General features: G+C 34.2%; 1 long non-coding RNA gene across 1 annotated transcript; it reads right to left on the reverse strand.

The window, feature by feature from the left end:
* Window positions 1-26902: 26902 nt before the first annotated feature.
* On the reverse strand, window positions 26903-52343 carry LOC116528463. The gene is made up of 2 exons (XR_004259039.1): window positions 52306-52343; window positions 26903-27001 (listed from the first exon to the last, which is right to left on the reverse strand). It is a non-coding gene; the product is annotated as an uncharacterized LOC116528463 (long non-coding RNA).
* Between the last annotated feature and the right edge of the window lie 19746 nt (window positions 52344-72089).

Consider the following 72089-nt stretch of genomic DNA (forward strand, 5'->3'; position numbering starts at 1 on the left):
AAAGACACACTTTGATGAGAATATTAACACAATCACACACACATAAGTTCACCTCACATACACAACCTTCTAAGAACAAAGAAGAATTTCTAGGAAAAGCCCATGGAAAGGAAGCACAGAATGAGTGATAAAACTCTAAATTTGCAAAGTCACAATTTTGCATATATATATAAAATATATATATTATTATATGATTTTTAAAGAGGTGATACAAAACATACATCTGACATTTGTAGTTTTCCCACACAATTAAATTGGCACAGATGTGTGTGGAAGAATTGGCATTATATTTTCATGATCAAAAAGGTTCAACTTCAAGGTGGGCCATCACTCAACATAGAAAAAGTGATGCGACTTCTCCTCATAAATTAATTTTTTTTTTTTTGTTTTACACTACCATATATCACAATGCAAAAATTTCTTTGCCATTAAGTATTTTACCTTCCAAAATATTTTATTATCATATATTTAATGAATGCATAGCACATGGGTCCTTTTATTCAGCATTTTCATTGCTTTTTCCATCCAGTTTAAACATTGTGAACAACTTCTTAATTTGTCCCAGTGATGCAAAAATCATTCTAAGTTAAGTCCCTAGCCTTAAATTTGTTCTTTGTCAAATGATCGAGAAGGAATTAAGTGCTTTAGCTGAAGCTATCTTGCTGGTAGTGGAGCTTTATGTGTTGCAGTGGGAGCTTTACAATGCCTGAGCCTTCATTTTTCTCCTGAATTGATAATTTCCTTTGGAGGGTAAGTCAACATCCAAGGTGAATGCCAATGGATGAACTGAATACAAATGAGGCTATTGAGATAAAAATTACCCACTCAAATCTGGGCAAGCATAAGACCTAGTAATCAGAATTTGACTTGATAGTCCTGCCATAAAGCAATATGCTAGTATATTGTTTACAGGTTGTGAATCACAATGCAATATAAAGACTTCTAAAATATTAAATATTCAATTTTGTCCTTTGAGAGTTAAACATTGCATTATTCTGTAATTTAAGTGTGATCCATATAATAATATCTTTTAGAGTTTTAAGCCTTTCTGAAAACTCAAATATTTATTAAAATTTTAAAAATTTAATTCAGCATGTGTTATAAAAAATAGAGCTCATTTTAACTTATAATCTAACATATATAATCTCTCATATCTAGATTTCATTTGATATTTATTATGCTTATTTTATGTAATACGCTTGACTATCAGCTCAACATAATTTATTTTTACTATGTTTACTTAGCCAAAATGCTTGTGCTTCTTATAATATTGAACCAATCATTCCCTAAAATGTCTGAGTTAATCAGTGAATAGACTGTAATTCAATTTTAATTCGATACCTGGACATGTAATCTATCATTTGATATCCATTTATACTTCATTACCTAATCATTATATCCTATAAATGTGGCATTCTTCCCCTTCTTATATACCTGAAATACAATAATAAAAGATATATTCTTGCAGATGAATGCCAGTTACATGATACAAGTGCCTGTGCATGAGGAAGGCCCACTAAGTAAATTAATATTAAAAAGATAATTTATCTAATCCTTTGTAACTATTTCAATTTACTTTCTTAAAATGAAAAATATGGTACTATAAACATGTATACACACATACACATAAACTCACACAACTATGGTACAACTCCATCCTAATATTAAAGAGATTATAGCTGTCATTATAGCTATAACCTTGATAAACTGGTTATTATTGTGCAGGCACTCTCCAGTTCTGTGGAAAATTTCTACATATATTGAGCAAGGAAATAGATAAGAATTATATTTTCAAAAATAAGTTTTTGTCCTATGAAGCTGGCATATAAACAACTAAAGGGCATAATTAAGAAATTATCACACGAGTAGAAGAGTAGGAGGAAAGGTGGGAGCTGCTAGAACTTAATGATAGAAAAAGGGAACTGTGAATTGTTATCCTTGCTGTTTCTCCTGTTGCAGCTCAAGCTAATGATTGTAAAGGGAGCAGTGTAGAGTGTTGGTTAAGTCAGTAGAGTCAGTTTGCTGAGATATCAATGCTGGCTTCATCTTTTGTGATATGAGTGACCTTGAGACCCTTCCTTAATTTCTGTTAGTCTAACTCTCTGTCTTCCACTTTGAAAATGGAGATTAAAAAGTGATTTACTCCTAGGACTACTAAAACGACTACATAAAAGCCTATTATTATATGTAAATAGCACAGTGACAGATGACAAAGCAGTCATTCCATGGGTAAAAATAAAGAGGCAAGTAAGATTTGTTAAAGGCTATTGCAATGGGAGAGAAACGGCAGAATGGAGTCTGAACTTAACTTTACTGAAACAAAATAGTGGAGTATATTTAACAGCCTGAATCAGAAGGATCATCTGCATATGCTAACTGGCTTTACCTAAATGAAACGTAAACTTTCTTTTATCATTGTAACTAGGTGTAGATTTTCCAGCTTGAAGGAAGGAATCCACTGAAGTTTGGCACTTACCCTTCCACAGAGACTAGGAAACGGGGTGCTAACTTTCTTGATTACATTTCAAACGGATAATTCACAGGACCTTGAGAAAGACAGGTCTGAGTTGTAAGATTAGCAAGAGGAATTTAAAAAGATTTTTATATCAAAGGAGCTGAGAAACAATTTACAAATTTTCTACGGTAAATACTGTAAGCAAAGGGAGGAGAGGGACCTTATTGGTTAGATCAGACAAAAACCTGGGGGTGAGAGAGGTCAGGGCAGGAGAAGCCTGTCTAAATTTTTAACATTTTTCTTAGCTGAGAGAAATGTTAAAGGTCTCTTGTCCACAGGTAATTAGGAGGCACCTGATAAACGTAGATTGTTATTATTGTTACTGTTGTTAACACTAGGTTTGCTGATATTAATACTGGTATCAATGATAAGAAAACTAGGCCTTTATGTGGCATTTTTCTGGAACATAAATTGATTTTTCAGATTTGTTTCCCTCTTCACACTCTAATCTTTTACACGAAGGTCTCTTCCAACAGTCAAAGCTCTAAAATGTATTGCCTCTTGAAAAATGAAGCTTAACTACTGTTACATAATGAATTGCATTCTTTCAAAATTCACATGTTGAAGCAAAGGCTCCCAGTGTGATGTGTTTAGTGATGGGGCACTTTGGGAGATAATCTAGTATGAATGAAAACATGTGATTTGAAATCTTTTCAGACGGGATCAGTGCTCTTAGAAGAAGAGAAAGCAAACACTTTGCTTGCTTTGTCTCTCTATGCCGTATGAGAACATAGCAAAGAGGTGACATTCTCCATGCCAGAAGAGAAAACATATCAAAAAAGGATCATGCTGATCTCTAATTTTTAGGCTTCAAAACAGTAAATTTCTGCTGTTTATGCTATATAGTCTACTATATTTTGTTATGGCAGCTGAAGCAAACTAATACAGTTCTTGCAAAGCCTTTTCCAATCTTCTCAAATATAAACCAAATACTATTAATGCTGTTAATGGTATTGTTAAACAAATTAGTTATACAAATTTGTTATACAAATCAGTAAAATCAATGGTAAAGATTAGCACTTAGTAAGTAAGTGCTTACTATGTACCAGGCACTGTTTTAAGCACTTTGTGGGTGCTCCTTATTTAATTCTTACAGTAACTTTGAGCTCTGTTGTTGTATTGGACAGAGCGTAGAAAGTTATCACCAAGACAAAAGTATGCCAGATTGCAGGGTCATTTATTATGCCGGCGACCACAGAGGACTCACGTCTCTCCAACCTGTGGCGTCAAAAGGAGGGTGCCACGACTTTTTATACCCGAAAAATCACCTTGGGTGTGGGGGTGAGGAGCGGGGATGGGGATGAAAGGGTTTCGGACATTCCAAGGGCTTGGGGATTCTGTGATTCACCTCCTGGGCGGAGACAAGGGCGGGGGTCTCCGGACATTCCAAGGTCCAGGGGATTCTGTAATTCACCTCCTGGGTGGAGACGAGGGTGGGGGTCTCCGGACATTCCAAGGGCCAGGGGACTTTTGTCATTCTGTTTGTTACTTCAGTGGTTTACAGAAGTCAAGATAAGCATTTGTTTACACACAGATCTTAGTTATCCTGGGCCGCTTATTTTAGTTATTACTAAATAACTAAAGCAAAGGCTAGCAATTCTGGCACAATATCACACTGTGTGATGAGTATTCTTAATATGTCCAATCTGCAACATAGAAACAGAGGTACAAAGCTGTTTAGCAATGTACTATGTGCAATGTTCTTATTCCTATGAATTTCCAGATGTTGATTGCCTTATATTACTGCTATGAACATATGTTTGCTACCCTATTGGATTTTAAGCTATGAGAGGCTTATTTCCAATTATAATTTATTTTGAATGTTTTCAATAGTTGCCAATAGTATTAGAATAAAACATAAATATGCAAATCAAAATGTCTTGTGATGACTCAGAGAATCTTAATGCAGATTTAGGATTCCAAAAACTCACCAAATGGCATACAGAGTGATGAAAAAAATATCTCATGGTCCATGTTCTTGCTCTTGATATTTTCAAATTGTACATGTTATATCTCCAGGTATTTGAAATTTTCTGAGGCTATTAGAATAACAGAGAGAAACATGGTCACATTCAAAGCACTGCAAAATATACAAATTATTTAAAGGCATTTTGTAACTTTTATTTTCAGATATGACATTAAAGTGTAAAGACTCAGAAACAATCAAATGAAAATAGCAGATAATTCAGTCAATACAAAATAAAAATATGAGAAAATGAACTTTAAAATGTCTCTGAGAAAGACAAGTAAGGGGAATCTATTCACACAATAAATATGCAGAATTATTCAAATAATTATTAAAAGAAGATAAAATAACAATTGTCCATTTAAGAAGATAGCAAACAACCAACAATGGTGTATATATTTACATATTTGAAACATAATGACTAAAATATCAGTGTGACCAAAAGGCATGCAAGAAACAATTTAACTATATAATACAATATGCATTACCCAGAAGAATGACTAAATTGAAACAAATAGGCAATGCTTGTCAAAGAAAAACATTGATGTGGAGAAACTGAGGCTTTCATATTGCTAGGGGATATGTAAATTTGAACAAACACTATGGAAAGCATTTAGGATAATCTACTGAAGCTCAGTAAAAACATATTCTATAAGGAGTATATACATATATTTACTTAAAATATGTACAATAATATTCATATCAAATATATTTATACTGGTCCCTAGTAAGAAACAATCTAAACGCTTCTCCTTAGCAAAATAGTTAAATCTCTGACACATTCATAAAAATGAAATTTGACAAGTCTGTTTTCAAATATTGTAGTCATTACTTACTTATATGTATTTAAATTTAAAATATTTAAAATTAAATTAAATAGAATAAAACCTAAGTCAGCCAGTAGGACTAGCCACATTTCCAGGGCTCAGTAGATATGAGAGGCTAGTGGCTAATATATTGGCCAGGGCCACAGAAAAAAATGTTTATTATTGCACACAGTTTGTTAAATAGCGATGCTATACAGCACTGAAAATGAAATCATTAATATGATATATACTATGTGATTATATTTACATTTAGAATACATAATGTAGGGTTCTATTATTAAAAGGGAGAATAAACTAGTGTTGGTGGTGCAAAAAAGTGGTTTATAAACATGTTAGTGTTTTAAAATGTTTGGAAATGTCATGGGAGGATTACTTTGAAAATATATACATATTGAACATGTATTCAAAGGAACATATATTCATATTGATTGAATATATACAACTTTTATGTTCCAGCTATTTGTTATACAGACTTAACGGTTGACTAATATGTATGTATGCTATTTTTCTGAGAAGCAGGGGCAATTTTGTATTAATTTTTTATAAGAAACATAATTTTAAAGAATTGTGGTTATTAATTTTGTTTGTACAAGTTGTATGAAATCTACATTCTAGGTTTTTTGGGCAAAAAGCATCAGCACTGTAAATAAGCTATGGCTATTAAATGCATTGCACTTTCATTAGAGCAGTAAAGACAGTTTAAATTTTGTTTTTTAAAGACAACTGGGTTCTCTTTTCTTTCACGAAAGTTAAGTTATAGATCATACCAAAGTTAAAAATAAATTACTCCCTACTTTCCTATAAATTTTCAAAGAGCTTAAATAATTACCTGAACCTTAATGAACTCTAAATTTGGCATATATCTGTATACAAAGAACAAACTATGTTTTCCTTTTTGATCAGGTCTTTCTCTCTTATATAAAGGTAACATCCATGTAGTATATTGGTATTAAAATTTAAGAAAAACTAAATATTGTCATTTTATTGTTGCAGCAGAGAACAGTGATGATATGGTTTGGCTCTGTGTCCCACCCAAATCTCATTTTGAATTGTATTTCCATAATTCCCATGTGTTGCGGGAGACCCAAGTGATATAATTTGAATCATGGAGGTAGTTCCCCCATACTGTTCTTGTGATAGTGAATAAGTCTCATGAGATATGATGGGTTAATCAGGGGTTTCCACTTTTGCTTCCTCTTCATTTTTCTTCTGCCTCCATCACGTAAGAAGAGCCCTTTGCCTCCTGCCATGATTCCGAGGCTTCCCCAACCATGTGGATGACATAGTTTGGCTCTGTGTCCCCACCCAAATCTCATTTTGAATTGTATTCTCATAATTCCCATGTGTTGCAGAAGAGAGTCCTTGGGAATAATTTGAATCATGGGGCTGGTTTCCCCCATACTGTTCTCACGGTAGTGAATAAGTCTCATGAGATCTAATGGGTTAATTAGGGGTTTCCACTTTTACTTCCTCCTCATTTTTCTCTTGCCCCCCTCCCCATGTATGAAGTGCCTTTAGCCTCCCATCACAATTCTGAGGTCACCCCAGCCATGTGGAACAGTAAGTCCAATTAAAACTATTTTTCTTCCCAATCTGGGGCATGTCTTTATCAGCAAGCGTGAAAAAAGGCTAATACACGTAATATTTCCATTATCTATATCTACCATCCTAACTTATCACAAATCTGTTTTTTCAGGTTTCCAATGCTACGTGTTGAAGAAGAGGAAGTTATAGGCAAACCTAAAATTGAACTATCCTGATTAAAATACTAGGGAATATAAAATGTATATACTTAGCTAATGTATTTGTTAATTAAAAGTATTTACTAAGATTTGTCTAGTAATCTGAATATCTGCATCTAAACACTATATTGAATAGTCAGATGTTTAAAATGATATTGTTATTGTTATAGCCTGTCAATTTTGTGTACAATTATTTTGGCAAATTTAATATTCAACCACTTTTGTTAGCTTAGTGCCATAGTTGTTATGAGCATACCATAAATTATCATTCTGTTCAGCAACAATATCAAAAACCAAATAAATTTATTAGAGAAATGAATGAGTAAAACTATTGAAGAAATAATGTTTTTATGTAGTCAGATAATGTTCTAAATCGTTATCTTAAGTAAGTATTTAAAATATAACTTTGTCCAGTGGCAAATTTGTGTTTTCAAGAATGGAATGAATATGAACTTGACAAGAATAATTATAGTCTATATAAGAAAAGAGAGAAAAAGAACTTAAAATGCTAAGTACAGGCACAGTAATTATAGCTAGCATACATTTTATACTGATGTCTTTAATGTTCTAGACAAGTTTAAGGCATTCTTATATTTTCAAAGATTATACTTTAAGTTCTGATGACTAAATATGAGAAGAATAGAAATAAATTGGAAGTTAATGTTTTCAATAATAACAGCGTAGAGAATGAACAAATTTATAGACCATGTATATATTTTTAAATATGTTTTTTAAAAAGTTTTTGGTACAATGGGACCAATATATAATCAGAATCACAAAAGCGTTCTCATATAATCTTAAAATATATTAAAGATTTTAAGTCATGATATTGAAATAGTCTGATTGAATCAAAATGTCCCCAGGGCCTTGATGACCTTGTTTTTGGAAGAATACTGTTTAAAATATTTAAGTTCATTTCCTGAAATGCTGTGACGTTTTTCAATTAACAGATTCTATTTTGTGAGAAGATTTAGGTTCACGGTAAATTTGAACTGCAAATACAGAGTTCCCATGTAGCCCCTTTCCATCACAGATAAACAGCCGCCTCCACTATCAACATTCTGCATCACAGTGGCACATTTGTTATAATCTGCGAAGTTGTAAAGAAATATCATCATCATTGAAAATTCAACATGTACTTAAGAGTTAACTTGCTGTTTTATAGTTCATGAGTTTTGACAAGTGCATAATGACATGTATGCCCCATTTATAATATCATATAATTGTTTCACTGCCCTAAAAATCCTCTGAATTCTTCCTGTTCATTGTTCCCTGACCTAAGCCCCTGGCAATCACTGATCTTTTTCTTGTCTCCATTGTTTTACCTTTTCAGTAACGTCATATAGATGAAATCACACAGCATGAAGCCGTTTCAAATTGGCTTTTTTCATGCATTGCAAGTTTCTCCATGTCTTTACATGGCTTAGTAATGATGCAGGATTTTTGCTCCTTAGCTCAGCTAGGTCCAGGATCTTGTCTCAGAGCAGAAGAATTAGGCACACCGACATCAAAGAGTGAGTAGAGTTGAATTTATTAAGGAAAAGAAAAGCTCTCCGCAAAAAGAGGGGTCCAGAAAGTAGATTTCTAGTTCCCCCTTCACAGTTGAGTGCCGGGGTTTCTATATAAAAGCCAATATGACTGGGTTTCTTATTTGTATAAGGTGTGAATTCCTGGCGGCTCCACCCCGTCCTTCCAGCGCGCATGTGGGCAGTTAGTCTCAGCCACTCCATATTGATTTATTTCCCTTACTGTGCACGTGTTAAGGAACACAATTGTCCACTGTGGGCATGTTTAGGCCCCTGTGCAAGTCCCCTTATCAGCACAAAATATCTGATTTAAGCACTTGTGGGGCAAGTCGGAGGTTCTCTGGGGATCCTTCTCTTCCTGTCTGTCTAAAGCAAGCTGACTAGCTCCTTTGGGTAGCTCATTTAAGTTCTACAGGATATCCCATTATATGGATATACCACAGTTTCTTTACTCGCTGAATGTGTTGGTTACTTCCAAGTGTTGGCAGTTATAAAAAAAATGGTGCTGTTATCATTCATGTGCAGATTTTTGTATGAACCTCTTTCCAACTCATTTCAATAAATATGAAAAAGCACAGCTGCTATGTCATGTGAACAAAGTTTAGTTTTGTAAAAAGCTTCCAAAATGGCTATATCATTTTGTATTCCTATCACAAATGAGAGGTTTTTTTCCCTCACATCTTTAATGCTGCCAGTATTTTGGATTTTTGGCATTCAAATAGGTATTGTGTGGCTTCCTTTTCAAACACATTATAGTTAACTTTATATAATTTAGTAGAGAATCAAATAACACTGAATATTTTTGATGGTATCTAAGTTATTTGTGTCTATAACATAGCATAGAAACACTTCAGCAAATTTCTCCTATCTCTCTGTTTAATTTCTATATAATCTAAGATGCAGGTATTTATTAATTTTTTTAGAACTGATTACCTTAAAATACTTAAAATACAGATTCTAAGTCTCTAGATACATAATAATTTGATTTGGTAGTTGTAAATCTTGACTTTTAATAAATACCCCTGATGACCTAGAATAGGTGACCTGTCTGTAGTTTTTGTATACCTGCACCATTTACAGGTATTGATCAACTTACGACCTATGCAACTTACAACCATTCAACTTTACGACCACAATCGCTAGCCATGACTGCTCCACGTCTGGCAGCGCAAACGTTGCCCAGCTGGGCCTACGACAGTGCAGACCAGCTTCCGGCAGCACTACCATCTCCGCGTGCACCATTTTAACTGCTATCCCAGACTTGGTACAGCAATTTGTGTTTTGTATCTCATATATTTTTCATCAAACCCCTCCCAAGATGTCTACCAAGAGGAAATTGTCTTTGTCTATGCCTCAGCCTGCCAAGAAGGAAAGAAAGACCATTGATCTCGACACAAAAATGAAGGTAATTAAGCAGTAAGAAGGAGGAGAGAAAGTGAATGTGATCGCACATGATACGAAGTTATCACACTCGACTGTGTCGACGACTTTGAAAGATAAAGAAAGAATTCATGAAGCTGTGAAAGGTTCTGCACCCATGAGATCAACAGTTATAACAAAGCAATGAAGCAGGCCCATCCATGAAATGGAGAAATTGCTATATATTTGGATGGAAGATCAAATTCAAGAATGGCCAATAAAATGTTTCATACATGTTTGTATATATTTTGATATGTTTTGCAATTGGGAAAATGTTTCCTATGGTATTTTCTACACCTGTATTTTGTATTTTTGTATGCACCTGTATTTTGTAATTTTGTATGTTTTGCAAATATTAAACCAGTTGTACTGGTAATGCAGTGTTTTACTTAAACCTGGCAAATGTAAAAATAAGAAACAAAATGGTGTAGAGATGATACAAATGGCATAAAGGGAACAAAGAAAATTATGATATATAACAATAATGAAAGAAAATTATCATAAAATATGACTTAAAGATTTTTATAACATCATTTCACAGTACCGTACATATAGCCTACTCAACTTACGACCAAATCGTGTTATGACCAGTCTGTCAGAACCAATTGTGGTCGTAAGTCGAGCACTAGCTGTACTCTGTATGAAAGGCCTGCAAATCTGGAAGGATGTACAGTGAATAGAGCTGGCAGAGATGAAAGAATATAAAGGAAATTAGTGAAGAATATTCTAAACAGGTCAAAGATGTAAACACTTTATACTCCTGGACAATGAAGAAGTTTTAGGATTAGATTAGTAAACATACAAATACTTTCTACTTCAGACGTTTTGGTTTGGGAAGAAAAACAAATCTTTCTGATTTCTTCTAAACTGTCCAAATCTAAGCAAACAGATTGAATTTAAGACAGACACTCAACATTAATGTTCTCTGTAGTAATAATTATTGTATAACTGTCAACAAAGAGTCAAACGCTAAAATGTTTGCAGATTTATTCTGAGCCAAATATGAGTGACCAATGGCCCATGACACAGCTTTCAGGAGATCCTGAGAACTTGTGTCCAAGGAAGTCAGGCTAAACTTGGTTTTCTACATTTTATGGAGACATAAGACATTAATCAATACATGTAAGATGTACATTGGTTTGAGCCAGAAGCCTGGGACAACTAAAAGTAGGGGCTTCCAGGTCATAGATTAAAACATTTTCTGATTGGCAGTTGGTTTAAAGAATTATGTTGTTGTCTAAACACTTAGAATCAATAGAAATGAATATCTGGGTTAAGATAAGAGGTTATGAAGACCAAGGTTTTATCACACGGATGAAGCCTCCCCATAGCAGGCTTCAGAGAATAGATTGTGAAGATTTCTTATCTGACTCAAAGAGTCTGTTCTATCAGTCTTAAGTCTGTGTTGATGTTAATACTGATCAGCTAGGCCTGAACTCCAAAAGAAAAGAGGATATTGTGAGGCATGCCTGACTCCCTATTCCCATCATGGCTTGAACTAGTTTTTCAGGTTAAATTTGGAATACCCTGGTTGACAGGAGGGGTCCATTCAGATGATCAGGGGCTTAAAATTTTATTTTTGGTGAACATAACTCCTAAAAAGCAAGCATAATTAAACACAAGATGAAAAGGGTGGACAAGTAAAATAAGTATATCAAATACCATTATATTAGAACTGTAATTTTTAAAAAAAGAAAAAATATATTTTACTGTTTTCCTTCTAGATTGAATTTTAATAGCATGCATCTTTATGATTATTAACTTATACTAACATTAAAACTTCTGGAGAAAACCAAGGAAAATGTAATGTAATTTCAACATTCTAAGATAAAAACTATATTTTGTGGAAGTTCCTTAAAGTATATGTGTAAACAAACAGCAGATTAGCTGCTCACTGCTTGAAAAGTCCTGTTAACAAAAGCAAAGATCTAGTATAAAAAGTCATTTATTTCCAAAGCTAGCTTTGGGGAAGAAATACAGTTTTCCTCCAACACCGCTTCACTTTTGGAGCAGAAAGCCAGCACTTTTAAAAGGCAGGGGAGGAAGTGAGCAAGGGCAGGGGTCCATACTAACCCTGGTGCCTTGTCTATGGGGAGAGGTGATGACTGCTGGCACCTTTGTGGGCAGGATGTTATCTCTTGAGGCAGCTTCTCAATAAAGTTGTAACTTGGAGCAGATATCTATATGAACTTCTCCTGTAGGGAGAGTTGGGTGTAGGGAAGGTAAAAGTCTCTATTTTCATTTTTAAAGGGTTAAGTAGGAAGCGGGTAAGGAGAGGAACAGGAAAAAGGGAGACAGAAAAAATGAGGGTATCGATTACATGTAAATAGAAATATGGATGTTGTTTACTTGTCTGTAACTACGTTTATACATATGTATACATTTGTGTGTAGAAAGAATTTGATCATGTTACATAATACAAAAATGTCTTAGGAAGAAACCACCACCATTCCATGATAAAGTCACGTAAGTGTGGAAATATGGCTCTAGGTTTCATCAAGACAGGCTGTGATCAGTAGAAATAGCTGCCCTTCACAATAAAGGGGAGAAAGCAAGGGGACTCTAGGCTGTCAGGAAGAATGTGGGGCGGTAGAAAAGAACATGAAAATAGAACATGTTGGTAAGAGGACATTTTTGATTAGACTTAACTTGTGGAGGTTTTTCAAGAGAATTTTTTGTTTTGTTTTGTAATTAGAGGTACACTGTTGACCCCACACATTTTGAATAGTATGCTAGTAAATTGTATATGAAGACACCAATTTTTGCTTTCATCTAAGACATATTCTCTCCAAAGTAGAAAATGCATTAGTTGGAAAGAAAAAATGACATATTCATACACAATTTATATGTACTTAAGTGTATTGAGTTTCAATATATTTATATACATTGAGTTTCTTGAGTTGAACAGAAATCTATTTACCATATCAACACATGTCAGATATACCTAGAGGCTAGATGTAGCTACAAATGAATTAAGGCTTCTTACTCAATGCTAATTTAATGTACTGGTATACTGAACTGAATCATGAAGTAGCTGAAAAATATGTTCCTGGTGTAAGTAAATTTAAATATGCAGTGACAAAACCATTTCCCAAATATTTCCCAGTAATTTCCCAGATTGTCCTATATATTTAACATACAAAAGTTTGCTGTTTTTATTGAAGGGGAAAATGAATTCATATTTTCAAATTATAACAACAATTTAACAAATACATTTTTGTCATTACTTTTCTGAGATTTTATTTATTTAACAGTAAAAACTTTCTAGTTTTGAAGAGAAGGTTTGTGTTTTGTCATTAGATCCATCCTGTTGACCACACAAATTTTGAATAATAAAATTTTATAAGCCAGCAGTAACTGTGATGTGATGAGTAAATTTTATGCTAGTAAATTGTATATGAAGACACTATTTTTTATTTCTAACTAATGCATTTCCTGCTTTGGAGAGGTGCCTACTCTGTCTCTGGTTTCAAAAGACACACAAAGCAATTTTTTTTGTTGTTATTAAACCTTTAATTAAAATTTCGTTATTAAATAAGTCAAATGAAAACTAGAAAGCTTTCCTTGTTAAATTAACTTTCTAGTTTTCATTATTTTCAAAAGCTCTCTTTGGATTACAAAGAATACATTCTTAATTGTCTGCCATTTCTTTGAACTTATGAAACTCGCTGCTCCTAAACATGGAAAAATTGTAGAAAAAGGAGTGTGTAAATTTTAGAAAGCCTAGGTTTAACTTGTAGCATTACCATTTATTAGGTCTTCCATGCAGGGCAATCAAATTTTGTGAGCAACAATTATCTCACATGTAGCTATGAAGGTTTTAGTTTCTGTCCTGCTAGTATTGTCATTTTGCTGTTGGTATCAACAGAGACAAAGTATATTGTGAAATGTCACATTGATCACATTGATGAGTGACACTGATCATGTTGATGAGTCCCTGTTTGGGTGCCAGTTGTGATGAGTATCATGTCTAGGTCACCACCTGAGACGTAGCTCACCAGATGCGGAGGTCTTTCCTGAAGACCCTGACTCAGTGACAGATGAATGAATGCACTCACACTCACAGAATACAGCGTCAAGTGGGCTAGGGATGGTCATCAACTGCTTTCTGAGGGCAATTGCCACTAACTGACCCCTACTCCCTGTCCTTCCTCACATTTATTCAGTATAGAATTAATAACAGAGGTTCTAAGTTGATACGCTTGTAGATTATTAAGATGGTTGAAAGAGTGGTTTTATGAATGAGAAAAGCTTTTGGTTTGGGGGCCCAGAATAAATACCATTAATGGATAATTCTCCTTCCATCTGCCCCCGAGAGGACCATCCAGCACAAAGGTTACATGAGCAAACAGAGTAGAGACAAAGGAATGTGGGGTAAACAGATTTAAATGGGGAAGCTTTTATTATCCTAATCTTTACCCTATTACTTAATACTCTAATGTATGAACTGGCTGCCTTCAGCCATTCCATAAGTTAATAAAAACCTTTTGGCCTTCCAAAAGGTTAGAGACTATAGACTATATCTTATAACCTTTCTCTAATATTTCCCATAATATTTTGCCAGCCACCCTCAGTGAATCTCAGCAGTTAAACTTTAAGTGCAATCCACATATCCACAAATAAAGAGTGGTGATGATCAAGTTGAGGAGTGATCAGTTTGAATTGAACTGTCCAGCTGAAATGTTCAGATAGTTTTATATCACAAACACCACAAGTTACCAAACAGATAAATCATATTAGATAATTTTATGTAGCCTGGATTTTAAAGGTTAATATGTAGTCTAGCACTTTATATCTTGCTATGTTTATTACTAAAAATACTCAGGATATAAATATACATGAATTTTGAATTCTGCTAATCTTTGGGTATTAGTTATGTCAAAAGCAGGATTATTTCTTGCTATTTTTAGGAACTATTTTTACTAGTTCAGAATGGATCAACTTGGATTTATATGAGCAAGTGGTAATTATGTATCTTTTGAAATTAATCTGAAGGGTATGGTTATGTAAAAACATTTACATACAAACTGGATTTGTATTATTATAATAAAATGAAATCAAACACATTTAGCTCTGACTACTTTAAATGCTTTTTCTTATTACAATTTTATTTCATATTAATGTCATTAATATGAAATAAAATTTTAATCCTTATCCCTGATTATTTTCCTTATCCCTGGTTATTTTCCTCCTACTATTGTATCATCACAAAGGCCTTTGTAATGTACTTTTCAGTTTAATCTACTACTTTGGACATATTGAATTTTTTACATTTAGTTTTATTAAAATGTAAACATCTGACAGAATTGTGATTAATGTTATTAATGTGTATCTCTCAAGAACATTTTACTAGACCTCTCGTACATTGGCAGCTTGTTATTTACTTTTATAGGTTAGTGTAGATGGAGTTGCCAAATTTAATAATTGTGTCAATTGGTATTAAATTAGTTTAAGAAACAAGTATTTCAGTTGTAATATTTATCTGAATTATAATAAATTTTTATTATGTAATTCAACATGCATTTATAGAGTATGTGTAGTATTGATTGTTAACAAAAAAAATGAATATTGCTAGGTATTACCTTGCTGTGGCAGTATGTTTTGCTAAAGTTTCAAATTAATAACCAGTGATAAATTAGATGAAAGAATAGTGCGAGTTTTTACATGTGTTGTGTGATTGGAAAAAATTCACATTAGTTTTTTAGAACATATAAAGCATATTAACTTGCATTTAAAAGTAATGATTAAAAAATAATAATACTAAATAAATATTTAATGAAGTAGCTCTCAATGTGTCTGCCACTTTTAGTGTGGTGGATTTTATCTTTTTTGGTTATGGTGAACCACAACTCAAAAGAACAAGTATATTTTATTCCTGTTTAGATCGATTCATGATACAAAATTGAAAACCTTTCATATACTACATTTAAGTGTCTCACTTGCTGTATGCCATGTTTTATTTTGATTTTTTAATTTTATTATAGTTCATGATTTTTATAAATATGATTTGAACTCACAGTTTTAGCTCATTTGTGCTGTTATAACAGAATACAACAGACTTGGTAATTTATAAAATACAGAAATGTATTTCTCATAGCTCTGAAAGCTGAGTTGTCCAAGATGAAGGTGCCAGCAGTTTCAGTTGTTTGGTAAAGGCTACATCTTCTGGAGATGAGGAATGACTTGTCCTCATATGGCAGAAGAGCAGAAGAGAGCAATCTCACATCTGCAAGCCCTTTTTATAACATCATCAATCCATTCAAGAGGGCTGTGCCTCACCTCCCAACACTGTTGTGCTGGAGATAAAGTTTTCAACACAGAAATTTTGAGGGACACATTCTGACTACAGCACTCACTAAATTAATTAATTAATTAATTATTTCATTCATTCATTCATTCATTTGTGAAACAGAGTTTCCCTCTGTCACCCATGCTGGTGCTGTCTCCATTCACTGCAACCTCGGCCTCCCTGGCTCAAGCAATTCTCATGCCTCAGCCTCCTGAATAGCTGGGATTACAGGTATGTGCCACCATGCCCTGCTAATTAATATTCATATTTTTAGTACAAATGGGGTTTCACAATATTGGCCATGGTAGTGTCATGCTCCTGGCCTCAAGTAATCTGCTGGCCTTGGCCTACCAAAGTGCTAAGATTACAGGCGCGAGCCACCATGCCCAGACCAGACTATAGCACTCACTAAATTTAATTCTAAACTCACTAAACGTCTTATGACGTGAAATTCAAAATGCATTAAATTGGTAGCTTTTGGAATAGTGTAAGGAGGTTTTTTTAATGGAAGGATACACTAGAATGAAATTGAGATGAAATAAAATAGTTATAAGAATAGACTATGTGTAATTAGAATAAATATTGTTTTGTAAATTTTCATTTCAGGGATGTGTATGTGCGTGTGTGTGTGTGTTTCCATGAACAGGGTTACATTTGGTTGTAGTTAGAAATGTGATTAACGTTTTAATTGGAAAAAATAAAGAATCTTTAAGAAAGTACCCCATTGCCTTTCAAATGGCAATTTCCAGAAGTTTTTCACCTCTGGTTCTGGTTATGTAAGTAACAGTGGCCAAGTTAAACTCACTGTTCTGGACCTGGGTGTACACAAGCACAAAATTTAGCATGATGAATAGTGAAAACATTTCCTGATATAATTTATCAATATTTACATGGCAATCCCCTTAATCTGCAATCCCCTTATTATTAATAAGATTATTAATTTATAGATTAAGGGAATTGGCATGTAAATATTTACATATCAGAAAATAATGTAATTATTATATAAATATAACATAAAATATAATTGTATAAGTAAATTATATTTTCTATAATATAATTTTATAATACATAAAATATATTTTATATAATATAACTTTATAATTGTGTATAAATTATATTTTATATACAAATTTATATAATTATATATTTTATAATTATAATTATATATTATAATTTGTATATTATAAATTATATAATTGAGTGTATGTGTGTTTGTGTATGTTTGCATGAATATACTCAATCATGTATGTAAGTTAAGGGTTATATTGTAAAATATATCCTGGAATTTTAGTCATTGAACTTCTGTGACTACATTTGAATAAAACTATAAATGATAGAATTTTACTGGCAAGTTGCTCATACAAAACTACTTATACTTTAAGAGTAATAAAAAACTAAGTTTATGTAGTGATAAACAATAATGCTGATATATACAAATACAATTTAAAATACTTCATAGTGAAAGAGGTATCTTACTCTGAATTAGGTAGTATGGTCACAAACGTACTAGAAAAAAGCGAGGAAATGGTTAGCCCTTAGCCCAACAAAAACATCCTTAAAATTTAAATTTACTGCTATGAAATGTTTTCTTATTATACCTAAAGTTCGTAGGGTAACTTATAACACCTCTAAAATTTGTTCTATTCTATAACATTGTGATTCTAAATATTTAAAGTTTAGTTGAATTTTAACTATAAATGGTATAGTGAAATTATTATTTGATTATTTACATACAAAATTAAGCATGTCCAAAATTAATCATTAATTAAATAAGTACATTGTATAAACATATTTTTAATCTGAAAATTTATACATGGATTTAATTTAAATAATGTGTACTTTATTCCGAACCAAACTAATTTCTTTTAAATATCTATTATAATACTTACATAGTGGCCAAATATTTTATTTAAAAATCCACAATATGATATGAAGAAATTAATTTTTAGATAAAACTTCAATAAAACAAAATGGTAGTACAACAGGTGTTTTAAGGTTATCATCCCTTCATACAGGGTCTCAAGGGAGTTGACTGAAATTATGTTTTGTTTCTCACCTCCTTCTATATGTAGGAGGAAAATATAAATCTCACATTACCCATCCAGGCTTCTGCCTAACTTTCACATAACTCTATCAAGACAACTCTGGTAATAAATGTCTGATAACCTGAATGGAGGTAAATGTTGCAGGACCCTGTCCTACGTGGGGTAGACACACTACTTTATCAGAATACTTTTTCATAACTCAGACAGTTTTAGTTTAACTTTACTAAAGCAGTCTATAAAAGTTGACATGCAAAAGAAAATTGATCTGCTATCTCTGCTAACTGATTCACTAATAGTGCCAAAGCCCCAATATTTATTCGATTTTGCCTTCCATATTTCTTGTCACTCTTTAATGATTTATTGTTACATTAGCCTGTAGTTAATAGTGTCATTTACATGCTACCAGTAAAATATTTTCTAGATTCGTCTGTCCCATATGAAAACATAATTGAAAGCATGGGCTCAAAGTCTGGTAACTTGTGTTTGAATTCTTGCTCTTAAATTTCTTGTAACCTTCCCTAATGAAGGGAAGCTATAATGAAGCTATAGCTTCATGGGTACATTTATTTAATTAATATCTATTCAGTGTCTCTTATGCCACAGTGATGTTTTTAGGGGATACAACAATGAACAATGTTTTTGACCTCATGAACTTAGAGTTGATCCTTAACACAGATTTGAAGAGAGTGGGTTCACTATCCCTCATACATAGATTTTCTTCTGCCTCTTTCAGTCCTGAGACACTAAGACCAAATCCTCATTTTCCCCCTCCTCCTCAGACATAATATGAAGATGATGTGGATAAAGACATTTATCATGACCCATTTTTACTAAATAAATAGTAAATATATTTTCTCTTCCTCATGATTTTCTTAATACCATTTTCTTTTTTAATTCATTATTAACTCTTTATTTCAACTTTTATTTTAGAATCAAGTCATACATGTGCAGGTTTATTACAAAGGTATGTTGCATGATGCTGAAGTTTGGAATACAAATAAATTCATCACCCAGGTAGCAAGCATAATACTCAATAGGTAGTTTTTTCAACCCTAGCTCTCTTTCCCCACTTCTTATATTCTCCAATATCTACTGTTTCCATTTTTATGACCATGTGTACTCAGTATTTAGCTCCCACTTCTAAGTGAAAAGATGCAGTATTTTGTTTTCTGCTTCTGCATTAGTTTACTTAGGCTGATGCTTTCCAGGTATATCCATGTTGCTACAAAGAGCATGCTTTTATTTATTTTTATGGCTGTATATATACTACATTTTCTTTATCCAATCCACTGGTGATGGGTACCTATGCTGACTCCATGCCTCTGCTATTGTGAATAGTGCTGCAAAATCAATCTACAAAAGTCAGTAGCATTTATACAAACCAATAATGTTCAAGCTAGGAACCATCAAGAAAACAACCTCATTTACAATAGCTACAAAAGAATAAATATCTAGGAATGGAGATAACCAAGAATGTGCAAGATGTTTACAACGGGAGTTGCAAAACACTATTGAAAGAAATCTGAGATGACACAAATGAATGAAAAAGCATTTCATGCTCAGGGACTGAAAGAATTAACATCAATCAAATAGTCATACTTCCCAAAGCAATTTAGAGAGTTAATGCTATTCCTATCAAACTACCAATGACATTTTCCACAAAATTAGAAAGAAAAAAACTTTTCTAAAATTCACATTGAACCAAAAAAGAGCCTAAACAGCCAAAGCAATCCTAAACAAAAAGAAGAAAACCAGAAACATCACATTACCTAACTTCAAACAATACTGCACGACTACTGCACTAAAACAGCATGGTACTGGTACAAAAGCAGACACATAAACCAATGAAACAGAATAGAGAAACCCAGAAATGAATAATGTTTTTTTCGCTAGCTTACTTTATTATAAGACTATAGCATATAATACATATAACACAATATATGTGTTAACTGACTTTTTATGTTATTGGTAAGGCTTCTGGTCTACTGCAGGTTATTATTAGTTAAGCTTTTGGGAAGTCAAAAGTTTCACGCACATTTTTGACTGTATGTGGTGTCAGAGCCCCTAACCCTCATGTTGTTCAAGCGTCAACTATATATTCCAGTAAATAAAAAGGCAATCAACATGCAGTTAGTTGATATTATAACAGCTAGTGGCTTTGTTTCCATTTGAAAGAAAGTATAGTAAAATGACGGAGAAGAGTCTGAAGTTGTTGTAAATTGTATGAACCCTTCTAACATAGAATCAAAGTCAAATATTTTTATATCTCTCCTTTCCTCATGTTTCCTAACTCAGATGGAAAGGGATTTTTGCATCCTGGTTTTTTCACTTTCAAATGAGAAAATAATCTATATGCTAAGACTCAACATCAGTTCATTCACTTGGTCTGTTACAGTGTAGATTTCTGTACTGTGCTCTGTCTGAATTTAGTCCAGCTTAGGTGAGCTCTGATACTATTGCTCTAAGTTTTAGAGTTTGTTGAAAGAAAAAGTTTACCTGTAATTAGTGATCTTTTAAAAATATCTACTATCTATCAATTGCTGAAAGATTCTGTTTTTTTGCTAGCATTCTTTCTAAATGGCTTCTTCTCAGGTTTGATATGGGTATTAACTAAACTGATAATGATTCTTAGTATATAGATTATTTTCTCATTTGAAAGTGAAAAAAACAAGAAGCAAAAAAGAATAACATTTAATGAATGTTAGAACTCAAATTTGATTCACAATTTGTGTAAATCCAAAGCTTATCACTACTTCACTACATAATCCTACAGAGTCATTCTTCTTAGAGTCCACTAAATAGGTTTTTAAAAATTGCTTATATACATTGTTGTCTTTTTAATAATCATAGTTCACATTTCTAATATGTTTGTGTGAAGGTTGTTGTAAAATAAATAATATCCAGGCATAGGTGACTTTTCAAAAGCAATATTTTGAACTCTGTTTTTATATAGGTGTGCTTCAGTGGTTTTTATATAAACACTTAAGTGTAGTGATATTTTTCCAAATGTTTGAAAAACATCTGAAAGCTCCAAGTCAACCAGTACTTCAATAAACTATCACATGTAGCATTCACTAAGTCAACAAGTCTCAGTTATGGATCTCACTTTGACATCACCTATCCTTCTACTTTATTCCTTTAAACATGTTTTCCTTTACATTTGTCTTTTTCATGAGAGTAAAGGAATTGCATTTTAAAAGTGTGTGTACATATATATATTTAACACAAAAAATGCTTGGTTGTCAAAACATCTTTTAAAAATGATTTTGTTTTCTCAGTGAGATTTAACTGAAGAGAAATAAAGAGGAGAAGAATATTTATTTGTCTGCTAAAAGGATAGAGAACACTTGCATAGGGCCCTTTGAAAATAATCTGTTTAACTTGGGTAAAAACACTGCATTCAATCATTCAGCATTCTCTATGATCTCCATTAGCCGGTTTACTAAGAGCATTGTAACTATCTCCATTCAGCAACATATTGTAAAAAGTCTGGGAAGAATGAGTTAAAGAAAAATTCATACAAATAAATGGAAACTTTTTAATGTTATAAACTGAATTTAAAAAAGGGATTATTTTATATTTTCAAATTAAATTGGCACAAATAAGAAATAAATTCTAAATAATTATTTCAAGGATTAAGAAAACTTTCTGCTCAGATGAAGCAGAAAGAGAGTGGAACCACTGAGAGAGCTTCCTAGTTCATTTTTCCCTGAATTGGACATGAGATTGCTGGCCAAGAATAAAAGAAAAATCTGTAAGTGAGGCTGTAGGGTTATTACCTCACAGGCCAAGATATACATTTAAGCTCTGAAACACCTCAATTTCATCAGCCCCAGAGGCTTGTATAGTTTACTTGACATTCTTCAGGGAGGAATGCCTCATAGACCATGGATTCTTGGTTTATTTACTATAAGTAATGCTTAGCCAGGGATAGAGGGACAGGGGCATTTTGTAGATAAATGTCTTCCTACTAAGAAATATCACTAGTATGTTTACCTAGAGGACCTTGCCTAGAGGCAAGGGGATTGGAGCAGTTCCTATCTCTTTTTTTTTCCCCCAAGACATCCTCCCAGTAAATCAGTGTGTAGCTGACAAGCTAGTCACTTTAATTGTCTCCATTCCATGTATAATGAAAGAGAAAGATGACTATCATTACTGATCCCACATTTTTAAAACAATATTCAAAGTTTTCTTTCTTTGGTATTTGTTTATTGACTGAGCAGCTAAGGTACTGGGAAAAAAACATGAAACTATTATCGTAAAACATTAGACTCTAGGAAGCATAGTACTATGGTCCTTAAGCAAAGAGAAACACATGGTACGAGTTTTATGATCATCCCAGGTACCTTCCTGGAGGTATATCAGGACAATAACTAAAAGAGAGGGATACCAAGAAGAGCACAATGGTCTGTTTGGGTTCAGAAGATAAATTAAATTCCATGAGTCTTATGGTTAAGTCTTTAATCTATTTGGAGTTGTTTAGTATATAGTGTGAGATAAGGTCCAATGTTATTCTTCTGAATGGGAATATCCATTGGTACCAACATGAACTATACAGGAGACTGCCCTTTCCCCATGTAAAAAATAATGTTTGAGATCTCTATTCTATGCTCTTTTATTTCTATTTCTATCTATTCTATCTCTGTTTTACTCTATTTTATCTGGGATTGTGTTCTGTTAGTCTGCATGTCTGGTTGTATACTGATTCCGTGTTGTTTTGACTACAAGAACTTTGTAGTATTCTCTGAAATTGGGTAGTGTGATGTCTTCAGCTTTATCCCTTTTGCTTCAGATTGCTTTGGTTATTCAAGTATTTTTGTGGTTCTATATAAATTTTAGAATTACTTTTACCAGTTTCTGTGAAAATTATTAGTTACATAATATAGGGCTTACATAAGATCTAACACTGTAAAACTACTAAAAGAAAACTAGGAGAAAAACTTCATGAATTCATCTGGGAAATTAATGTTTTAAATATGACTTTGTGAGGGCCAAGGCTCTTGGATCCCTAAAGGTTTATTGAAAAATATTGATATGAGAAAATTGATTAGAAGAAGAAAAGGTATATAAATTTAATTAATGTGTACATACAGGAACAATCTTTTTAATGAGTTATGGAAATTTATATACAGTTTTGAGGTTACAGAAAGAATGTGGGCTTGAATGCTAGTAAACACGTTATGGGAGAAGGTAGAAGAAAATTTTTATTGGGGACAATAAATGGTTACTATGGAGAATGAATGGATCTAATGGCTCTGAAAACAGAAATTAGCTTGTAAATATTTTTCTTTAGAGTTTAAATTATCCTTGGAGATACTCATTATATTTGTAAAAGAGTCTGTTTAGGTGCGAGGGTCACATCTTTGTCTTCTTCCCCTCCTGCCCACGAAGAAAAAAACAATTTTTCTCTTTGGTACATCTGGATCTTAGACAGATAAAGGAATTTTAACTTCTATGGGAGAAAAGATGCTGGGGATGTCAAAGACATCTTGAAGTATTTTTAGTGCAGTATGCTAAGGTACCAAATTTGGGGGTGTTGAATTCTGAACTGCAGTAACCTCAAAATACAGGCAACAAAGAACAGGAAGACAAATAGGTTTATATGAAACCCCAAATCCTACACAGTAAATAATTCTGTTTGTATCTAGGTTGGTAGAAAAAGAGATAACCAGTGGAAAAAGAAAATATTTGCAAACCATACATTTTATAAGAAATTAAAATCCAAAATATATAAGGAACTTAAGCAACTCAATAGCAAGAAAACATTTAATTGAAAAATTGACCAAGAACTTGAATAAGCATTTCTCAAAAGAAAACATACAAATGACCTAGAAGTATATGAAAAACTGCTGAATTTCACTAATCATCAGGAAAATGCAAATTAAAACCACACATCACATCACACTTGTTAGAATGGTTATCAAATAGATAAATGATAACAAAAGTTGGCAAGGATGTGTAGAAAAGGGAACACTTGTACATTCTTGATGAGAATGGAAATTATTACAGTCTTTATAGGAAACAGTGCGTTCCTTAAAATATCAAAAATAGAGCAACTATTTCATTAAAAAATTACACTTCTGTCTGTATAATAAAAAAATGAAATCAGCATGTCAAAGAGATATTTGTAATCCTAGAACTGAGATGACAAACATGGACTCTTATTACTACAATTATTCATCCTACACACTGGGAGACACTTCAGTCAATCAAGATCTGCTTTTTTTTTTTTTTGTTTCAGCAGACTACCTTACACAGCCAATAGCTGTTGGCTAGACTTGTCAGCTCACAAGTCGAAATTTTATTATTATTGCTAATATTTATTTATTTATTCATTTATGAGATGGAGTCTCATTCTGTGGCCAACTGGGATGTGTTACTTAGTTAACGTGTAGGAACAAAATACAGCCTCACACAGATATTTAGTGGGAATAAAGGAATACTTTAATAGCATTTGAAGATACTTAAGAATTGCTTTTTGATGTTAAACCTAAATTGGCTAGTGTTATCTTATTGAAACTTAGTTGTAATGTATAATCTATAGGATTGCAATAAAATATTCCACTTTGTTACATTAAAATAGATTTGTTTGTCTTACATTTTGAGTAATTATTTTACCCATGCATGCTTTTGCACCATCATGCTTCGGTCACTTCAAAATATTGTTTTACTGAATTATGTAATTCTTCTAAAAATTGACATAGATTTTTCAACAATATCCAATAACTACAGTAGTTAATATCAACCCAATGTTATCAAAAGAGTCATTATTAGTAAACTATTAAGCTCATAATGATAACAGCTTTTAAATTTCATATTTTTATTTGAAAGATAAAATTTTATCATTGAAAAAACATTTTGCATTTTTTCACTTCATTTTCAATAAAGTATCTACTAAATGTTAGATACCTATATTTTGTCTTTCAGTCATTCTTTACATTTAAAAAGGTATCTTATTTTAAAAACTTGACTAGTTTAAATCACTGCAATTGCACACATCTCCTGAAGACAATCATCAGACTTCAGAGTGCTACAGAAATGCTTTCTGTATAATATCTCCAATTTTGTCATGAGAATATTAAAACTACATGTATCTAAGTGTTATAATTTAATAAAAGTAAAATGTTTTATCGTTTGACTAATGGCTTTCTTAAGTAAAATGTAATAGTCTGACAAGTATATTAGTGAACAATTACTACTAGTACAGATTGGTGTGACTGTCCTGATTTTTGCTAAGGCTGTGGTGGTTTATCTAATATTGTTTTACACCATAAGAGAAACTGTCAACAGAGTAAAAAGGTGACAAACATCTTCATATTATTTTTAAAATAGTTTTAATCTTTAGGACACCAAAAAAGGGTTTCAGGGATCCTCAGGGTTTATATAGCGTACTTTGAAAACTGCAGCAATAAATTATGAGAGATATCTGAAAGGATTATTATGTGGTCCTCAAATTAGAACTCCTGTTGTCTTCCTAGTGTATAGACACTTTGTGGTATTCTCTGTTTGAAATAGAGAAAAAAATTGCTAAAACTATAGCTGAAAACCAAGTTTTGATTCGCTCAAATAAATAAAGCACATTCTGAAATACATCTGCAATTAATGTCACCACTCTTAATCATTTTCCAAATCTCACATAACTTCTGCCTAAATTAAACAAGTAAAATGGCATGCATAAAAACTCCTTTAATCTACATTTTCCAAATATTTGGTAGTAGGCCTAATCTCAGTGATTCTACAGGGATGTGGTATATCTTTTGGTTTATAATTTTAATATTTAGGAAAAAATCTAAGTCTCTCCTTTTGACTTTTTCTTCAATTTCCGTCCTGAATGCACAGATTCTTTTGTCAATGTTAGCATTCTGTTCCAAGCGTGCATTCAGAACAGGCTGAAGGCGCTTTTCTGTTAATAATATTAAATGAGATATTAGCATGCTTCCCATCTACTTAAGTTCCAAACAATGTCATGAACAATAGATACCTCTAAAGATTTTTGTCAGTCAAATTATAGGATTATTTATTTGATGTTGTTGCCTACTATGGTGACCACACTCAGTTTGTCATTTGTGGCTAAGTGTTGCCACCATTCCAGAATCCGATCATCTCCATAACACCCAGAAAGCCATTTCAATAGCAGAATCTCCTGACTTCATTCTTAATGGACATAGGATATCTATTAGTGTGTCTTTCCAAGGGTGTCAGAGTTTCCTTCATTGATATCATTCCCAGTGGCTTGGTAAAGGGACAATGGCCATGGTTAGGAAAGTCCAGATATGCAATCCAAGGAATATGTTCTATAGCCAGGGCAGAGTTGTCATAATTCCTGACCATATGCAGGTGAGGAATATCCTCAGAGAAAGGGGCTGAGACAGAAGAGATCTCTGAAGGATTTCTTGGTATGGAGCCTTCTCTCCTTATAACATGAGAAAGAAAAAACAACTAACTTGTTTGATCTTTGTCTCCCTAGTGTATAGACACTTCGTGGTATTCTCTGTGGTATTCTCTCTTATCTCCTTATAACACGAGGAAGAAAGAAACTAGCTTGTTTGAACTTTTGTATTTTTGTTTGTTTGTTTTTACTTTAGGTTCTGGGGTACATGTGTAGGTCATGAAGGGTTGTTGCATAGGTGCATACATAACCAGGTCGTTTGCTGCCTCTATTTGCCCTTCATCTAGCATTTCTCCCCATCTTTCTTATTTTGATGTATTTGGGGGTATAAAGTTTAAGACTCAGCCCTAATTCGGTATAATCGAAGGATACTGATGAACTTTGAATACTCTTTGGCCTCAATAAATATTTATAGTTTCTATGATTCATGCTTACTCTTTAAGTTCATTATCTTAGGTTTTTGAACATTGTAAATTATGTTTCTCATAGAACAAAGCCCTACTCAGTGGCTTCTAGCTATTTAATCCTATTTTGAAATGACCAATATCCTAGCCATCCCAGTGCTCTAAATAATTGAAATAAATTGTGGCACATTTGATTTGCCCTTAGCAAAATTTATAAAGGCTACCATTGATCACTAAGACAGCCAAAATCATCTGCCTAGTTATGATACAACATGTTTTGGTGGTTGCTTGAAGATAATGGTCTCAGGCTAAATCAATTTCAAGTGCAGACATAAAAATTATTGGCACTTTGAAAATTCATGCCATATTGCCATTTCTTTTGCATCCTTTCCTAAAAGTTTTAAAACTTTTCTAAATAAAATATGTTTTTTTGTAACATGGTACATATAGTTTATGATCAATAACCTATTGTTCTGTTGAAATGTATATGTATACAACATTTTTTCCTTTTACTCCCATATTCATGATTCTGCTTACATTACCTATTCATTTATTCACCTAGAAAATATGTATTATATTACTGCATTCAGCCTGACATTTCATGAGGCTCTTGGAGATATTATATTTAATAAGATACATATTAGAAATGCTATATTCAAACTTGAGTTACTAGCTAAAACCATCTCTGGTGCTAGAAGTCACAACTTTCTCTCCACCAATTCCTTAAAGTTAATTTCATGGTATAATAAGAAACAATAAGCTGCAGTGATAACAATATGTTTTGGAGGAAAAATCAAAAACAAAAGCAAACAATTAAAAAAACTTAGGTTAATATGATACCTACTATGGAAAAGCATTGACTGAAACTGGAATTATTATTTAAACCTTGTGATATTTGGTTTCCTATTGGTCAAATAAGGATGATGACACTTAGATTATACGGTTGTTCTAGGGATTTTAACTATACTTCTAATTCTCTACTACCCTTGTAACTACTACTTTGTTGTAAATTCTCACCACATATTTTGGCAGGAATATTATCTTCTACTCACCCAAAGACAGGCACATCAGAATTTGGGTACTTAAAGTAACAAAGTTCATATTATCTTTACCTACTTTTCTTCTTACTATTTTTTTTTTTTTTTTTTTTTTACCATAGGTGGGCATTAACCAGGGTTAGTTTACATGGCTATGGTGTAATACTTTCTCTGTCTTCAAGTCTATACAAATGCAACCTGTACACTATACATAGCTGATTATTTACTTATTTATGACTTTCTAAAATGCTTTTTCTTATTCAGTTTTGCTATCTTTTCAAAAGACTCCACAACATTCCAAATAAAAGAACATATTTGTTACTTCTGTAGTATTCTCTTGAAATGGTTTGGCTCTGTGTCCCCACCCAAGTCTCATCTCAAATTGTAATCCCCTCATGTGGAGGGAAGGACCTGTAATCCTCATGTGTCAAGAGAGGGAGGTGATTGGATCATGAGGTTGATTTCCCCCATGCTGCTTATGATACTGAGTGTATTCTCACAAGATATGATGGTTTCATAAATGGTACTTTTTCCTGTGATGACACACACTCTCTCTCACATGCTTCCATGTAAGATGAGCCTGCTTCTGCTTCCCCCCCGATTGTAAGTTTCCTGAGGCTTTCCCAGCCAAGTGGAACTGTGAGTCAATTAAATCTCTTTCCTTTATAAATTACCTGGTCTTAGGTATTTATGTATAGCAGTGTGAAAACAGACTAATATGCTCTATATGAAAAGCAAAGTGATTTTCTCTATATAGTATTTGCTCAATAATTATCTTGCAATTTATTTTGGCAGGTATAATCTCTTGAAAGTAATTGAGTTGCAAGAAAAATAATACCCCTGTACTTTTCCACATTATTTTTGTTATGATATTGAGAGGTGTGTTTAATTCTTCTCTTTAAAGAATACAAATCCTTTTTGAAAACTGAATAAAGTTATGCTTTTAAGTAATGGTAGTTGCTCTTATTTATTAAAAGGCAAAATATCTGTAAATTTTGATAATTTATGTAAATCATAAGTTCCTTGTGACATTTCAAAAATAATAGATATTTTAATGTCTTAAAGTATTGATATACTAAAATTGAGAATCCCTGCAACATGTAAAACAGTTTCAGTAATTTTATTCCTCCTTTTTGTTTATTTGAAAGTTCTATTTAAATAATATATTTTAGTGCGAAATATGAACACATTTTTTTTCACATATCATTTTTTTTTCAGAGCTCCGTTGTATTGACTTAATTGATATAACTAGCAGTGCTCTTTTCTATAAGAGAAGTTCCTATTGACAGTAAGGCTAATATGAGAGATGCAAAATCAAACCAAGAAAATAAAATGTATTTTTCACAATCCATTTAATTAACAAGAGGTCAAGCAGATCCATTGTCTTGTAAACTTTAAAACTTCATTTACTTTTATCATATAAAACTTAAATGTATCAGTTATAATATTTAGGATATTAATGATTCAAAATTCTTGTGGATTTTTACTCTCAAATTCTCTATAATCTTTCTCAATGTATTGTAAGAACTTTATTGAACATAATTAGTATTCTGTTTAGAATACAGAGGACCTGTTAACCTCGTTAAGCTAGGCATGATAGAACAATGCACAATTATATTTGAAGTTATCTCTGAGTAAAAATTCAAAATAATTTTTAACAAAATAGCTAGTGAATAATATGAATCAGTAGCTCATTATAAATGGTCAACTTTCTCAGCAAATATATATTTTTTGAAAGCCTGCTTAGTGCAAAGTTGCATTTTAGATTGCAAAGTTGTTTCTACTAAAATGAAATAGAGCATATCTACAATGTTAAGAGGCTTACAATCAAGAGGGACATTCAAACAAAAATGAACCAATGTGGTTATGCAAATATACATGTTATGTTGGAAGATTAATTGTTGAGGAAACAATATTTGTGTCTATATTTTTACTGTGAGAGTCAGGGTACAAATAAGCTAATTTTAACCTGGGTTTCCAAAATTAAAGAAGGCATTCACAAGTAGAAGAGATAAAGCATATGTTTCTAACAGTAAAAATAGCAAAGGAGAAAGTTGTAGAGCTAGAACAATGATTGCTGTGTTGAAAGAACAAAATCAGGTGACTGTGGCATAGGCTATGAAATGGGAAAATTATGAGAATGGAAGATGGCTATAGCAAAATTATGAGATTGTGGATGTGAAGATAAGAGATACAAATTTTATTTGAGGAGGTTTTGAAGGTTTTTTTTTAAAGGGGATAATATAATCCCAGTTAATTGTAAGAAGTTTGCATTACTGATTGCAGTGATGAGCTCCTGAAGACAAGGTAAGAGAAGTCAAGAAACTAAGCCAGAAAAGTGATGTGGAATTGAAGATATTTTTTTTTTGAAAGTAACTAAAAAGAAAAAAAAAATGACCTGTATAGTTGTTAACATACTAAAAGACTTTTTTTGTTCCACTTTATTGTTTTTCTTTTTAACTTTATTTTAGGTTCAGGGGTACATATGCAGGTTTGTTACACAGATACATTGCATGTCACTGAGGTTTGGTGTATGAATGATTCCATCACCTGAGTAGTGAGCACAGTGCCCAATAGGTAGCTTTTCAACCCTTGCCCTCTTCCCATCCTCTCCCGTCTAGTAGTCCAGAGTGTCTATTGTTCCCATTGTTACAACCATGTAGCTCCCACTTACAAGTGAGAATATATGATATTTGGCCTTCTATATTTGTGTTAATTTACTTAGGATAATAGCCTCCAGCTGTATCTATCTTGCTGCAAAGAATATGATTTTGCATGGCTGTATGGTCATGGTATTCCATGGTGTATGTGTACCACAGTTTCTTCATCCACTTCACTGTCGGTGGGCATCTAGGTTGATTCCACATCTTTGCTATTACAAATAGTGCTGCAATGAACATATGAGTGCAGGCATCTTTTTTTGTACAATGATTTACTTTCTTTTGGGTGTATAACCAGTAGTGGGATTGCTGCCTTGAATGGTAGTTTTATTTTAAATTATTTGAGAAATATCTAAACTGGTTTCCACAGTGGCTGATTAGTTTACATTCCCAACAACAGTGTATAAGCATTCCCTTTACTCTGGAATCTTGCCAACATCTGCTATTCTCTGGCTTTTTAAAAATAGCCATTTTGACTGTTGTGACATGCTATCTCCTTGTGGTTATAATTTGCATTTCTCTAATGATCAGTGGTGTTGAACATTCTTTTTTTTCATATATTTCTTGGCTGCATGTATGTCTTCTTTTGAGCAGTGTTTATTCATGTCCTTTATTTGTTTTAAAATGGGGTTAGTTTTTGCTTGTTGGATTGTTTAACTTACAGATTCTGCATATTAAACCTTTTTCAATGTATAGTTTGCAAATACTCTCTCTCATTCTATAGATTATTTACTTCATTGATAGTTTCTTTTGGTGTGCAGAAGCCCTTTAGTTTAATTAGGTTTCATTTATCAATTTTTGTTTCTGTTGAAATTGTTTTTGGGGATTTAGTCATAAATTCTTTGCCAAGGCTGATGTCCACAATGGTATTTTTAAGGCTTTCTTTTACAGTTTATGTCTGAAATTTACATCTTTAACCCATCTTGAGTAAATTTTTGTACATGGTGTAATGTAGGGGTCTAGCTTCAATTTTCTGCATATAGAAAACTAGTTATCTTAGTTCTATTTATTGAATACAGAATCATTTGCCAGTATGTGTTGAAGATCAAATTGTCATAGGTGTGTAGCTTTATCTCTGGATTCTGTGTTTTATTCCATCGGTATGTGTCTGTTTTTGTACCAATACCAGGCTGTTTAGGTACTGTACCCTTGTAGTATACTTTGAAGTTAGACAATGAGACACCTCTAGCTTTGTTCTTTTGCTTAGCATTGCTTTGGCTATTTAAGCTCTTTTTTTATTGGCATATGGATTTTAGAATTGCTTATTTTCTAATTTAGGGGAAAATGATGTTGGTAGTTTGAAATGAATAGCATTAAATCTGTAGATTTCTTTGGACTATTTGGCCATATTAATGACATTAATTCTTCCAGTCAATGAACATGGAATCATTTTCTATTCATATGTTTCATGTGTGATTTCCTTCAGCAGTGTTTTGTAATTCTCCTCATAGAGATAGTTCACCTCCTTGATTAGCTGTATTCCAAGGGGTGTGTGTGTGTGTGTGTGTGTGTGTGTGTGTGTGGCTATTGTATTAGGTTACTGCAAAATTGCAGTTATTGTATTAGGTTAGTGGAAAAATTACTTTCAATGACAAAAACCGCATTTACTTTTGCACCAACCTAATAAATGTGATTGCATTCTTGACATGACTCTTAGCTTGAATGTTATTGGTGTATAATAATGCTACTGATTTTTGTACATTGATTTTGTACCCTGAAACTTTACTGTAGTCCTTTACCAGCTCTAGGAGCCTTTTGACAGAGAGTTTAGGCTTTTCTAGGAATAGAATCATACCTAGAAAATCAGTGAAGAGGTGTAATTTAACTTCTTTTCCTATTTAAGTGCCTTTTATTTATTTCTCTTGCCTGAGCTCTGTGACTAGGACTTCTAGCACAATGTTGAGTGGGAGTGGTGAGAGTAGGCATCCTTATTTTGCTTCAGTTCTTAAGGGAAAGGATTCCAGTTGATGCCCATTTTGTATAACATTGACTGTGGATTTGAAATATATGTCTGTTTTGTTATTTTGAGGTATGTTCCTTTGATGCCAACTTTTCTAAGGCTTTTTATCTTGAAGGAATGCTTCAAGATAAAAGATATGGATTTATCAAGAGACTTTTCTTCATCTATTGAGATGATTATATGGTTTTTGTTTTTAATTCTGTTTATGTAGTGAAACCTTTGTTAGATTTTGGTATCAGAATGTTACTGGCTTTTTAGAATGATTCAGAGCTTCCGCCATCTCTGTTTTTTGGAATAGCTTCAGTAGGGTTGGTACCAGATGTTGTTTATATATCTGATATAATTTAGCTATGAATCCTTCTGGTCCCAGACTCTTTTTCGGTAGTTTTTTTTTTTTTATTCAATTTAAACTCAATATTGGTCTATCCAGAGCTTTTATTTCTTCCTGACTCAGTCTTTGGAGGTGGTGCATTTCCAGGAATTTACCAATTTTCTCCAGATTTTCTAGTTTGTGTGCATAGAGATGTTCATAGCAGTCTCAGAATCTTTAGTATTCCCTTTGGATCAGTTGTAGTGACACCTTTGTTGTTTCTGACTGTGCTCATTTGGATCTTCTCTCTCTTTTTTAATTTGTTAATCTAAATATGGTCTACCAATCCTCCTGTTTCTTTCAAAGAAACAGCTTTTGATTATGTTGATCCTTTGTATGGATTTTTGTGTCTTAATATCATTCAGTTCTTCTCTGACTTTGATTATTTCCTTCCTTCTGCTAGTGATACCTTTTGGCTGTGTCCTCCATCCATATCTTGTCTTGAATTCCCACGTGTTGTGGGAGTGACCTGGTGGGAGGTAATTGAATAATGGTGGCAGGTCTTTCCTGTGCTGTTCTTGTGATAGTGAATAACTTTCACAGGACCTAATTTATAAGAAGGAGTTTCCCTGTACAAGCTCTATTTTTGCCTGCCACCATCCATGTAAGACGTGAATTGCTCCTTGCCTTCTGCCATGATTGTAAGCCCTCCCTAGCCATGTGGAATTGTGAGTCCATCAAACCTCTTTTTCATCCCAGTCTCATATGTCTTTATCAGTAGCATGAAAAGAGACTAATATATCTAGTTTTTGGGTTAGGTTGTTCTTGTTTTTTTGAATTCCTCTGGTGCAATATTAGATTGTTAATTTAAGTCTTTATAATGTCTTATTGTAGATACTTAGCATTATAAATTTTCCTGTTAACACTGATTTAGCTGTATCCCAGGTATTTTAGTATGTTGTGTCTCTGTTTTCATTTATTTCAAAGATTTTTTAACTTTCTGCCTTAATTTTATTGTTTACCCATAAATCATTCAGGAGCAAGTTTGTTAATTTCCATGTAATTGTGTGGTTTACAGGGAGCTTCTTGGTATTGATTTCTATTTTTCTTCCACTGTGTACTAAGACTATGGTTAGTATGATTTTGATAATTATGAAATTATTTAGATTTGCTTTATGGCCAAGCATGTGGTTGAACTTACATATGTTCCATTTGCATATGACAGAAACATATATTCTGTGGTTGATGGATGGAAAGTACTGTAGGAATCTATTAGGTCCAGTTGGTCAAGTGCCAAATTTAACTCCAGGAGTTCGTTTTTAGTTTTCTGCCTCAGTAATGCGGCTAACACTGTCAGTGGAGTGTTAAAGTCCCTCGTTCTTATCATACATCTGCCTAAGTCTTTTTGTAGGTCTAGAAGTATATGCAATATGAACCTTGGTGCTTCAATGTTAGACGCATATATGCTTAGGATAGTTAAGTCATTTTGTTGGATTTAGCCATTTACCATTATGCAGTGCCCTTCTTTGTCTTTTTCTAATGTTGATTATTTCAGTCTATCTTATTTGATATAAGAATAGTGATCCCTCCTTTTTTGTTTTCTGTTTGCATGACAGATCTTTCTCTAATCCTTTACCGTGAGTCTGTGGTTGTCACTACGTGTGAGGTGGGTCTCTTGAAGACAGCAGACATATAGTTATTGTTGTTTTTTATGCAATTTGCCACTCTATTCCTGTTAAGTGGGGTGTTAAGATCATTTACATTCAATGTTAATATTGATATGTGAGGTTCTGTCCTATCATGAATTTGTTAGCTGGTTGTTTTGTAGTTCCTATTCTGTAGTTGCTTTAAAGGGTTTGTGGGCGATGTACTTGGGCATGGTTTTGTGGTATTCTTCTTTCATCTCCATGTTTAGGATTCTCTTAAGGATCTCTTGTATGGCTTGTCTAGTGGTAATAAATTTCCATCACAATTCCTTATGTAAAAATGTTTTTATTTTTCCTTTCCTTATGAAGCTTAGTTTGGTGGGGTATAAAATTCTTGGTTAGAGCTTCTTTAAGAATGCTAAACATAGGCCCACAGTCTCTTCTGGATTGAAGGGTTTATTCTGAGAAGTACACTGTTATCCCTAGGGAGTTTCCAATCTGAGCTTTTAAGATTTTTTCTTTAGTCTTGACCTTAAACAGTTTAGTGATGATATGGCTTGGTAATATTCATTTTGTATTGTATCTTGCAGGTGTTTCTGAATTTCTTGTATCTGAATGTCTACCTCTCTGGAAAGATTAAGAAAATTTTCTTGAACTATTCCTTCAAATATGTTTTCCAGATTGTTTACATTTTTCCTTCTCCCTAAAGAATGTTAATATTTCATAAGTTTGATTGCTTTATATAATCCCATATTTCTCACACTTTGTTCCTTTTTGTAATTCTTCATTAAAATTTTTGTCTGAATGGCGTAGTTCAACAGATTGTCATTAAGTTCTGAAATTTATTTTCTGCTTGGTCTAATCTATTGACAAAGCTTTTAATTGTGTTTTGAAATTCTGTAAGTTTTTCAGTTCCAGTAGCTCTGATTGATTTCTTTTTAAAATGTATACCTCTTCCTTTATTTCTTGGCATGCTTTACAGGTTTCTTTATGTTAATTTTCAACCTTCTCTTGGAGCTCATTGAGTTCTGTTATCCATGCTTTGAATTTTCCATCTGTTATCTCTGTACCTACATTTTGACTTTGCACCATTGCCCGAGAGTTAGAGTGAGGCTTCAGTTGTCACACATTTTGAATTTTTATGGTGGCAGAAATCTTATACTGTTTCCTTCTCATCTGGAGAGGATTGTATTGGCTAGATGTTGCTTCTAAAGTCCTGTGCACTTCTAGCAGCAGGTTTTGTATTGGGCTGTGTGGTTCAACCTACAGGCCAGTAGGTGATATTTGCAAGTAAGAGCCAACTGCTATGTAAGCAAGTAGGTATGAACTTGATCATTGTTTACTGTGAGGTAATTTCTGTAGTTTCAGGTGAAATTCTGAATACTGGGGTGTCTGATATTCTGGGCTTCCTGTACTGTGGCAGGACACTGCTAGGCAGAGCTGGAGCCCCTCACTTGGCCATGAATATACCAATGGTGAGTGTAGGCACCTGTCACGATGAGGGTGGCTGGGTGAAGCGCCTGGTGAAGTGCATTGAGGAGGCTGCTCCAGCTCCCTGTCCTAGACAGGCAGGGATGAAATCTGTTTCCCTACCACACCCCTGTTCCAGGTCCCTTGACTCCTAGTTCATATGCATACTATAGTCTATCTCTGGGCTACAATATGATTGAAACCAACAGGAAATGCCTGTTTTGTAACTCTCCATGGCAGTGATTTCATGGCACAATGTCATCACTCAACCCAATATAGATACGTTTAGAGCTTGTCTGTTCTTCCATGTGGCAGGATCACTACCTCTTGTAAAGGAAAGGAGGGCCCCATCTTTGCACTAATGTGAGCATGCAATTGAGTGTTGGTTGTTGCAGTGTCAGCTGAGTGGGTTGGACCAACCTCAGGCCCTGACGGAACAGATCAGTCACCAGAAGAGTCTGAATGGGGTAGGTAGTTCCTCAGTCCCCAGCCTTCCAAGTGGCCTGCTGGATAGTGTGTATGAGTCCTGAGGGGGCTGGGCCTGGGTCGGGTTAGTGCAGAGTTCAGGTGTTGGCTGTGATAAGGTTAGAAAGGGTGGTATACTCCCTGGTTCACCAGCCAAACTCTCAGGCGGGGGCAGGAAGAACACTTAGGCAGTGGGATCCAAAGGAATTATCATAGGTCTGTAAGGGTTGAGTTTTCAAAAGGGTCCTGAGCTGCAGGTGAAATGTACAGGAAGGGAAGGATGGTTGCGCCATGAATCTTTCATTGGAAAGGGTGGGATCCCTGAGCCAGGGCAGTAGAGACTGTGGGCTGTGGGGTGGCAGTAATACTCACACTTCTCTTTCACTCAAATGATGCCCAGCTTTACTGTTGAGGGCATGCTAAAATACCAAGCATTTTGTTACCTCTGAGAGTTTTGTTCCATGGAAGCACAGACACATGACCCACTGCAGTGTTCAGGTGGGGTGGGTGATTGTGCTTGAAGTGCAAGCCATGGAGCCTTGACTGGCCAGGAGCAGTGGGGCTTTGGTGGGGGTGGCGGTCGCAGTCTGCAGCCTGCGTGTTCCCTGGGGCAGTGCAGAGCTGTCTCTGCCAGTAGAGTTTAGGCAGCAGGAGGGTCACTGTGGTGCTAGAAGCCCAACCTGACTAGCCTCGCTTGGCTCAGAATGCAGAGCTGTATCCGCCTACAGAGTTCAGGCAGGAATGGGATCATTGTGCTGGACACCCAAGCCGAGCTTCCTAGCAAGGAGAAACATAGCAGCCTGTCTGCTCCTCAGCACAACTGTGGCCTCTATCAGAGCTATGGCAGCTGGCCACCTGGCTGCTCAGGAATCCAGGACCTGTGGGAATCCACATGAGAGACTCTCACTCACTTACCCTCTCCCTGTTTTCGGGAGGTTCTCCAGGCTCCACGCTGGTTCGGGTAGGTGGCAGCTGTCTGACTTCGCTACTCTCTGTTCTCTGTGAGTACCCTCATTTCCTTGGTGAATCCCAAAGTAGTCTCTTAGACAAACCACTTGAATAATTGCTATTTATTCTCCACTTTGTTTTCTCCCTGCCAGAGTGGTGCACACTAGCTGCTTCTAGCCAGCCACCTTGAACTTTGTTTTTTTATATCAAAGCAAGATCAAAAAAGGAATGCCTTACTTATGTCCTTTCCTACTCTGTCACATTATCAAACGTGTATACTGACAGTATAATTAGCCCCAAATGGTCTTTCCCATTGATCTTGCTGCCTGATTTCTATCAGGTAGCTTAGCACCAAGGAACACAACGTATGTCACCTTTAAGCTGGGGGGTCATTCTGTGTGATTCAGTATGGGTGACTAATCTTAAGTCTGGTCCACTGGAAATGTCCTGAAATAATAAACATTGACATAGCATCTGTCTTTGTCAAGTCCAACTGAATATTTCTGCTTCTGCCATTTTGCGATTTACTACATATTAGTAACATATTAATTTCAGTTAAATCTTAATATCTAAAGTATGTATGAGAACAAGTAATAATAACTTTATTTTCAAATAAAATTTGGAGAAAGGAGGTAAACTAATGATCAGTAAAATGTAGTTCTATTACTATTTAATCCTAGGGAACAATGCCATCCTTGGAAATCTTTTTTACTCCTATGTTTTGATTACATTATTACCTGTCTGATCATTATCAAGAAAAAGACAATTACAATAAATTGTATTATTCAGGAATAATAATGTAACAAACATTGAGTTAATAAACTATAATTATACCCATTTTGTAGTTAAATAACTTAAAATATATAGAGATGTAATTATTACTAGAAGCCACATTTCAGGAAAGTGGGAGAGTCACTCAGGGAACCCTGTTCTTTCTCATGCTGAATTCCAGACTTAGAGGCATTCTTTGATATTGCATTTTTAAATATTTCATTATTTCCATATGAATTTCTAAACCTCAACAATGCTTTTCATTGCAGTGTTCAGGCTGGGCTTGCTATCTGTCTTTCTATAAAGATAATGTTAAATATTATCTCTACCTTGTGTTATCTCATTGTCAAAGGAATTCTAAAACTTTAGTATTAGTTCTGCTTAAAAATACACCCAGTTTTAGTTATAAAGGTACTGATGATGTTGAAAGTAAAAGTTAGCATTTGCTGGTCAGTTAACACTTGCTAGGGCCTATCTTAAATTGATCCCAATACAATTCAGAGCAGTTAAAATATACAGAGGAAGAAAGATGAATGGCTCTGTAAGGATATGAAGAATTTCTCTCTGCCCAGAACAACTTCTTTCACAACACCTTCATTGTGATTACAACTCATTACTCAAGTTTCAACTTAGAATTTACTGCCACAAATAGACTTTTGGGTCCCCACATCAGTTCCTGATAATGCATGGCTATGTACCCCTACCTGTATGTTCCCTTTTATCTTTTATCGTAACAAAGCACTGTGAACCATGCAAGTGCAGGAACTTGTTCACCATTGCATCCTGTTCTTAGCAACAATGTGGCTTAAATTGAATAATAAATGAACTAATTATTGAACTAAATTTCTCCCACCTCCACATTCTTTTGCATTTGATCTAGAAGGAATCTCTAGTTTAATCCTGGCAGGTGCTTTTGGCAACTGAAAAAAACATGCTGAGTCTGTCTATGATTTCAGGCCAGAAGTGGTATACAGTTCTTACATCAACTGACAAAGTCCTACCTAAACATAATAATGCGTTCGCATTTTCCACTTTTTGGAGCCTATACTTTCTCTAAATTCTTAAAAATTATCAGTTCATGTAAAAGCACATCATGGAAATAAGGGATTATTAACTCCCATCAGAGCAACTATCAATTGAAAGGGTAAGAATCTTTAGTTAATATCTTGGCTTCCCACCTGTTCCACAGACAATTGCTGGCAGGCTTTTCGTAAGCTTCTCTGATGACCTGTAGTAATATTGTTTAGTTCTAAATCAGTATCCTTAGGCCGGGCGTGGTGGCTCATGCCTGTAATCCCAGCACTTTGGGAGGCCAAAGCTGGCGGATCACGAGGTCAGGAGATTGAGATCATCCTGGCCAACATGGTGAAATACTGTCTCTACTAAAAATAAAAAAAAAATTACCTGCGCATGGTGGTGCATGCCTCTAATCCCAATTACTCGGGAGGTTGAGGCATGAGAATCACTTGAACCAGAGAGTCAGAGGTTGCAGTCAGCCGAGATCCTGCCACTGCACTCCAGCTTGGAGACAGAGAGAGAGTCCATCAAAACAAACAAAATAACCCCCTGATATTGGCTTTCTCTCCATTGTATTCCACATCCCATGCTCCTTCATTCCTGTTCTTTAGAAATCCCAATTACCTAAACTCAATTCCTTGTCTCAGTTGAGACCCTCAGAAACTATAAAAATTTATTGATCATTACATTTCTAGATTCATTCAGGTTTTTCCTCCAAAGACAACTTTGCTCACTCCTCTCTGAACTTGAATCATTATCCTGATTTCCACTTTTAGATTGCTATGATATACAGCATGACAAGGTGTAATACTAATGTAGCAATGATAGACTCCATTTCTGTGTCTATTCCTCCCACTCTTTCTGCAGCTTATTAATTTTAAGTTTATGCAATGACTACCTCTTCATATCCAATCTCTTTGTAGTGCTGTAGGTATAACTTGCTCATTATACTGTGGCCCTTGCCCTAGATACTAAAGATGAAATACCTAGAGACCAAGGAAAGGCTGAGCTGGAATTACTTTGAATTTCAGTGAATCTTAATTCAGAAGCATATTATTATGGTTATTTAAAGACATCTCTTACCTATCGACCTATCTGTATGTCCTTTCTCTTCGAATGCATCCAAACTATATATATTCTCATATACATATATATTCACATATATATTCTGTATGTGTATATATGCATATTATATACATGCAGGGATAATATATATCCTCATTTATTACCCTATTTTGAGTTACTTGTTCCCCATTATTATATGTAATAACCCCCTTCATCTCAAGGGTATGGAATTTTGGCTTTAAATTAGGAGAGTTTGAAAAAATACTATCTTATTTCTTATTTGGAATAGTAAAAAGATGGAGAAAAAAATAAGCTTAGAAAACTACATAATAAACATAAGAAAGGCAGAAAAACTCATCTCTAAAGAAATGGGGGATAGAAAATGAATAACTACGAATTCATCCAAGATGATTATTGCATTCAGGGGCTTCCTTTATGAGAAAGCATCAATTCTAGCACTTTCTTATGTCCCAGTATGTCACATTTCATTGACTATTTTTCAGCTTGTATGAAAAATATTGTTTTTTTTTTCTGTTCATGTACTGAATTGCAGTGACTGAATTTCAAAGAATAAATCATTTGCTAAGCTAGAATCAGCCAATTTGATTACAATGCATTATGTATTAAATGTCTTTACATTTGTTTTGCTAAAACTTTTGTTATAATATTTTCCTTCTGTGGTCAAGGCAATTAATCTTCTTCCCTTTTCACTCTTAATATTTTGGTCAAATTATACTGACTTCATAAACTCAGTTGAAAAGTGTTGGCATGTTTTTAATAATGTGGAATATTTATGGTAAAATTGGTATTGATTTCACCTTAAATGGTGGAAGAATTTATGAGAAAAGATTAAGGTGAAAAAACGTTTCTTTGTAGGAAGTTTTTTTTTTCTTCCCATTCTCTTTATAATAACTTTGCATGAGTACTATTAAAAAGTTTTGTTTTGTTTTTTAAATTTTGGAATTATTCCTGATTCTATGGGAAATTACAGAATAGTATATATTTAATAATATGGCAGACATATAAGATAATCTATATCTCTAGCTCATATCTGGTCAATATATCTTTTGTTAAAGTCTAGTGATATATTTATACACAGATTCTCTTACAATTTTTTCTAAGCTTATTTGCTTTTTATTTGTTGTTCTCTTTTGGACATAGACATCTCCCTCAAGGAAGAAGTCATTCTAAAACTTTTTCTTTTTGTTTATCATAACAAAAAGATCCATAACAAATACATCCATAAATTAACTGTCACAATGCCTACCACAAACAGGCTATCAATACTATCTGTCCACAATTTATCATAGTAAACTAATTTGCTTATTTGAGAGCATTCATTAATTATCCTTGTGAAGAACATTTACCCATTCTCACATTAAGCTGTGACAGAATTCAATGGGAGCGAAGTCTTGGAAAAAAAGAGATTTTCAGGGAAGTAATTAACTTGTCACTGTAATTATGCCAGAAGGCATAAGAGATAATCATATCGTTCAGTCAGCAACTATAAAAGTGTATGTGTATATTCATGTATGTGTGTATGTGTGTGTGTGTGTGTGTATGTATGTATGTATATATTTTATTTTATAGCAACTCATAAGAGTAAAGTGTATACCTCTGATTGTAAAGATACATGATATATTTTTGTTATTTTATAACTGAGGCCTGTTAAGATCATTTAGGGTAAAGTATTACTGACATGGATATGTTTGCAACATAAATGGTTTAAAAAAGGGAGAAATTCTCAAGGCTATTCATAGTAACATGGAAAAAGTACATATTCATTAAATCAATGGATTTAAATGAGCTGTAGTAAAAAAGTCTTTGGAAATATATGGAATCTCAATCACAATATAAAAAAATTAATGTTTTCTTTAAAAAAATGAATTAATAAGTACAATATTTATTTTTTTTGTTGTTGTTTTTGTTTGTTTGTTTGTTTTTGGTACTTTGCGCTCTGGGGGACATGTGCATATCCTGCATCCTTCAGGACTGTTGCGTAGGTACATACATGCCGGGGTGGTTTGCTGTCTCCACACCCCGCTTCCCCTGGTCACCTACATCAGGCATTTCTCCTGGTGTTATCCCTCCCCATCCTCCCTGCCTCCTGCTATCCCTCCCCTTCCCTCCCCTCCACCCCCACACCTAGCTCAGTGAGTGTTGTTCCCTTCCCTGTGCCCACGTGTTCTCGTTGTTCATCATCTGCCTATGAGTGAAAACATGCAGTGTTTCATTTTCTGTTCTTGTGTCAGTTTGCTGAGAATGATGGTTTCTAGATTCATCCATGTCTCTTCAAAGGACACAGACTCATCGTTCTTTATGGCTGCATAGTATTCCATGGTGTATATGTGCCACATTTTCTTTGTCCAGTCTATTATTGATGGGCATTTGGGTTGGTTCCAGGTCTTTGCTATTGTAAACAGTGCTGCAACGAACATACATGTGCATGTAATAGAACAATTTATAATCCTTTGGATATATACCCAGTAATGGGATTGCTGGATCAAATGGAATTTCTATTTCTAGATCCTTGAGGAATCGCCACACTGTCTTCCACAATGGTTGAACTAATTTACACTCTTACCAACAGTGTAAAAGTGTTTCTTTTTCTCCACATCCTCTCCAGCATATGTTGTCTACAGATTTTTTTAATGGTCACCATTCTACCTGGCATGAGATGGTGTCTCAATGTGGTTTTGATTTGCGTATCTCTAATGACCAGTAATAATGAGCAGTTTTCAAATGTTTGCTGGCCACATATATGTCTTCTTTTGAAAAGTGTCTGTTCATATCCTTCGTCTACTTTTGAACTTCTTGTAAATCTGCATTAGTTCTTTGTAGATTCTGGATATTAGCCCTTTGTCAGATGGGTAGATTGCAAAATTTTTTTCCCATTCTCTTGGTTGCTGGTTCAGTCTAATGATTGTTTCTTTTGCTGTGAAGAAGCTCTTAAGTTTAATTAGATCCCATTTGTCTATTTTGGCTTTTGTTGCCATTGCTTTTGGTGTTTTAGTCATGAAGTCCTTTCCTGTGCCTATGTCCTGAATGGTGTTGCCTAGGTTTTCTTCTAGGGTTTTTATGGTGTTAGGTCTTATATATATAAATCTTTAACTGAGATTAATTTGAGTTAATTAATCTCTGAGTTAATTTTTGTATAAGGTGTAAGGAAGGAGTTCCAGAGTCAGCTTCCTGCATGTGGCAAGCCAGTTTTCCTAACATCATTTATTAAACAGGGAATCCTTTCCCCATTGCTTGTTTTTGACAGGTTTGTCAAAGATCAGATGATTGTAGATGTGTGGCATTGCTTTGGAGGCCTCTGTTCTGTTCCATTAATCTATATCTCTGTTTTGGTACCAGTACCATGCTGTTTTGATTTCTGTAGCCTTGTAGTATAGTTTGAAGTCAGGTAGCGTGATGCCTCCAGCTTTGTTCTTTTTGCTTAGGATTGTCTTGGTTATGAGGGCTCTCTTTTGGTTCCATATGAAGTTTAAAATTGTTTTTTCCAGTTCTGTGAAGAAGGTCAATGGTAGCTTGATAGGCACTTGAAGGTCATATAATTTAGAATTCAAATTTTCAGACAAATCTATTTCCTAATAGTGAGAGAAGTCACTACCTTCAATGAAAACTAGAGGAGGTTAATCTTTTCTGAGTGCTGCACTTTCCCTTCCTTCTCCCTAAAGTCAGAATCAGTTTAATATTTAAACTGAGTAAATCTTCCAGAAATGTGTTTCTTACTTATACATCTCTCCCATCAATTAGCTGATAAAAACAAATACTGCTTCAGGAAGTTCGCAAGGGTAATAATAGAAAACAAAATAGCCTGATGGGAAGATAGGCTATTTTCCCTTTTATTTTTACTTTTTCATTTGTAATGTTTCCCATTTGATAACTTAAAGAGTCTGTAAAATGGACCTGTATGTAAATCTTGGTATTTTCTATTTACCGCAATTTTTCTTCTTGAATGTAGTGTTTGTACCTGTATAATAGCATTTTAAATCATTAAATAAACCTGTACATGTAGGTAAACACATATAATTTTCATATTACCAGTTAGTAAACTGGGGAAACTGGTCCAGCTCAAGGTCATACCAATTTCAGAAAAGGCACACATATAAAGGTAGATTCTTCTACAAGTTGATTTTGGGAGACTAATAAAGTGCATAGATAGCATTTTGTAAACTGCAAGACATATTAACAATTGAAATATTCTTATTATAATACTCATATTAAGAAACATTCTCAAATATAAATCATATATAAATTGTTTGAAATAAAATATAAGTTTAAGCCTCCATTTTATTTTACTGTTATTTTATTTATGTAAGTAAAAGACTGTGTTTAAATTCCTTTTGCTTATGTGCTTAAACAATTCTGAGTTAGAGACAAATTTACAAATCAATCGCAAACAAAATAACCAAGGTAGTAAAATTCTATCTAATTAACAATCTTAATGGAATATAATGGATTGGTTATATTTACTGAGCTGGAAATTAATCACTGATTTTGTTTTCAAATTAGAAATATGATGTGCCAGGTTTTGTTCTATGATTAATGTTTTTTCCTCTTTTACTTCAATACTACTTATGTAGAGTACACTGATTTACAAACTATGCTATCCAATATGCACGTGAAAATATTAAGGCTTTGTTTTATTATAATCAGACCTCCTGTTTATCTAACACTCAACTAATAAGCATTTGCCACTTTACAGGTGTATCATTTCATTTATAATGCCATTTTATTCCCTTAAATATAAGATTAACCCTGCTGTTAGTGAATTCCAAATTGAATAAACACATAATCCAATAATTGTTAGAACAGAAAAAATACTCCTGGCATATTTGTTAAAACTTCTGAAGAGAATATTTCAGGTAGTAATGTGCAAATAGGTGATTCAAATACATGGAGATATCTATTGAAAATGTGGCCATAATACTGACTCTTTCTTTGAATTTTGCTGCCTGCAATAGAATGTACTGCGTAACAACCCAGTTCCTCTGATTGTTTGTACTATTTAAATTACTGGAAGTCTTAGTTTGCAAAAACCACTAGGTCACTTGGATTTTACTTTACAAACATATTATTGTTAATATAGAAGTATTGGTCAAAAAAGTTAGCAATCTTCAGTTGCACAACATGGTATAGATCATGTTTTTTGGTGTTTATTAAATTATAAAATTGAACAACACAAATTTAACAATCTTAGAGAGAATCAATAGTCCTAAGAGCATTTTCAAATATGCTGATGATCCTCAGGTTGAAAAATTTGCTATTCTGTCTCATAGCAGAATAAATGGTTTATGAAACAATTTTGAAGAAAATAATCACTAGCCCTTTCTTGTTTTCACCACCATTATCATTATTATCTTCACAGTTATTTTGAAATGTACTAATTTGATCTCTGGCTATGTATATTGTTTTTGAGATTTCTAATTTTCTAATTTCAGATGATGAAACTTTATTTTCTTTGCATAATCAATTTTCCCTACTTGAATACATTAATTCAAATTATGTATCTCCGGAAATATTTTTATATTATTTGCCACAAATATTTTTATCATAATGATAATAATTATACTCACTTGAAAAGTGCCAACCAAAATATTACAAAATACCTTTAGGGTGGAAGATTAAAATACCAAAATTTCTTCCTTTTCTTCACAATGTAGGTACTTATAGAGGGTTGCTTATTTTGATGAATTGGTTCCTGAAATATAATTATTTAGAAATCAATAAACATACATATTTATACAGAAAGCATATCAAGCAAATGATGAGTTTTCTGTGGAATAAAATAATGTCTGGCCATTGTTTTTGAAATCTAGTAAAAATTTGTGTACACTTTTTAGAGAAAAAAAAGAATAGTAGTAATTGAATATAAAATTTACCAGTACAAGTATTTATAAAGAAAAACTGAACAGGCAATTGATCATACATGTATACTTGTGCTGTACTTTTAAAATAGTTATTACAGAAAGGTGTTTTTCAAGATGGTTGACTAGTGACATTTTATGTCAGTTGTCCTGTGAATAATTTACCAGTTAATATTTGTGACTGAAATGGAATATTGAGGGGATAATTCTCAAGCATGTCAGAGAATTCACAGAAAGGAGCTGAGGCACAAAAAAGAAGCAAGAGTTTGGCAGAGATTGAACCCCAGTGAAACTGAAGTCATATGGAAAGGGTAGGTGGGGGTGTTTTTGGCTCTTGTCATTCCCGTGGCAGACTGCTGGTTCCTGAAATGCTGGATAGCTGCTTTGACCTTGTGAGTACAAGCACTGGTGAAGGTGGTAATTTGGTAATGTCTTTAGGGTATACCAGGCTTCCTGGTCACACAGTGTCACTCTTCCTCCTTCTACAGACAAGGTGATGTGGTGGGCATGATACTCACTGTTCATTCGTATTAAACCTCTGTCCTGCCAGGAAATCTCAGTCCTGTGCCTCCTCATCACTGGATCTTCTGTGAATATCTCCAGCACCTGCTTCAACTGCAGAAGTCACAATGGGCCAACAAGACTCAAAGGGAGCTGTGGGGTTCGTGGTGGTCTGACTCTTAGAACAGGCTACTCCTAGGGGAAGGAAGAATAAGAGTGCAGTCACCAAAGGAGAACCCTCTGGACAAAGAAAATCAAAGTGTGTGCTCTCCTGTGCCTGAGAGGCCCCTGCCTGTGAGCAGAAGGTGACTGTGATCCTTCCAATAGAGACACAGGTGCTTTTCTGGGCTCTGTGAAGGAATATGGTTCTTCCCCCAGCAGCCAGGTGACATGGGTGTTTGCACACAAACATGGAGAGGGAGATTTCTCCTCTACACCCCACCCAGCCCTGCAGATGCAGTCATAGCTGTATCCATGTGGGACTGGCAAAAATATGCCTATGGACATCCATTCAAGGGCCAACAGGGCACCTGCATCCCCACTAGCAGTGTGTTCACTGGGCCAAGGTTCACTGGAGGCCTTCCTTATTTCTTCATGGAGCAGCAACATTTCTACAGCAGAGATCAGGTAAGACTTAAGGCTGTCTGTTTTAGACTGAGATAAGAGGTTCTGTCGCCAAAGCCATTTCAGTGGAGAGCTGCAAAACACGTGTTTTCTGTGACTGTCAACTACAATGCAGCCTGGGGACAGATGACAGTATCCATCTAAACTAAATATATGAGACATGGTACATGATTGTGATAGGAAGGCAAATCACATTCCTGCTTGCCAAGGATATGAAACTGGTACAACCCCCCTCCTCTGCAAAGACCTTGACACAACGCACACCAAGCTCTCATTGCCACCCCTACTAGGGCTGGTGCATGTGCTCATCATTGAGGTATCTGAGAGTGAGCTTGAGTTTCCAGTTCTACTCAATTTTGCCCCAGCTTCAGGGATGAAAATTAAACACAGATCATCACTGGACATACTACAGACCAGCCAATCACCTGAGACAATGTAACAACAGTCAAGCACATACTCATCTGCTTCTGCCTCAGCTAGCTCTTACCTATAAGTTTCACCTGCTGATGTGGAGGTTGAACTGCAAAACCTAATACAAAATATGCTGACAGAACTGCAGAGCACCCTCAAATGAGATGAGATTTCTGCGATCTCCACATCCCAGCCCTACAGAAGGAATAAGCCTCCTAATATGCCCAGTATATCACTACTACAAGCAGCATTTTAGAAAGACACTGAACAAAGGCTATCTAACACCAAGGAACTTATACAGAGCCTTAGGCCTCCTACAAACACCAAGAATTAAAATTACACAATGATTAAAAAAATGCATGACACTCACAGATTTAAAAAGGTAGAAAGAATTTCCATCTAAATGAAAGCAAATTCATGGGAAACAACTGGGCAGCCTAATAAAACAGTGTGTTTACAACACCTATAAAGTATCTTACTAGCCTCTAGCAATGGTGCCTTATCAAAATGAAAATTCTTAAATGCCAGATAAAGAATTCAAAATATGGATTGTAAGGAAGCTTATTGAGATTGAAGCAGAAGTTGAAAACTAACACAAAGAATTCAAAAAAACAAGTCAGGCTATAAAAAAAATTACTAAAGAGATATGTATTTTTAAAAAACAACTTCCAAAAATGAAAAATCATTGAAGAAATTACAAAATATAGCTGATAGCTCTAAAAATAGGCTTAACTTAGCAGAAGAAAAAGTTTCAGAGCTTGAAGATCAGACAATTGATTTAACCCAGTGACAAAAAAATAAAGAAAAAGACTTTTTAAAAGTGATCAAAGCCTTTGAGAAATATAGGGCTGCATAAAACATCAAAATTTGTAAGTAATGAGTATTTCTGAGGGAGAAGGGAAGAAAGTAGAAAGTCTGGAAAACCTATTTGAGGGAACAATGAGGAAAACTTCCCTGGTCTTCCCAGAGATTTAGGTACTCAGACAGAAAAAGCTCAGTTTCTAAGCTATAATTATAAAACATAAATTGGCAGAATGGATGAAAAAAATTCTAACGATATGCTGCTTACAAGCAATGCATCTAGCTAGTAATTATATACACAAAGTAAAGGGGTGAAAAAATATATTTCATGCAAACAGAAACTAAAAGTAAGCAGAAATATCTATGCTGATTTTTTTTTAAAAAAAGCAGACTTTAAATCAACAACAGTTTAAAAAAGACAAAGTATGTCATTATATAATGATAAAGAGGTCAATTCAATAAATATATATAAAAACTCTAACAAAAATATGCACCTAATATCAATTCATGAAAGAAATACTACTAGAAACAAATACTGCTAGACCTAAGAATGAAGATAGACATATTTTCATTGTGGGGAAATAGCAACACCCACTTTACAGCATGAGATAGATTACTGAAGCAGAAAATCAACAAAGAAACACTAGACTTTATTGGATTCTAGATCAAATAGAACTAACAGATGTTTACAAAACATTCTATCAAACAAGTGGAGAATATACATTGTCCTCATCAGTGTGCAGAACATTCTTCAAAGTAAACCACAGGTTAGGCCACAGAAAAGTCTTATTACATTTTAAAAAATTGAAGTCATGTCAAGTATGTTCTTGGACCACAGTAGAAAAATAAAACCTAGAAGTCAACATCAAGAAAAAAACTGAAAATTATACAAATACATAGAAATTAAACTACCTGTTTTAGAATGCTCTTTGGATCAATAACAAAATTAATATGAAAATAAAAAATGTTTCTGAAATGCATCAAAATAGAGATACAGCATACTAAATTCACTGGAGTACGGCAAAATCAGTGCTAAGAGAAAAGTTTAGAGTGATAAATGCCTAAATCAAAAAGAAGGAAATATCACAAATGAACAAGCACCACATCTCAAAGGACTAAAAAAAAGAACAAATTAAGCTTAAAGCTAGTAGAAAAAAAATAAGAAAGATCAGAGTAAAATTAAATGGAGACAAAAAAGGATCAATGAAACAAAAAGCTGATTTTTTTAAAGGATAAACAAAATTGAAGACCAGTACCTAGATTGACCAAGAAAAAAAGAGAGAGGATTTAAATAAGCCTGATCAGAAATGAAAAAGGAGACATTACAACTGATACCACATAAACGCAAAAGACCATCAGAGACTATTATAAGCATCTCTACACACAAACTAGAAAACTTAGAGGAATTTTTTTTTTTTTTTTTTTTTTTTTGTAGAAAGTGAATTATTTAGAGAGAGATAGAGAAACAGGAGAAGGAGAGAGAAAGAAACAGCTAACTCTCACACTGAATGAGAGAATCCAGAAAGATGGAATCCAGGAGAGGAAAGCAGCTTCCACACTGAGTGGAAGGGAATAGAGAGAGAGATGGAGTTTAGGAGGGGAAGACAGGCTTCCATGAAAGAGTATGGAAAGGGACTCCAGTGGGAAAATCCAGGATAGAGAAAGATGGTTTCCATGAAGAGAGTGTTTGTGGAAGGGGATCCAACCTGGATGGCATACAACCTCTCAAGATAGAACCAGAAAGAAATAGAAATTTTGAGCAGGCCCATAATGGGCAGTGAGTGAATTGGTAATATAAAAATTCCCGGTCAAAAAAAGCCCAGGACCAGACAGATTCATGGTGAAATCTATTGACACCAACATACAAAGAACAGGGACCAATTCTACTGAAACTGTTCCAAAGTATCAGGGAGAAAATAATACTCCTAAGTCATTATATAAAGCCTGTATTACCGTGATACTAAAGTCAGGCATGCGTGCGCACACACACATACACACACACACACACACACACACACACCCTACAGGCCAATATCCTGAACAAATTTAGATGCAAATACCCTCAACAAAATACTAGTGAACAAAAGCATGTTAAAAGGTTAATACACCATCACTGAGTTTTATTATCAAGCTCTTTTAATCAAGTTTTATTTCATGGATACAAGGATGGTCCAACATATGCAAATCAATGAATGTGATTCTCCATATAAACATAATTAAAAACAAAACTATGTAATGATCTCAATAGATGCAGAAAAAGCATCTGATAAAATTCAGCATCATTTCACAAAGGAAAAAATAACAAAATTCAAAAAGCCATGCATAGACAGAATATATCTCAAAATAATAAAAGCCATATATGACAAACCAATAGGCAATGTCATATTGAATGGGAAAAAGTTGAAAACATTTCCCTAAGAACTGGAACAAGACAAAGATGGCCACTTTCACCATTCCTATTCATCAAACTACTGGGAGTCTTTGTTACAATAACCAGGCAAGAAAAAGAAGAAGAAGAAAAAAGATATCCAAATTGGAAAAGAGGAAGTAAATTTTTCTCTGTTTGCTGATGATCAAACAGAGATTGCTGAACAATCTATAGATTCAGTGCAATTCCCAGTAAGACACCAATGCCATTGTACACAGAGTTTGAGAAAATATTCTAAAATTTATTTTGAACTAAAAAAAATGACCAAATGGCTTTGCAGTACCATGGAGTATTAATCAGCCATAAAAAAGAATACAATCATGTATTTTTCAACAACAAGGATGGAACTGGAGCCTATTATCCTAAGTGAAATAACTCAGAAACAGAAAGTTGAATACTGTGTGTATTCTAAGTAGGAGCCAAAGAATATGTACACATGGACAGAGAGAGTGGAATAATAGAAACTCTAAAATCTGGGAGGATGGGAGTGAGTTGAGGGAAGGAAAATTACCTATTGAGTACAATGTACACTATTCCTGTGATGAGTACTCGAAAAGCCAAGACTTCACCACTACAGAATAGATCTATAAGTAAACTGCACTTAAATTTTGTAAATCTATAAAAATAAAAAAATAGATATTATAAGATTAACATATGAATTAAATTATGATATATCAATGGTACTAAGGCAGAATATTGACAAATGAAATAAAACGACAATTCAAAAAATCTATGCCAATATTTAAGCTTTATATTTTTTAGGATGGTTGTAACATTATAAATATTTATACAAGAGGACTTCTTTACATATTTATTTTGTCCATTAAATACAAGAAGAAATTGAGAATCGAAGATATCTCACCAACGTAGGTATTGGGTAACATGGGACACAATTTTAGTTTTCTTTAGTATTTTTTAGTTGTTTCTTCCATTCAGCCTGAGAAAATTTTCAACTCAGCCAGAAAATTGAATTAAAATATTATTTTCCCTTAAACACTGCATCTATTTTAGCTGTTTGACCATAATTATACTTCTAGCATGTACTTCCCAATTTCTTAATCTTTTTTTTTATTTAGGACATTTTATTTTATTTATTTTTATTGCATTTTAGGTTTTGGGATACATGTGAAGAACATGCAAGATTGTTGCATAGGTACACACATGGCAGTGTGATTTGCAGCCTTCCTCCCCTTCACCTATATCTGGCATTTCTCCCCACGCTATCTCTCCCTACTAACTCAGACAGTTGTAAAGATTAAGAGAGTATACATAATACATGTATTGGAGACTTTGTCATGCAGTTAAAATTTATGAAAGGTAATAATAATAATAATAATGCTATTTTTATTTTAATTTTCATTCAATGACAACCTTGCTTGTACTTCTTGTGCTTAATGTTCGTGGTTTTAATTTATATATTAAAAAAGTCCTAGGCAACTATATTAATGGAATCAAAGATTGGCATAATTCTATACCATTGGAATATTTGGTTTGATATGATTCTAGTTTTTATTTTATTTTATTTGATTCTAGTTTTGCCTTTTTTGGTTTCCTGTTGTAGAGATATTTCATTAAATTTTAGACTTTGGGGAACTAGTCTAAAAACTTGGTTGTCAACAAAAAAAGAAAAAAAAGATCAGGTTTTTTTTTGAAAGAGCTGGGGAAAGAATATAAAAGATTGAAAAAATATAGGTTTATTGATAATGGGAAGAAGATTAAGATCAACATGAAGAATGCATGCTACAAATGAAGTTTTCTGACTTGAAACCAACTAAAATTTTTGTTCTGAAGCTCCGGGGTTTGGGACTTTGGCCACTCTGGGGTAATTGTCATGAGTGGTCTCAGGCTGGATGGTTTTCCATGGTGAACATCATATTTCCTAGACATAGATGGGTAGTTATGTTGAACGTGATTTTTCCAGCCTTGATGACCTTAAGTTACACAACATGCTGTCTCAGATGTAATCAGGCAAGGTGCCCAATTGCTGACTTGCATTTTCATCTGATACTTAATGTTTTTGACAACTTTGTGTTTTTCAGGAATTTGAAGATGACCTAATATTTCTCTTGCAATTTATGGCTGTAAGAAATATATAATTCATGTGCTAAAATTATGTGAAGTCTATTGAATTAGACTAAATTTCATGGGAGTGGGCAGTGTATTTTCTTCTGATAAATGTCTAAGTTAGGCCATTTTACAACATTATAAGGGAATACCTGAGGCTGGGTAATTTATAAAGAAAATAGGTTTATTTTGGTTCACAGTTGTGCAGGCTGCACAAGAAGCATGGTTCCAGCATCTGCTGCTGGTGAGGCCTCAGGACGCTTCCAATCATGGCAGAAGGCAAATGAGAAGTAGGCATGTTTCATGGCAAGAGAGGAAAGAAGAGAGAGAGTATGGGGAGGTGCCACACTCCCTTAAACAAATAAATGTTGTGTGAACTCCAGTGAGAAGTCACTCATTATTTCAAGGAGGGCACAAAGCCATTTATGAAAGACCCTCCCCCATGACCTAAACTCTTCTAGGCCCCACCTCCAGTATTGGGGATTACATTTCAAGATTTGGAGGAGACACAGATCCAAATCATATTGCTATTTTTAAACCTTTAACATTGCCCAATTATCTCTCTCTCTCTCTCTCACACACACACACACACACACACATACACACACACACACACGGAAGAGTTTATTTCGAACACCTTTTTTTCTCCCAGAGCATTATTTTTTCTAATTCATCACTGATCACATTCCATTGGTCAATACCATCTGGCCAAAGACCACTAAGGACACACTTGCAGTTGAACAAGTTGGGTTTCAAACCTGTAATACATACCCAGGTACACTCTGGGAAACTGTGGCGTATCTTAGTAAGATGGTGTTAGAAAGACTTAGCATAGAGTTTCAGCTTCTGTTAGGTGACTTTGGAAAGATTTAAAGAAAAGGGGCTTTGCTTTTGATTGAGCATTGTCAGAAAGTGGAGTACTTGTATGATTGGGTTAGGAAATAATATCGATAAATATAAATATCTAAATAATATCTATAAGGAGGGCTGACTAGCAACAAATTAGGTTGTAGGGGGTAAAATAAAGTTAGAGTCACTTATTTTAGTCAGAAAAGAAATATGCCTGGTATTTTATAACTTGGACAATGATCATGTTCAGACATAATTATAGAATAGTCTTTTTTAAAAATTTTATTTATTTATTTATTGAGATGAACTCTTGCTCTGTTGCCCAGGCTGGAGTGCAGTAGCATGATCTCGGCTCACTGCAACCTCTGCCTCACAAGTTCAAGTGATTCTCCTGCCTCAGCCTCCCAAGTAGCTGGGATTACAGGCGCCCACAACCACACGTGGCTAATTTTTGTATTTTTAGTAGAGACGGGGTTTTGCCATGTTGAACAGGCTGGTCTCGGACTGCTGACCTCATGATCCCTCTGCCTCAGCCCCTAAAAGTGCTGGGATTACAGGCATGAGCTACCACGCCTGGCCTGTTTTAGTCCTTCTTGAGAATGAGTTTGTCTGATATTGATGTTCACAGAAGAACACCAAGTCCTGGTTGTGAATATCGTTCTGGCTCACAGTAATGCCAAGGCCTGGGCGATAATGTCAGAGCAGGTTCTGAATGCCAGGTGCTACTTATCTTATATTATGCCTTTCACTGGTCTATGCATTTTTTCCACTAAGACAATATGCCTCTTAGATTAAAGGATTATTTATTATTATAACCCCAGGAACTCTCCGTAGCACCAGACATGTAATAGGGTCACAATGAATATCAGCGAAATTAATGCTTAATTAACAAAATGTGACTCTTTTTAAAATATGCATTTGAAAGGAATACTCTTTTTTTCATTTACTCTATGTTCACCTATTCCATCATCAACTGTTATACGGGTATTGATCGACTTACGACCTATGCAACTTACGACCATTTGACTTTACGACCACAATCGCTAGCCACGACTGCTCTGTGTCTGGCAGCGCAAACGTTGCCCAGTAAAGTCGAATGGTCATAAGTTGCATAGGTTATAAGTTACATAGGTCGTAAGTCGATCAATACCTGTACATATAGCCTACTCAACTTACGACCAAATCGTGTTACGACCTGTCTGTCGGAACCAATCGTGGTCATAAGTCGAGCACTAGCTGTATAGATATAACCAATAAACAGTGCATTGCTTATCAGAGTAAAATAAATACAGACTCTAAAATATATTTTTCTTAGAAGAAAAATCATGGTTTAAAATGAAATGAATCAAAAGAGATATAGAATTAGTTACAGCTTGCAATTAAAGCTTTTGGACAGCAATTTCGTAAATCAAATTTAAATTATTATCTCTATTTGGTCATTGACATCTTTGGCAATCCTTGATTTCACAGTGCAATTGTAACACTTTATCTTAGAAAAGTCTTGTAATGAGCCTAGGTTTATTCACCTTGGATTCAAGGATACTACTTATGAAAATAAGAGTATGGCATCTCATATGTGGGGTCATGTTCCTGAGCACAAACTGGTGACACTGTGATGATACATTGCAATAGTAAATAATTAAACTGACTTCTCTCCTCTCCCTAGTGCTTCACTGACAGATGAGACTGGGTAGTATATTATCTCAGCACCATTGTACTAGTGATGCATTGGAACAGAGTGCCACCAGAGAGTCTTCCCCCAAAGTGAAATATGGATCTGTCACAGGGCTTTAGAGATCTAAGGATGCATTTTCAAATACAGTCCATGGACTTATTTGAGAAATAAAATCAAAGTTTTTTTTTCACTTTTTTAATCATAATATATCAAATATTGCAATGCAAGTGTGTGATAGCTGGGAGCTCAATCAAAGCAAACTCATAAATAATGTATTTTCCTTGTATTCTATATATGTGAAAAGGTTAGCTTATCTACTAAGGAAAAAGCTTGAGGTATAAAGAGCAGACACACTAAACAACTGTCCACAAGAGTGAGTGTTATTATGGGCTTTAGGAGGTATAGAGGCTATTTATATGAGCTTTAGGGAAAATGTTCTCAGAGTTGCCTTGCAGGAAAAAAACTGATGCAGTGAAAATATATATATTTTTTACTTTTAAATAAGCTTTGAAACCTTTTCTCCCAAAGTGTAAAGGCTATAGTTTCAACCCCACATATTTAAGTGATTCTAACTGAACAGAATAAATGAGGGCATGAAGATTCACTCTGCAAGTTCAAAAGTAAAAGAGAAATGAAAAGGTTATGAAATTCATTCCAGCTACTTTATAGCAACTTAGGTGTATCTTTTTCAGAAAAGCTGGATTAGTCTGAACCAAAATAACCTTCCACTTTATCACCACAGCCAAAGAACCATCAAGGTATGTGAGCATATGTGGAGGTGTACTAGGGCTACCCTGCCCAGGATGCCTTAATAAAAGTTGTACGTGGCAAAAGAGATGCAAATGGCTTGAAATCCATTCCATACACTGCTCACTAAGCCAGTGGTTTAGTGTGGAGGGAACAACTCAGAGGATAGGAAATTTTTTACTTATTATTTCTGGAGAGGGTGACTTTTATGATTGGTCTGCCCATTGGAACAAATTTTTTATAACTAGTACAGAAGGGCCATATGTGCTACCAGAATACTTGAAAAAGACGAAAAATGGTCAGGCTTTTCTAAGAAGCTGCAATGTATCTAGTCTAGCCTTCATTTGGCTGGATGCTATAAGGAATAGTAATCCTACCAGGACTCAGATCCCTTCAGCAACTTTAAATGAATTGACTGGGTATAGGAAATGACACCTTTCAATACGGTTCATCCCTGGCTTTTTGCAAAACCTGGCTCATTTTCTTGACTTTCAACACTTGGCTTTTATTCTGTACATTCTCTGTTGAGCTGATTAAGGTTTCAGTATGCAGACCTGTATTTCTTCCTGAATTATTGCTTCCTGCATTGATGAAACCTTGGATAATATTCACAATCTATAAAAATTGTACAGCATTGTCCTGTCAGAATGATACAGACCTTATAGCTAAAACTGAGTCTTAAAGTCTCCTAGATTTGGCTAGAAATTAGTCTTTATTATCTGGTTGCTGGACATTTTGGGGTGCTTGGGGAAAATGGAGCACTTTGGGTAGCAATGAGGTAACTCAAGAATCATGAATTTCATCATTTACCAGCCAGTGTGGGTATATTTAATACTTTAGCAAATTGGTGCAGTTGTTTTAGATGTGTGGGATGAATGTAAGTCATGGGTGGAACTGACCTTGTGCTTCTACCCAAGGCCCTCTTCCCATTTGTATTCTATACCTAAGTCTTGTTGTCATTTTATTAACTACATTTGTGCTTCCTTGTCAGGTTAGGCCTTGTCTCTTCTTCAGTAAATAAATACCCAGTACTTCATTATTAGAAATCACAATTTTGTTTTCTGATTTAAGTGTAGTTTAATTTGAAATTTATGACTTTGCCACTGAAATAAATTAGTATATTTAAGTATATCTTCAGTACATTATTTCAGGACAGTGTATGGTACTATTTCTTCATATATGTATGTATAGTTTACCATCTATAAGTTTAATCTCTGTATATTCATTGATTTCTTCTTTTATACTCACAAAAAGAATCAAGCTGTCCCATCCTAAAATAGCATTTCACCTAGCCTGCTTCCCTTGATCAAAAAGTTATTTTAAACACCAATTTTTTTGAAAGTAGAATTCTTACTGCTTTGATTATATTGTTTCACCCCCAAATCCACTATAATCTGGATCACTGAAGCCTCTACATTGCAGCACCTTATTTGTATTTTCTATTATCTCATCATTTCTCACACTTCTTCCAGCAACTTTTCTCTCTAATAAAGCAAAGCAGTGTTTCTGAACAAAATTTATTTGATGAATTGAACACAAGTGATAGATGACTGGTTGGTAGCCAGTCAGTTTGAGTTGCAATGTACTTTAGGAGAAAAAAAAGATCACCAAGCAGTCACACATAGTCACCCAATCAAGTTACCTGCTTAGAAAATGCAAGTATTACCTACATTAAAAGTAGCTATCAAAAGTCAATGTATTTATAAAGATTAAATTCTTGATATTATTAAAAGAAATAACCATGTGGATTTCTTTCCTCATCATTCAAAACTCCTAGCTGTGTATTTGCTCTTTTTTTTTGAGACAAAATCTCACTCTGTCAGCCCAGGCTGGAGTGCAGTGGTACAATTATAGCTCACCGTAGCCTCACACTTTTGGATTCAAGTAATCCTTCTGCCTCGGCCTCCTGAGCAGCTAGGTCTAAAAGCACCCACTGTGCTCCTGGCTATTTATTTATTTATTTTAGAAACAGGGCCTTGTTATGTTGCCCAGGCTGTTCTCAAACTCCTGTCCTCAGGCAATGCTCTCGCCTCTGCCTCTACAAGTGTTGTGACTATACGCATGAGCCACTGTGCCTGGCTGCCAGCTGTGTAATTTTATAAAGTTCAAGTCATTGGGCTGCTGCTTAATATTTAAGTTCCTTGAAGAACATGAAAGTATCTTGACATAAGCTTTAAATTGGGAGTCAATTCATCTTGTATGTCAATGTGTTAACTTGCGTACTTGCACATTGTCATTGTTGTTTTTAAATATTATATATTCATTCTATAAATATACCTTCAATGCTTGCTATATACCAGGAACTGCCCTTAAGTATTAGTAAAAGAACTAAGAATAAATGATCAAAATGTCCTGCCCTATTGTTACCCTTAGCTTGACTTAACTTTAGATAGATTACTTTCCTGAATATAGGTTCCTGTTCTTGTAGTACTTACTTTAGAAAACTTGCAAATATACAGTCTTTCTATGCCCCTTTGAAATATATATATATATATATATATATATATATATATGTATAATATATATTTTGTATAATATATATTTTTTTTATTTTTTTTATTTTGTTGAGATGGAGTCTTACTCTGTCGTCCAGGGGCTGGAGTGCAATGGCATGATCTTGGCTCACTGCAACCTCTGCCTCCCAGGTTCAAACCATTCTCTTGCCTCAGCCCTCCAAGTAGCTGGAATTACAGGCATGTGCCACCATGCCCAGCTAACTTTGGTATTTTCAGTAAAGATGAGGTTTCACCATGTTGGCCAGGGTGGTCTTAAACTCCTGACTTCAAGTGATCCGCCCACCTGTACCTCCCAAAGTGCTGGGATTACCGGCATGAGCCACTGTGCCTGGCCAAAATATAAGTATTTTAAAAAGTCTTTTGCCAATTTTACGATGGAGGGATCATTAAGATTGGGTCTCTGTCTCCCATGTAGTGGTAGGGTGAGCGTAACTTCAGTAAGTGCCAATTTGCTAACAGATGGCCTAATCACATTGACCAACAACCCCTCTATTGTCCTTCAATACTTCTTTACTAGCTTCATCCAGTGTTTAAAACATGTCGTGGCTTTTTTACCCAGAAGCATTAATCAATCTCTTTCCCTTACTGCGATAGTCTTGAATAATATCTTCTTTACCTGCTTAACTCCACAATGTGCAACTTTTCTTTAACAAAAGGCAGAAAAAGTCCTTATGAGGTTTAAATATTAGTGGGCAGAGACCCAGTATAGAGTAAAGCAATAAATATGATAATCATATTTTGTTTACATTGTGAAGAACATAAGGTATGATATTAGAAATCTGGTATCAAACCCAAAATTGTATAGCTCACTCATGTGATAAATTGAAGCAAATGTAATTTATAAAAAACTATTTCATAGTTGTGTAGAGGGGAACCACAATTGCTCAGGCAGAACCTGGAGTTATTAGCAGCTGTAGCAGTAGCAACCTCTAGCCCCAAAATAATAAAACTGGGAATAGTAATTAGAATCCAGGAGAGAGCAAATGAGAACTTTCTGTAGAGTTGACCATTTTTGTAGAGTAAAAATCCATTGAAGGACGTAGCCAACTTCTTACAAAGAGACAACTAGGAAGTAAATATCCAGACTTCTCTCTCCTACTTGTCTCCCATCTCCTACATGTGATTTCTATGGCCCACACTAAACAGAAAGCCAGAGGTCCTTAAAGTTTTGATGAAGATATACTTCATGCGGTAAAGCTTTCAGTGTTTATTCTGAGTAATTTGTTTAGCTCATTTTACACTATTATAATCTTTGTATTATTTTCAAGAATGTATTTATTAATTTACTCACCTTGTGTCTGGTCAGTGTGAAATTCACCTTAATTCAACGTGTCAGCAACATTCCATAGGCCAATCTCCCTAATTTATGTGAAAAAACAAAAACAAACAAACAAAAAAAACTTCATCACCAAGAGGAAGAGATTCACTCATCAGGCTGCCATCCTCTGATAGGGACCTAGAAATAACCCACAGGGATAATTTCTGGGATTCCTCAAGGAACTCAATCAACTTTACAAAAAGAGAGTTGGAAAGCATCTCAAATGGTAGTAATGGGATTGAACTTCATGCAGTTCCCTGGCCATGTCCTGGCACTCCTCAACAGAGGGCACTACTGGCCCTTACTGGGCTCAGTTGCTAAAGATAGCCTTGGAAAATGTTGTGCAAGAAATATAAATGACAGGGTACATACCAGAACAAAATAATCTTCCTGTTTACTTTTGTTTGAGGGGGTAAGATTGTGTAACAAGACTATTATCAAACCAATTTGTACCACTGACTTCTCTATATGTTTAGGATGTTTGTAACCATGCTATAATGTATTAAAATTACATTTGAAACAATTCAAATGTAATTTCAACAAATTTGAATATAATCAATTCACCTACTTTAAATGAAACACAGACCTACTGTATTCATATTTTACATTCCTTGGTGGGCCATTAAGGCATATATATATATATATATATATATATACACATACATATATATATAATATATTACATATAGATGTAAAGATGAAAACAGTGAGAGATAACGAGTTGATGTTTTAAAATTTAAAAATAAAAATTATTTTCTCTTCATTACTAATGCCAACTCTTCTTTTCAGACTTACAACTAGATAATTGTTAATACATTATGGAGCAAAGTGTTTTAAAAACATTTTGTCAAGGTAAAAAAAAAAGGTTAAACTCACAATTTCAATATATGTAGACTCTGAATATTCATTTATTTTAATAATTAAACTATGTCAGTTTTTACACAGAGAATAGTTTTTATCAGATTATTTGAGACAGATTTAATCAAGAAAACATGCTAACCTCTTGGGGGCAATGAAAAGCTAAGATTTTAAGGTGATTCATAGAATAAATATCTAAGACCTAAAGAAGCAAGTATATATGACAGAACCAATTCAGCTCAGTAGCAGTTTTCATCAAAAACCTTGTCACACATTCAAGACTTCTGTTTAGCCGTATTGAAATGATGGTTCAATTCCCAAAGTCCTGATTACAATTCAGGTCATTATATTCAGCCAACCCTACGTTTTAGATATAAACACTCTCTACTCTCATCAAAAAGAAGAAAAGAATCAGCAATGACATGTTTGTTGTCTTAGAAAACATAGGCTTAAAGGCTGAAACAAGTATCGATCTCTTTCTTTCAGACTATCGAGAATAATCACTGTCTCAGCTAATCACTGTTTTACTAACAGTATGTACTATTGATGGTATGAATATTTTCATACATGTCTTGCATTATTATTTGATCATTTGGGTTATGTGCTGGGGAATTCTATTGTCTTTTTCAAAATGTTATGTGCTCTCTGGAGAAATGTTTTGACCCCCCTCTCCCTCCAAAGTACATAGATATAATTTTGTACATGACATATGAAAATATTTTTTCTTAGTTGACATATACTCCTACATGACTTTGAACTTAGGCAGTATGTAAATGGGGCAAAATGAAAAAATTAATTGCAGCAAATTGATACAAGAGCTCTGTTTAGTAGCTCTTGTATCAATGTCCTAAACTCAAAATTACTTATCATATTTTACAATACCCTAAATTTCAATCTGAAAAAGTGAAATTCAACACTATTTATGCTCCCTCTCAATACAATAAAGTTTCTATTTGTATTTATTAGATATTAGTAAAAAATTATAACGAGCAAAATATAAGTAATAGATTTGTTACTCAGAGAAGTTATTAATTTCTGCTGGCTAGGAAAATAACTGTCAATAAAATTGTAGTAGATACTTTTAAATAACCAATGATCAAGGTTTTTTGTGTCTGGTATTCTATCGAGTATTGTCCATATTATTACAGAATGTGTAAATCTGCAGAAACATAGAAAATGTTCAATTTTTAAACAACTAAAACATACCAAAATCATAACAAGTTTGACAATATTTGTGAGGCAATGTAAGTTTTCATTAATTATCTTATAAAGAACTTATTGCCAGTGAGTTTGATGCCTTATAAAGACAGTGTACCTTGTCTTTAACAACTTTACTCTGCTTGAGGTAGCTACCTTGCCTTTAGTCTACCTTGTCTTTGTCATCCAAGCAGATGAAATGATGAAAGCTTAAGTAAACCTAGAACATACTTTAGTTTTTGAACTGACTAAATATATTTAGTCATATATGAAATACAATTTGCCATTCATAAATTTGTTCAAATACTTCCAGCATAAGTATAGAAAATATATTATTCCACTTAATGTTGACAATCCAATGTTATAGCCACCTAAGAAAGAAAAAAATAACATTTGATGTAAAAGAGAGAAGTTTTTAAACCCATAATAGGGCATGGTTGGTACCTAAAGTTAACTGTTTCTAGTAATTGTCATATTTTTATCCTGTTCTCAGCTACCTTTACATGATGAAAAATCTCTTTTATCCTGTGAGGTTTTCTGTTGCTTATTAAAAGTGCCTTCCTATGGAAGTTTGCTCAGAGAAAGCTTTCTCCTCAACATCATTTCTTATACATGAATGTGGAATCTGGAAAAAAATATTAAACCTATCACAGCGAAGTTAATGTTCTTACAAATACACATACCTTTTATCTTTGTTGTATGAATTTTAGGTTGCTTTTTTACTTTTATTTTTTTTTAAGGCAGAGTTTCACTCTGTCACCTAGGCTGGAGTACAATGGCACTATCTCAGCTCACTGAAATCTCCACCTCCAGGTTCAAATGATTCTCCTGCTTCAGCCTCCCAAGTAGCTGGGATTATAGTCATGCACCACCACTCCTGGCTAATTATTGTATTTTTAGTAGAGGTGGGGTTTCGCCACGTTAGCCAGGCTGGTCTCAGAATTCCTGAACTCAAGTGATCCACCCTCGTTGGCCTCCCAAACTGCCGTTACTGGCGTGAGCCACTGCATCCAGCCTGCTTTTTAAAATTCAAGACTTTGTCATCGAAACCAAGCAAACTTATGTATGCAAAGCTACTTACATGGTAGATGATTGCTAAAAATATGAAAAGGAAAAAAAAAAAACAGATACATGAGAGCTTATCAGTGTGTGAATTCCACAATCTCGCTATCAGATACTGATATAGAGTTTGAATATCTCCTTGAGGTAGTTTCTTTTTCACTATATTGATCTTTTTTTTGCATAACTTTCACCATTGCAATTAACTTAGTTCAGTAAAGACCTCATTTTAGGTAATACAAAATGATTTGTGATCCCCTGTCACTATAATCATACAGAAATCCCTGGTTGTATATTTTAACGAGACATTTGAAATATTTCCTTGGAGATTTTAATTGACATAACCATACTGCCATATATTCATATTTGAGGCAGCTGACTTTATGGCCAAGTAGGTACTTCAATTGCAAATCATTATTTTATTGGTAGATCAGATGATTATGACCTTATTTCATAGGGAAGATCCACTACATAAAATAAGGCTGTTAAGGTGCAATAAAATTACTATTTTTATTGTTCCAATTACCATCTTCTCACTCCTTTTAATTGTCTCATTCATTGTAGATCAGAAATGGAAGCAGCCTGTTTTCCCTAAAATCAGTATGTTCCTGAATTCTCTGAGTATTTTTTCTACTTCATGTAAAACGTTTATTTTTAGAGGAGATGGAATTTGATACATTAAGAAAGTTAACCTTTATTGTAACCAAGAAAAAGTTCTGGATGAATAACTATTGCCTTACATTAAATAATTAATGTTATCTTAGTATTTTCTTCTTGGAAATCATGACTGACATATTAAATAGCTTAAATTTTGTTGTAATCCCCAAATCTGCAGTTACATGACATCCTTAATTTTAAATGTTTTAAAGGATGACTTTCTGATGGTCTCATTGCTTCCTATGCACTGTATCAAATGGTAAATTAAACCAAGTTAAAAGAATTTAGAAAACACTTTAAGTATGCCATATGCTGCCTACTTATGGTACACCAATTAAAATAAATTATTATATATTTTACCTATACATGAATTATTACCTTCTGCCTTTGCATAATACACAATATGGGCATAATATGTATCTGGATAATATGTCATGTATGGAAATGACATTTATACCCCACAATGTGTATTGAGTAATATTTATTTTACATGGATAACATTGTTGCAATTACTAGTCACATCTCTTAACCTACTCCCTCCTCTGACAATGACGGTAATTCTTTTCTTTCCTGTTTTTTTTAAGCCATGGCTTCCTTTATCACTCAGGCGGAAGTACGGTTGGTGCAAAGTTCACATCAACTTAGACTTCCCAGGCTCAGGAGACCCTCCCGTCTCATCCTCCCTAGTAGCTCGAACTATAGGTGCATGCATGCACAACCCCCCCAGGGTAATTTTTGCATTTTTGTAGAGAAGGAGTTTTCTATGTTGAGCAGATGGGTCTCCAACTCCTGAGCTCAAGCAAACCTCCCTCCTCAGCCTCCCAAAGTGCTGAGGTTATAGTCCTCAGCCACAGGACTCAACCAATGATGATAATATTTTAATCATAATCTGGTCTTTTCAAGTTTATCTAAGAAGATATGGTAAAAAGAAATGTGTATAATCGTGTCCAAAGAGATATTATAAAGGATAAAACATTTTGGGAAGACTTTGGAAGAAGCAAATGGAAAGAATTTTGAATTTTAGATCTCATTTTATATTGATACGTGTTTAATATTACCACCACTCAAGTTTGATTTTGCTTTAGGTCATCTAATATTAATAGTTCTTTCCTCTTTTATTTCTGATGGCAGATTCTCCCCTTTTCTCCCATCCAAACTTTCTACCTGTTGGGTTGTCCTTCTTGTTCCAAGGCTTATCTTCACCTTAAGCAATGAATTATTTCCATATTGAATGATTCCCATGCTAGTCAATTGTTTCTCCTGCCTTTTCTCCTTAATCCAATAAAACCTCTAAACATTTATTATTAAGGCGATTGCCTTTCCTCCTTGATCTGAAGACGGAAGTTATATCTGCCTTTTTTTTTTAACTTTTTTGAGACGGAGTCTCACTCTGTAGCCAGGCTGGAGTACAGTGGTGGGATCTGGGCTTACTGCAACCTCTACCTCCCGGGTTCAAGCAACTTTCCTGCTTCAGCCTCCCAAGTGGCTATGACTATAGGCGTGCGCCAGCAAGCCCAGCTGATTTTTGGATTTTTAGTAGATACGGGGTTTTGCCATGTTGGCCGGGCTGATCCCAATCTCCTGACCTCAGGTGATCCACCCACCTCCGCCTCCCAAAGTGCTGTGATTACATGTGTGAGCCACCATACCTATAAAGCAGCTAATGTCTGCTTTAAAAGTGGATAGGATTCTCAGCACTTAATAAAAACAACTCGTGAAGCTTTTGTACTACATGTCATTTTATCCTTAAGAAAATTTCCACTGTAGCATAATTTAAAAGTGTGTTATAGACATGGAAATCAAGGTCAGAGAAAAAGAAGCAGAGAATTACTTATAGTAGAGATGGATAAATATAATTTCTAGGCTTTTAATCTTCATAAAGTTTGAAAATAATTTTTTAGGTATATTCTCAATTAATTAATTTGATGTAACATTGAAAATTGTATACCTTAAAATAAATTTTTTAAACTTTTATTTAAAAGTTTTAAATAAAAGTTTAAAAGGTTTGGGGATACACGAGCAGACTCATTACACAGGCAAATTGTGTGTGAAGGGGGTTTGGTGTACAGATTATTTCATTACCCAACAGATGGTTTGATGATCCTCACCCTTCTCCCAGCCTCCACCCTCAAGGCGGCTCCAGTGTCTATTATAGTTTCCTTCTTTGTGTCCCTATGTACTCAATGCTTAGCTCTAACATGGTTTGGATATGTGTCCCCACCCAAATCTCATGTTGAATTGCAATCCCCTATGTTTGAGCTGGTGCCTGATTGGGGTGATTGGATTATGGGGGCTGATTTCTGCCTTTGGTACTGTCTTGGCATATAGTTCCCAGTAGATCTGGTTATTTAAAAGTGTGTGGGACCTCCCCCACTCTCTCTTCCTCCTGCTCCAGCCATAAAGACATGCTTGCTTCCCCTTCACCTTCTCCCATGATTTTCCTGAGGCCTCCCAAGCCATGCTTCCTGAACAACCTGCAGATTGGTGAGCCAATTGAACCTCATTCCTTTATAAATTATCCAGCTTTGGGTATTTCTTTATAGCAATGTGAGAGCTAATACAAGCTCCCGCTTACAAGTGAGAACATGTCATATTTGGTTTTCTGTTCCTGTGTTAGTTCCCTTAGAATAATGGTCTCCAGATCCACCCATATTGCTCATTCTTTTTTAAGGTTGCATAGTATTCCAGGGTGTATATGTACCACATTTTCTTTACTCACTCTACTGTTGATGGGCATTTAGATTGATTCATTGTCTTTACTATTGTGAATAGTGCTGCAATGAACATACACATTCCTGTGTCCTTATGGTACAACGGTTTATACTCTGTTCTAAATTCTTTGAAAAATCATCACACTGTTTTTCACATGGCTGAACTAATTTACATTCTCACTGGCAATATATGTTTCCTTTTCTCTGTAACTTGGCCAACATCTGTTTTTTTTTTTTTTTTTTTTTTTTTTGACTTTTTTATCATAGCCATTCTGACTGGTGTGAGATAGTATCTCATTGTGGTTTTAATTTGCATCTTTCTAATGATTAGTGATGCTGAGTATCTTCAATGTTTGTTGGCCGGTGTATGTCTTCTGAAAAGTATTTGTTCACGTAGTTTGCCCACTTTGGAACAGAGTTGTTTGTTTTTTGCTTGTTAATTTAAGTTCCTTATATAGTCTAAATATTAGACCTTTGTTAGATGCTAGCTTGCAAATATATTCACCCATTCTGTAGATTGTCTATTAACTTTGTTAATAGATTTGAATAACCACATGAATGCTCTTTTTAGCCATCTTTTCACCTGTGACAATTTAACATTAAAAGCCTGCCAGAAATCAATTTATCATCACCAGCATGCTTCTACAAGCTGTGCTATGGTCCAGGTGGAAGGAGAACTTAGCAATTTCACAGTCAGTTCAACAAACATTTTATGAAACATCTGTAATGTGTTAGGAATTTTTCTAGCTGTGGAGTGAAACTCAATAAGAAGTCACACATAGCTTCTGCTCTAAGGGATTTCACTATCTAAGGGTGGTAACATGAAAGTTCATGTAATTACCTGTCATAAAAAAATAGTACTACTAAGATGCAAAGACAAGAGCAACTGTGTTAGACTCAGGGGATTAAGAAATAGTCATAAAAGAGATGTTTGAGCTAGATCTTGTAGGTTAGATAGTATTTCAACAGGTAGAGATGGAGAATTCAAATCTAGGAAAATAGTAAATAGAACCTAAAGGTGTAAAACTGCATTTGTTTATCTAGAAGGATTAACTGCAAGTAATAAGGATATGGACTAACAAAGCTAATATGGGCTCAGATTTAGAAAATCTAGTATACTTATTTAATAACTGGGTAGTTTTCAGTTTAAGTCATTTGTGAGTAATGCATTTATCCTTTATGTGTTTGTTAATTTGTATAAATCTTGCTTTTGTACATTGACTTTTTCCTTTATGAGAAACAGTTTACTAAAAGCAAATAAAATATCTACAGATATGTTTTTCCACTCAATAATTTTTAAAAAACTAAACGGCTTTTAAAAAATGTACATTACATTTTTCCCATTTTTATTAAATGTATAAACAATAAAATTATATTTTGTTTAACTATAATCAGGGCATCATCACATTTTTCCATTCTTTTGTCTATTTAAAAACTAGACAACTTGATACCCAAAAGGATCTTCAGACTCAGTGGAATCCCCACCAGCATAAAAATGTCATTCTTTACAGAAATATGAAAAACAATAAAAAATTTATTAATAAATCAAAAAGGACCCCGCATAGCCAAAACAATCCTGAGCAAAAATAAACAAAACAAAAACAAAAGCAGCAACAGCAATGCTAGAGACTCTGTACTACCTCACTTCAAAATATACTACAAAGCTATCCAAAATAGCAAGGTGCTGTAATAAAAATAGATACATATACCAATGGAAGATAATAGAGAATTCAGAAGTAAATTTATATTTTCATAACCAACTCACTTTCAACAATGGCATCAAAAACATACCTTGTAGAAAGTAAACTATCTTGAATAAATGGGGCTGGAGAGCTGGATATTCACATGCAACAGAATGAAACTGGACTCCTATCTTTTACCATATAAAAATAAACTCAAAATAGATTAAAATATTAAATGTAAAGCCCAAAAGAATAAAACTACAAGAATAAAACATAGAGGAAATGCCTCAGGCTATTAGTCTAGGCAAATATTACTTGGGTAAGACCTTGAAAGAACAGGCATCAAAAACAAAACAGACAGATCAGACTTTATCAAGCTAAAATGTAGCAGCACAGCAAGGGCCACAACCAACAGAGTGAAGATGCAACCTATAGAATTGGAGAATATAATTGCAATGTATCCATATAACAAGGAATGAATACCCAGGACATATAAAGAGCAAAAGAATTCAAAAGTTTCTAAAAATTCCATTAAAAAGTGGGTGAAGGACATGAAGAGGAATTTAAGACATACAAATGACAGGTATATTAAAAAAAGCTAAGCATTACTAACCATCAGGGAAAGGCAAATCAAAACCACAATAAGATATCACCTCATAACTCTTAGGATGGTATTACCTAAAGAACAAAATGTATGTATTTGCAAGCATATAGAAAAAGAAAACTCTTATACACTGTTGGTGAAAATATAAATTATTATAGCCATTATGGAAAAACATATGACTGTTCTTCAAAAAACTAAAAATAGAAATATCATATGATCCAGCAATTTCACTATTGAATATATATCCAAAGGAAAGAAAGTTAGTACATTGAAGAGATTGAATGAAATCTTGCCATTTGTGGAGGACATTGTATTTAGTGATATAAGCCAGGTAACAGAAATATAAATACTGTATGTTCTCACTCATATGTGGCAGCTAAAAGAGTTGATGTCACAAAAGTAGATTTTAGAATATTGGTTACCAGAGGAAGGGAAGGGTAGGTGGCAAGGGGTGATAGGGAAATGTTGTTTAATGGGCACAAAATTATAGTTAGATAAGAAAATAACTTTCTAGTGTTCTATAGCATAGCACAGTTGACTAAAGCTAGTAACAATTTGTTATATATTTCAAAATAGCAAGCAGAGAGGATTTGAATGTTCTCAGCACAAAGAAATTATGAACATTTAAGGTGACACATATACCAATAACCTAGATTTGATCACTACATATTGTGTGCATTTACTGATATATCATGTGTTTTATAAATATGTATAATTATGTAACAATTAGAATTGAAAAAATCATATTAAGAAAAGTTGATATCCACCCACTATCATTCATTTTAAAAATATATGAACATTTTATCTATAAACAAAAAATAGAAAACTATTAAATTTTAAAAATATGAATTTCAATGTAATTATTCGAGTAACACACAAATGTAGGGAGTAAACTATGGCAATAATTTTTCAAATTCACTTCACTCCTTTCATGCATTGAAGTAAAACTTCATATCCAGATACTGTATATTCTTCTATCTTCTATCCATTTTAACTATATACATATAATGAATATATATATGTATATATCCTATTATTGTAAATGGAGCCCTAATATATGCATTGTTATGACTACTATTTATTTCTTATTAGCAATGACTCATGAATGTTTATCACTCTTTATTCCTCCAGAAAAAAGTGCAACTATGAAAATGTTTGCTCATTTATTTTTCTCTACATGTGTAAATGTTTGCTTTACAAATTAAAGCATTTTAAAACACAAAAACTTGAAAGACTTTAATCAAGACTATCAAGCTTTACATAATCTAACGATTATAATTTTAATAAGTAATCATTTATGTCATAAAATCATACATGCCACTAGCTCTTTTTGAAGTACACTATTTTCTTTTCTTCATTTCTGATTGTATTTCTTCTCCCCTCACACTTTTCTGTCCCAAGTAACTCATGTTTAAAACCTCCTAATAAAACTCCATATGTTCATTCATGTGTGTGTAATTATACACACACACAGGAAAAGCTATAAATTTATATGTAAATACCTATAGAAATACATGTGTGCATATGTATTTATTTGTCACTATATAGTTGATTCTCACTATTCATAGATTCCATATTCCCCTACACATTAAAATGTATCGCTCCCTTAAAGGCAATACTACTTGTAGCCTTATTGCAGTCATTATTGACATATGCAGGGCAGTGAAAAATTTGAATCACCCAACTCACATTTTCTGAGCTGAAGTAGAATAAAGTGGTGTTCTTTCTTCTTGTTTTGGTTCTAATACTCTAAACATGTACTCTTTTTGTAGTCCATTTAGTCCCCTGTTTTTTGTGCTATTATTGTTGACTTTGCTACTTAAAATGCCCTCTAAACATACAACTGAGTGCTGTCTGCTGTTCACACATACAAGAAGGCAGAGAAAATATGTATATTTAATAAGCTTTGTTTAGGCATGAGTTATAGTACTGCTGGCTATGAGTTCAATGTTACTGATTAACAATGCATATTTTTTTCATTTCTATTATCTGTTTTATTTATTATTTGGCAGATATAATTTTTTTATTGCATTTTAGGTTTTGGGGTACATGTGAAGAACATGCAAGATTGTAACAATGTATATTAAATAATGTATTTTAAAATAGAAACACACATAAAACCAGTTATGTGTTGATTGGTTGATAAAAATGTTTAGGGTTGATGCTCACTGGAACCTAACCCTATTTCTTCAAGGAGAAATTATTCAGCATTGCTAATTTAATGTTTGCAGCAACTATACATAACATTACTACAAGTAGTAAGAGTATCTATCTATCTATCATCTATCTATGCATGTTTTGAGGCCAACACTACCTACAGTAATAAACATATTCAGTGCAATTGCCATTAAAATTCCAACAACTGTTTTTTGCAGATATATAAAAAAATCTTCAATTTCATAATGGAACTGTGAGGGACCCAGAATAACCCTAACAGTATTGAAAACTAACTGAGTTGGAGGAGTCACACTCCCTAATTTTATTTTACTATTTATTTATTTATCTATCTATTTTTTTAAGACACAGTCTCACTCTATCACCCAGGCTGGAGTGCAGGGTCACTATCTCAGCTTACTACAACATCCACCTCCTGGGTTCAAGTGATTCTTGTGCCTCAGCCTCCTGAGTAGTGAGTAGCTGAGATTACAGGCATTTGCAACCACACCCCACCACTCCCTAATTTTAAACCTTAATGCAAAGCTACAGTAATCAAAATAATGTGGTGCTGATGCTATGGGAGAGGGGCAGGGAAGTGCTGGGTCTCTGGCTAGGGCTCCACCACCATGGTACTAGGTGAGGACAGGCACACCTGCTTTTGCATCCAAATGTTGCATTTTCCAGGACCACCCTGGCTTGCAATGCTCCCATCCTAGGCCTGTAGAAAACCAAGATCCTAGCAAGGCAGAGACAGAAGTGGCTGGATGTCAAGAGGCGTGGATTGGCAGAAGAAGACACAAGCAGCTGGACAGTGAGAGGACGTCAAGGGGAGTTGGCCAGCAGAAGAGCACAGCGACAGATGCCGGCTTGCCAGCAGGCCATCAGC

Source organism: Sapajus apella, unplaced genomic scaffold (genome assembly GCF_009761245.1).
Source record: "Sapajus apella isolate SASKATOON/1434 unplaced genomic scaffold, GSC_monkey_1.0 scaffold58, whole genome shotgun sequence".
In the NCBI taxonomy this organism is placed as follows: domain Eukaryota; kingdom Metazoa; phylum Chordata; class Mammalia; order Primates; family Cebidae; genus Sapajus; species Sapajus apella.